This window comes from Trachurus trachurus (assembly GCF_905171665.1).
Source record: "Trachurus trachurus genome assembly, chromosome: 1".
Classification (NCBI taxonomy): domain Eukaryota; kingdom Metazoa; phylum Chordata; class Actinopteri; order Carangiformes; family Carangidae; genus Trachurus; species Trachurus trachurus.
Genome location: NC_139891.1, coordinates 22676903 through 22737850, shown reverse-complemented (window position 1 = coordinate 22737850; position 60948 = coordinate 22676903). Strand labels below are relative to the sequence as shown.

Here is a 60948-nt window from a genome sequence, read left to right as displayed (position 1 = left end):
AGCTCTATACCGAACCAGCAGCCATAAACTCTTAAAAAGAAATTATTGGTTCTTCAAAAACAGGGTAATAGTTAAGTTGCCATTTGTGGGCTTAATGTTAAATATAAAGGTTACAGACCAGTGCTCTGCAGCTCAGTGTTATATAACTTTTTCTGTAGGAGTGGATCAAAACTACAGCTTGTTACAGAATACACTGCAGACTACAAGATACTTGTTTACTCATGTTAACTCTTAAAGAATAGATAAGAATAGGTATATTTTTTCAGGTCTGTCTTAAAACGATACTCAGATGCTTCTTGTGCATTCAGCTATCGTTTGCTGTAACCAACTAATACCCATGCTGACATCAAGATACAGCATCAGGTCATGCTTCACATCAAATAAGTTAATTTCTATCTTTCTTGTAGTTTTTAACTTTTCATCCCTATACAAAAATATTCAAATGCAGAGGCCTGGAAACATTTGCCTGCTCACAGCTCAAAGACATGTGCTGAGCAGACACTGCATCAGGAAGCCAAAAATGTGGTTGGGAATCACTAATTTTTCCACTCCATTATAGCCATGAAGTGATCTGTTCCTGTTTGTTCTTCAATATTTATGATGGTAGACAAGATCCACAGTCTTCATTCTGTGCAAAAAAAAAAATGTATTTAACCAAAGCTAAAGAGTTTTGGGGATTGAGTTATTTAATCTCTCCAGTAGTCGTTTTTAAATTATTCTTGCTGAGTTACTAAAACAGAGAATCTCATCCATGACAGACTTTGGAGCGTACTTCATTTAGCTAATTCAGGCTGCTAAGGCCTTATACAGTAGAGTATTAGCTGTTGGTGAATAACAGAACAGACTGTGGATTTTGTCCCACCATCTCTCACAATGGATTCACTGCAATAGGATCTCCACATGGCAAGTATGGAGAGAAGAAATGAACAGCATGCAACTGCTATTTCCACATACATACTGGCATGGGACGAACTTGTTAAAATATCCATACTTATCTTCAAGACTGGACACAAAGCCTTTCCTGTGGACTTGTTATACAGTCACCATCACTGTAGAGAACAAGTTGAGAGCTGAACAGCAGAAGGGACGGATGAAAAAAAAATGAAAAAAAGTGGCCATTTGGCCATTATTTCATCCCTTTACGTTAATTTTGGAGCATGAGAAAAGCAAGGCAGGAAGAGAGAAAAGCACAAAATGTTAACATTTTATTTACAAAGTTGTTTTTTTGTCATACAGAAAGTAAAAATGTAGCTACAACCTTGATTTGTGCAACAGGCGGCCACACTAAAAATCATGGCTCACTGGTTGCACAGCTGCTATAGCAATAATTTTATTGGGAAAAATAAGGAACAGAAAAAAAAAAAAAAAGACAAAAAATGAGAAATAATAAACCCAACAACAAAAAATAATTCATCCAACAAAATATTAAAAGCACAGACCCAAAACTAGATACCAGTCCCAAAGTTCTCACACGGGAATACATAAAGAGGGGTCGACAGTGAAATTGTGGAATGCTGAGTGGTGGGCTGCCTGAGAACCTCGGGGGGCCGTGGGGTAGGTGAGGTGGAGGGTGTTGGGTGGCTCTCAGTTCCATTGGGGAGGGGAAGAAAAAAAGGTTTGGGGAGGGAGGGGGCAGCTCCACTCGGCCCACCCATCCGGTACAGTCTTGCCCCGTTAAAAGAGCTCAGAGCTGGGGGGGGAGACGTGGATTACAAAGGCGGTGCGAGTTGTAAGAGGGCGGACGTTCGGGTTTGTGGGGGTAAGAAGGGTAACTCGGTAGGCTCTTGTTTTCAGTTTTGCTCTTAATCGTCGTCATCGTCGTCGTCGTCCTCATCGTCGTCCTCAGGGTCTCGCTTTCTCTTCTCGCCTTTGCCAGTCTCTGCTTCTTGGGACAAAAAAGAGAGGAGTGTTTAGTAAAAGACGAGACCGCCACACTGGCACTGCAGTTGAGCTTTTTTTTTTTTTATATTGATTAATCTGACAATTATTTTCATGATGAAATCACTTTGGTCTGTTGATCTCATTCACACAACTCAAGTGCAGCATGTTTTAGAAAATATGATGACTTAAAGTATTATTTATGAGGTACTCATGGCGTTTTCTTTTTGTGTGAATGGTTTCACTGTGACTACACATTATAATGTTACAGGATAAGGAGCTTAAAATAAAGTGTAAGCTACTCGATCAGCCACAACATTGCCGAACCAAAACACCTCTGATTGGTCCAAGTATGGACTGAACAAGAGCGCCGAATGTGTCCCGTGGAAACGTGCAATGAGATTTAAGCAGAAAACCATGTTAATCCTGACCATGAGAATATCCATAGACATCCTGACAGTTGTGACGAGGGGCTTCCTTCGATTGGACTAGTTTTTCCAGCTCATGCCGCAGACCCTCTCTGACTAAGATATAAGACATACAAAGGGGAATTGGGGGGCCATGGCAACACCTTCAACTAGTTGTATGAACAATTTTTGCCAAGTGGCCGAGTGCATCGTCCTGATGAAATCCAGCACCGCCTTCAGGGAAGACTGTTGTCACTTAGTCTGTTTAGGTAGGTACTTCATGTCAAAGTAAGATCCACATAAATGCTGATGTCCCAGCAAAACCTGCATTGTGATGTCATCTTATCCCCACGGTAACACCCACCCTTTACTCTCAGTCAGTACCCAGCAGTTTTGGTAGGAACTGACCGTTGCATACTGGGAACGACCAAAAGATTTGTTGTTTCATGGATACTCTGGCCGTCTGTATCTAAACATCGCAATTTGGCCTTCACTTTAAGTTACTCACTACTATTTCACTGATTTCTTGCTACATGTTGACTTCAAGAACTGGCTGTGAGCTGCTGCCTCATACTGTATAATACCATCACCTGAACGTGTGTCAATGATCTAAACACATTTGTTTTGTTTAAAACTGCAACTCGTGTCCAAATAAAACTCAAAAACTAAAGGACGCTCAACCTTTATCTTCTCATTAATACCAGATCCATTTTGTTTCCAAAACTGGACAACTGCAGCTTAAATAAATCCAACCAACGACCTTTGCCCACACAAACACAAACACACACGCCACACTTGATTACCAGAGTGGGCAAAACAATAATGCTTATTTTTACTGTTTGGAATTATTTAGCATTTTCACTTTTAATCATCAAGATTACAAAGAAATTGGTAAATTGGAGGAATGTTAGTTTCATACAAAAGGTTTTAGGCACTAAATACACCTTTAGTTTCTAATCGAACGGGTGATTTATAATGCTATTAATTTTGCTGGCTTCTTTGTGGTGGCAATTTTCTCAGTGTAAAGTCTAGTTAATTCTGTCCTCCAGACCAAAAAAGAAACAACTTCCTGCTCTTGAAGAAACTTTGTAGCTTGTGGAGAGTTTGGAGTTGTAATCGGACTATGAGTTCACATGACAGAGTCAAGAAGCACTTAACTGTAGATGTAGGTGTTTGAGGTTCAAGCTAAAACTAGATGTATAGTTGCTCTTTTGGGAGATGGTTACGTACCGTCTTCATCTTCATCCTCATCTTCATCCTCTTCATCAACTTCTCCATCTTGACCAAAGTCTTCCTCCTTGGTAAATAAAAATTAAACAAATTAAAAACAGAAAAAGCACGAATCATTCAAAAATATTCATATATTATATATATATAATTTATTTTACCTCATCTTCTCCGCTGACCTCATCGTCATCCTCTTCTCCTTCTACCTCCTCTTCGTCTTCCTCGTCCTCCTCTTCCTCATCAAAGTCCTCCTCCTCTCCGTCCTCATCTTCCTCCTCCTCTCCCTCTGCAACACAAAAGCAAAAACGATCGGTCAATCAGAGACAACACAATAACGCTGAGATCAAAACATACACTGCATGTTAGACGTTGAAGCAAATCTTTATCTCTATTAAAACAAGTTGAAGACAAGCAGCCATGCTATAGATAAAATATCAAAGTACACAGAGTATGCTATTCTTATTTTCTATTTAGCAACATAACAGCCTTGCCTTAAAAAAAAAAAAAAAAAAAAAAAAAACCTAGGCTTCTAGCTCCTTTCAACAGAAAAGAAAATCAGTCGTTGGACACTATGAAAGCGATTCCTTACCTTCATCTTCATCATCATCTACGCCGTCTCCGTCCACCTCTCCGTCAGAGTCGGAGGCTTCCCTGTCCTCCATGTCATAACCATCCAGGTAGGTGAGCTGAGGCAGCAGCTTGAACACGCTCTCTCTGTAGTCATTCAGGTTTGTCACTTCACAGTTGAACAGGTCCAAACTCTTCAGGTTATCCAGCTTTTTCTGTTGATTAAATACAGTTCAGGTAAGTGACGATGACATGTCTTGAGTTGACAAGTGACCAATTACACTGAGCTAGTTATGCCTCTTAATATCTCTGGTGTAGTGGGTAGTGCTGTCTATCAGCAACAGTAAAGATCCAGAGGCAAAGTTGGATTTGCATATTTTTTGCATCAAAAAGATGAACTTTTAAAAAAATTATTTATCTGGATTAGACAAATATAAACATTTGATTATTTTGTCTAGCTGCAATTTCCTGCACCACTAAATAGAAGAACATCAGATGGAGATGAGTCTCACTTCATTCATGTGATGTGATGCAGTGTAAAAACAACTATTTTGACATTTACATCCAGATTTGTAGCCACATGGTAAATGTTTGTATGCTGTAGAGACACAAAATAGCTTGCATTAGCCTTTACAATACGACGAGTGGGTGTACCACAAGTAGCATGAGTTAAAATAACAAAACAGACAAGGTATCAAGGTATGAATTCATTTTTCATATGCCCTGTACTGTATGAGGAGCGATACCTACATCTGGCTTGCAACAAGACTGGAAACACATACCAATGGTTCCAACGTGCTGATGTCTTTCAATTTGTTGCCACTCAGGTTTAGATGTGTGAGGTTGGGTAGTTTCTCTGCTAAAACATCGAGGCCGCCGCTGATTCTGTTGTCACTCAACTCCAGCTAAAACACAGCAGAAGGAAAGATTATTTCCCGCCCCAGAATTCAGCTTTTCTCATAAAAGAATGAAGGTGAAACATATTTTATTTTTTACCTTTTTGAGTTTTCCTAGTTTAGGCAGGTTGGAAACTGAGATTAAGCCAACATTTATCAAACTGAGGAACTCCAGGTTGACAAACTCAGCTGTGAGGCCTTCGATTTTTCCTTCAACTGATCGACAATTGTCAAGGACAAGTTCTCGTACCTGGAACAGAGAAAAGTATAACATCAGATAAACAAAAATATCTAATCTACTGTGATTTATGCATTTCCTGAAACTACCGATACTTTTTCACTCTTAACTAAACTTTTTTCTAAAACATGTAAAAAAAAATAATATATATATATTTATAAAGATACTTATTATAGGCCCTTATCTTTCTCTCTCTAAAAAATAAAATAATGTATTTTTTGTCAGTAAAAACCGAGAAAACAAGCTTGGGAACAATACAATCAAAACGTTTTTAATAGGGGGTGTTGTTTTGCAAAATGACTTTGTGCAAAGTAATTAAAGGCATTTTGTAGTTTCTGTAAAAATATTAGAAAAACAAGTCTGAAGGCGGAGTTAGTTTGAGACAGTTAAAGCTAACACTGGTTGCGCAAGTCAGTGATGGACAAAAACGTTGCAAAAAAAAAAAAAGTTGTTGTAAAACGTCAAAGATCACGACTTCTCCTGTTAAAAACGCCGAAATGGACACTTGCGTCTCCAACTAAAACACTTCGCATCATTGCGTGCTTGATTTTATTTTACCCGGGCACGACAGTTAATGCATTGATTTCTTTGAGACGAGGAAGAGCAAAGCAAAGCAAGTCTCTCTCCCCATGGCCTGGTGCTGCTGATGCAGTCACTAATGACAAATGCAATGATTTTTGTGAGCTAGCTCGCTACAGGCTAGCCATTGCCCCCTTTTAAACGCTGCCGTGCGGTAGAGGAGCAGCTAGAGAGCAGCTCTGTCTGTCCGCCCGCCATTAGCCAACCCAACAGCAACGGAAAGGATTGCGAATACACCCTTAGTAAAGAGTCTCTTTTTTCTCTCCGTTAAACCAGCTTTCATTTGGGAAGTGGAATATTCCTTGTCGTCGAGCGAACGACCGATATTGCCAGTTTGTTTCAGGGTAACTGCATCGTTTTCAGGTCGAAGTGGCGAAGGAAATATATTGAGAACGGAAATTTAGTAGAGAGAAAAAAAAAACAAAAAAACAAAGATGGAGACCGTTCCTTTCTCCCAGAGCTTCAAAGACGACAGAATGACAACATGGCGATCCCCGAGATACAGTATGCAGTTCTCTGAACGCTTCAATGGCGAAAAGTGATGTTTTTTTCAAGGAAGAGTTCATTTCAGCTACTTTCACATTACATACATTATTTTCGATGTTAAATTTTGTTTTTATTTCGTGCATGGGTCGACAGGGGAAACGCCGACCGTCGAGTTTTTGGCTGCCCACGCATCAAGCGCGGTGCGCCGGATCCCCGTGTCATTCAAGCAGGCTGTCTGTCTCTTCGGTTCACGAACGAAGCCGTTGGGGCTAACAATTCGAAACGTTTAATTTCAAAACGGCGTCGAGTTCTGTTTAAACGGCCGTTCGAATGGCAGGGTAGTTGTGTTCGGTGTTTGCAGCCACAACCGGACATATTTTGTTGTCTTTGATCAGTGTAGCGAAGGGGGTAATATGGCGGGAACAAAATACTAAGTTAGGGGGCTGCTCGCTGTCTTTACGATTCTGACTCAACAGACTTCATTTAAACAAGTATGCAATATTTACACTAGTGTAAATACATGGATATGAAATGGTAACGTGGCTATTGCACAAGTATGTGCGTGTGTGTGCGCGCTCTATTTTAGGGGAATTATCTTGCTGCGCTGCACACCCCCTTTAAAACTTACGGATCGCAACAGCTTTTTAAAAACGTGGCTTTAAAGCAAATCAAGATTATTACAGGAATAGTTGGCTGCTTGCTTGCATTGGTTTTGTGTGGAAATTTCAACTGGCTATATGGTACATAGAGTAACAGTTCAGCTTAAGTGGTCAAGGTATGGATGACTCGTGAACCAAGTGACTGTTTTTTGTGTGTGTTGTCGCTGCTCAATCTGGCCATTGGATATTTTAACGTTAACGCACTGTACAGAAATTTCAAGACATGACTCGGTTTTAGCAGAAACGCCTTGAAGTTATAAAGTGGATTTTTGAAAATAATAATAATAAAAAGAAGAGAGAGACCCCCGTTTTAGCAGTTATGCTAGCAGCAAACATGGCTTCCAAGGTCTGTATAAAATATACCGCTCTACTGTGAATAGCCAAACGCGGCGGCGCAGGAAGCCAATTTCCTAATATATCAGCGTAAAAAGAAGTTTACTAAATGTGCTACCACGGTGGAGTCGAGCTGTATCGTGTGTACCACTGACCAAGGAGGCTGCGAAACGGTTAAAGCACTGCAATAATGCCAGCAAGCTGAGGACTCCGCCGTTTCAAAGTAACGATTGAATATAGCTTTTCTCGTCTCCTTTCCTTTCCCCCTCCTATACGCCCAATCCTGCACAGTGTGGAGGATTAATAAGCTTGTTATGGCGAGTGTTTTCCGCCCTATTATAAACGAGAAAGATAATCTAAAGCCCATGTGGTCACCATTACGTTAGCCACACAGGTCACTCGCAAAGCAAAAAAAAGTAGCAAGCTAAGCTAGCAAGCAAGAGGCTAGCCAGAAAACTAAGGGTTGGTTTTTAAAAAAAGCACGACTCACATCAGACGGTGTCCTGTTTCTTAGCTCCAAGTGGATCCTCTTTTTCATGTCCATCTTGCCCCTGTGAAAGTGAAACTTTTCTCTCTTGGGTTTTAGGTGGGATCTTTCAGTCCAAAGGCAAGAGATGCCCTAATGGAGGGAGAATATAGGACTGTATAATGAACTGAGCCAAACGCTAAGTTAGTCGGAGAGAGGAGACAACCATGGAGGGAAACGGGACTGAAACAAAATATATGCTCAACAGCGCCATCTGCGTCCAGAAACGCCCATCGCCTCTATTAAAGCCATTGCAGTCACAAAACATGACGCTGCCCCGACACAGTCCTATGGTGCAATTTAATTCTGCGAGGAAAGTACTGTACACTATTTAGTGAAGACAAGAGCCTTTTGTCTGTCTGCTCACTTATTTTCAATAAATGAGTGCAGAGCACGTGCGCATTTTACGTAAAAACACAAAAAACCCATTCGACGTCAAAAAGAAAAGTCGGTCAAACGGCGAACTTTTGTTTATCTGTCTGACTAATTAAGTTTGATTAGTCGAAAACCTCCCCAGTTTGATGTAGATATTTTACGCCATGTTGTTGTTATTGTCTCATATTCTGTTATGAAGAATGGCGAACGCCCATCGTCTCAAAGATTTCATCTTTTTACTCAAACCTGTTGCCTTCCAAAAACAAAATATCTTTTGTTTTATGATAGTCCAGGGAATGAAGACACTGTAATCATTGTGAGATTTACTTTTTCAATAAACTGCATAATGCAAAAACTGTTGTGCTCTGTTTATTCATAAATGCCAGATTCTTTACACTGTTTGGACACATAGCGAGGAAAGGAGGGGGTATATTTGGTTTGCAGTAAAGAGAGCATTGTGCATGCATATGGTAGGGTTGGATACCCCTCCACTCCCAACCCCCTTGACTTCCTGAGACACCAGAGCCCTCAGGTAGAGTCCACTGAGTAGCCTATGCATTGTTGATTTTTCTTAGTGAACTATGAATCAGCATTTATATTCTGGATGTTTGACAAGTTAGGGTCTTGTTTTGAGATTCGTAGCATAGTAACAAATATTGCACAAATGAATATATCATTTAGATATATTTCTGTACACCCACCATATTCACTGTCAATGGACTACAGTATAAGCCAAATGCCATCATTGGCCCTGTGCATGTCACACACACACTGTATACAGTATATTACTCTCTTTTATTTTTAAATCAATGTTTGGTAGTTTAGAGGGAGCACCAGAAGATGGCACTGTAATATCTCCTTTGACATCCCTCAAAGTTGAATTTCATTGTGCAACAGCAGGGGTGTGTGAGAGTGGCAGCATATTTATTATTATTACACGTTTACTTGTAATCACCCACTTGCAAAGATGGGAATACTTGGAAGAAGTCCATGTTTCTGTTTGTTGAACTTATCAGCTGATGAGTTAACCTTGTGCAGCCTATATGATCTGAACTGAAAATTAATACAGGCAATTATCTGAGATGTTCAAAATAGTTTAAATGTCTGTATGTGCAAATCACACTTTAATTCTCAGACAGGGAGATTGTCTTGCAGAATGAGCTTGAGAATATAAGTGGAGGAGCATATTTTCCACTGCAAGACTTCAAACATGAATTACATTTATCAGGCAATTACTTACCCTTTTCTCACTATAATTTCAGAAAATGTGTGTCGATTACTAGAAGCTCCTTCAATACACAAGCAAGTGAATTTAACAAAGGACCCTCCATGTTTCTCCCACAGTGTTGGAGGCAATTGGCGGTTGGGTGTTATTTACTCTGCTGGACAGCTTCTTTCACTGTGTGGCTCAAACACACACATCAGCGCTCAATGTGCTGTGAGAAGATTGAGAACACACCCCAACCGAGCATCTCTCCATCTGAGAGATAACATGGGTATGCCCTTACTATAGTCTATGACAGGATTTCTTGCTTGGTCTCTGGCCATTTAATGGCTTTTCAACTTCGTGGTTTACCCCAAGTATTACAAAAGATATCGCTTCACAAGGGGAAAAAAACACTTACTGTTAATCATTTCTGCATTAGGCCTACTGCAGAAAGCAACACAAAGTGAATATAACCTTGTTTCACATTCAGATCTTCATTTAACTCTTTAACTCTTTTGTACCCTTCAGCAATATTATGCATGTTAGACATTGTTGACAAACCAGTCAATGTAAAATATATAATTTCTAAGCAACAGCAACATTTGACAGATGACCCTCAAAAAAAGAAAAGTGCCTCTGCAGTCTTCTGTGAGTGAAAACATTTTACATATACTTAGCAGCAGAAGTAAAAAAAAAAAAAAAAAAAAACGGTATATATTTTCTCCATAACTACATATACTACAGTATATTGGCCTAGTGCATTTTATCCCTATCATGCACTGCCCACACAACTTGGTCCAGTCTTTTTCTTTTTTTTTCTTTCTCTGTCAGTCCTGTGCCAACTCCTCCAGCTTTACAAATATGATAAGACCGAAGCTGCAAGAACTCTCCCAGCACTATGGTAATGGTTAACCAGATAATTCATTTAGGGGTGGGAATAGAAAACAGTCAGAAGTTATTCGGTCTTCTCTTCTGGGCTCGCGCGCCTTCAATGAGCTGAATTCATTCATACAAGGACTCAGAATGGAGGAGGCTTTGCAACAAGAGAAACAGGAGTCGGAATATAAAAATCCCAATGAGGACCAAGGTAATTTTCAAAAATATATTCTCTTCTTTGAATTGAGGTATTCCAAAAACCAAAATTTCCACAGTGGAAAGTTTAGTGATGCAGTTATTCATTTACATACAGTCTGGTCAACTCAGACACAGAAATATTTTTGTCAACATCTAATCTGCCCCACTACAAACAAGGGTTTTGTTCATCTGGATAATCATATTTTAAAACCAAGTGAGAAAAATGTTTCAATCAAAGACCTGCCAGAGTTTTGCTAAAGAAAAATAACTTATCTATAATCCATATAGGCTGTCACCAGTAGCCTTACATTGACAAGTCAGTGTTACAGATACTGCTTTGTGTGTCTTTGACTTGTTTTCATGATCTGTTTGCATGGATTTCTGTTTTAAAGGTGGGATCCGTCGCAGGCTGCGGGACAGGGATCTTCTCAGGAAGAGAAAGGCTGAAGCAGAGGAGAAGGAGACTAACCAGTGGGTTTTGGGGTAAATTTATTGAAAAGCACAGTCAATGTTTGCAAAGTGACCCACATGCCTACCGCCATGCTCATTTGGAGTAACTGTGTTTGGCTTAGCTTAGACACTCTACAAATTGAAGAACCTACACCGGCCGAATGACACTCTGAATACATTTTCTCACACAGTTTTAGTGAAGACTTCTTACCAGAGCTTGAGTTATTAGACTGTCTATGTTACAGAGCACTGTGAATTATCAGCACCTGAGCTGCTTATCACTTTATATTGAATATGGAGCAAGAGGAAACCAAAGGTTGCTCTGGTATTTCTATTGACGCCTCAGAGCCAGGTCAAGGACTTTGTACTATTAGCTTTGCAAAAGTATTACAAAGAGCTGTATCAGTGTCCACTGTTGTTGAGCTTGATTACAATACTCTGTTCTGTCAGGGTGGAGAGCCAGAGGAAAAGATCAAGGGCCAGCGAGAAGAGTGGCACCAAGAAGAGAGGGAGGCCCAGGAAGACTGATCCCACGCTGGAGATATCCCTCTTTCAGGAGGAGACGGCAGTTGCTCAGGAAGCTCCTGCAGTAGTGGTGGTGTCTGAACCCGCAGGGCTCATCTCAGGTCAAACACTGAGCTCTCTGACCCCGTTGCTCGCCGTGGGAGGCGACACGCTGGAGTCGCAACCAGCAGCTGCCCCTGCTGCCCCTGCTGGCCTTATTTCTGTGCCCTTGTTTGGACCTCCCCAAAGCTTTTTTCCTGGTCCAGATCTGACTTCTCCAGATCCAGTCAACAAGACTCCAGCTCTTGTTTTATCCCCAGCTTCTGGTATTGTTATAGATTCGGCTCCAATCCTCATCCAGGATTCAGCTTCAGCTCCAGATCCTGATGCTGTTCAAGTCCCAGCTCTGTCCCAAGCACCTGTTCCAGCTGCAGCTCCTGCTCCCCCCCAGGTGGAGACCCTCTACACAGAGTCACAAGGCAGGGAGGCCCTGGACCAGGTCCTGATTGAGGACTTGGGCCCAGATGAGGAGGAAGACATCAATCCATACCAAGACCAAGGAGCTGATGAAGGTGTAAATGGTACGGAAGTGGTTTAAGAGTTTCTGACAATTAAGGTTTTGATAAAATGAATGTTTTCTCTTTTTATTAACTATGTGCTGTTTGTCTGTCTTTTTTTTTTTAGATTTGAGTGAGACACCGTTGGTCAACGTACCCGAACAAAACAAAATGTTCTCGATTCCAACTTTGTCCTCTCCGCCTCTGCCACAAGAGTATTTCCCAGGAAATTAATTCAAATGTTTTAAAATACACTTTTCAGATACCGCCCCAGTTCAGGACATACAAAGCCAGACTTCGTCCTACTCTGTCACAGTTTGTATCTGAGTGTTATTTTGGTTAGTGTGCAGCCTGATGAGTGTTGAGTGTGTGCATTTCTTATTTGAAAAATTGTATAAATTCAAACCAAACCTGTATGCTTATTTATTTTTGGTTTGCGCTTCACTGCTAAGTTCATGAATTTCATTTTGTACTTTGCATTTAGTCATCAGCGAATTAAGCTTGTCTTTATTTAAAGGTAAATGACACAAATCACTGATAATGATGTATTTGTAATTGTGCATTTATTTGATCGAATTTTGTAAAAGTTGTTTTTCACCTAATAAAATACACTGCTTACATCATCAGACTCTGCTTGTTATTATGTCATCCAGAGCCACTCATCTCAGTGGGTAAATGGTAAATGTGAAAAATATGATCAAATGATTTTATACTTTCATTCCCCGTTTGAGACTAGCTGTCTTAATGACAGTCTCAAACATGAATCAATCCAATTTTGATTTTGGGCCTGTCATTGATTCCTGTATTCTTTTTCTGAGGACATCCTGTTGTAACATCCAGACTTTGTATTTGTTTTTACTCTAATGGGGAAATTTGCAGGAACAATAAAGATTAATTCTACCTGATGGATTTAAGTGTAACCACGACCAAATTTTAACTGGTGAATGTGAACAGACCAATAGCAAACCTTTATCACTGTCTAATGAAATTAAAAAGTAGGCTATATCTCTTTTACTGCATATAGTGTGCACAGTGTCACTCTGACAAACAGCATTTCACCTGTATGTCACTGGTGCTTTTATGTAATTTGTACTTTGTTTGCTAAGGCATGTGTGAGCCAAACATCTGGCCCCTTTGCAACTCCCTGTCTGCAAAACTGTTTTGCTGGTAGTCTGTAAGTTTATCCTTTATACAGCAATACATCCATTAGGCCTATAAGCAAAAATAATAGTATTAGTATCCTACTTCTATAAGCAAAGTGCACTCATTATGCAGCAGAGTGACCACTAGTAGTGTCATGTCATATTATATGTCATAGGATGTTTTATTGTTATCAATCATGCATGAGCACATACACAATTTTAATGTTGCACTATTGTATTCCATCTACAACAATACATGTATATTGGGTGATTTCGGTGTGTTTAAACTCTGTATCTGTGCAGTTTTTTTAATTTCCATGCAACGTTTTGCTCTAAAGGTATAAGTACCTCAGTATGTGCTATGATATATTCCACCAGCGGCTGTTTTTAATTGTGTATTTCTGTGTTTTGTATGTGCTGGTTTTGTATTCATCAATAAAGCTAGTCAAAAAAAAAAAAAAAAAAAGTAGATGAAATGACTCTTGGCTGCCCCCTGCTGACATAAGCTACACTACAGCGGTCCGTAAGCAGTGCATATTTATCAATGGCTTTTGCGACATGCACACGTGGATTTTGTGTAATAGCACGCGTATGTTGTTAAATACAAACCTCCTAAATGAACAGGATGCGATGAATTGCGTAAAAAAGTCTTTCATTGTGTTGTCAGCCATAGTCTGTCACGTGAAACGCTCCTGGTTGGCCAACTATAAAACACCCAAACGTGTAGCCTACGTTAATATAATACATCCATGGTAGCCTACTACTTCCGCAATGAGGAACTCCCGCATGCGTCGCTAACGTGCTGTGTGTTTTTATCTCTTTAGCAGTTAGCAGGTCCCAAAAAGCTGCTCTTTTTTTGTCACATTTTCTGTCTTTAACATGAGTCCTCTGTGTGACTGCTGCGGCGAGAACACCAATAAACTGAAGCAGCAGGTTTCTGTGATGAGGAAAGAAATCAAGAACCTGAGGTAGTATTGCACTGAGCCTGTGTCACCATAACATCTGTACGTGTCCTTGTCCTTTTAACACATTATTGACTTTTTCTTATCCTCTTGTGTTCTTCCAACAGGCAGATGTTGGACAGCGCAGTCAGAGCTAATCGCAAACACATGATATCCATTCAGTCTGCTGTCTCCAAGATTGGAGTGAGTGAAGCTGTCAAAGACCAACAACAAACACCAGCAGCATCACCTCAGGCTGCTTTAGAGCAAGGTAATAATCACAGCTGTATGCAAATGTTTAGGCAAATTACACGTTTTGCTATATAAACACCAACCATGCAGCATACAAAACAAGTCTTTCTTCAAATGTTTATTACTTACATACTACTACATGTACTGGAGGGGAAACAGTGGCAGTTACTCAGTGACCCTATCACAGCCAACCTGTCAATCTTGCAGATAAAAAAAATATTGATCTTTGATGATGTCGAGGGAAGATAGGATATATAATCAGATATTCGAGATGCAAATTTCCTACTGTCAGTCAGGACAGTGAACAGGCTTGTTGTGATCCAGAGCGGACCACAACATCCACGTTAAAACCACTTCAAGAAACAAACTGAAGTACCTCAGAGCTTCAAGTTATGTTCAGAGAGAATTGGGTGAAAGTTGGCTGTAAAAAATGTTTGCAAGCTTTAATCTCTGCAAAGCCACATGGCACTGTTACTGTTTGTGTTTATAAAGTTCATACAAAGAAAAGTAAATTTGAAGAAAGGCCTGTTATATTGTGTTTTTTGCTGTGAAGGTATCTGTATGTGTTTTAACAAATTTTTGCCAAGGAATACCCCTTAGCATACAACTGTAATGAGTAGATTTTATTTTATTTTTATTTTATTTATACATTTTCTTGTGAGGACTTAATAAGAATAGACCCTCCTTATCCATTTGCTCTATTTTTGCATGGCGTTGCCGTGTAGGTAAAAATGTTCCTGTGTCAAAGGTGCTCCGTATGGTAAAGATAAGTCAAAACTTCAACTATTGGTTATTACTATTATTAATTTATCATGTATTTGATTTCTTTATTAGTCACTTAGACACTGAAATATATATTTAGGAAAAAAAAATCCCCAGTTCTCAGTGTGCATGTTGACAACTTAATACAGGTATCTATCTTCCAACAAAGGATAAATTATGGTGCAACACAGGAATGAAAGTGCTTGGTGCGTTTATGTAACATGTTTCTGTGTTGTTACCATGTTGTGAATTAAACACATCATTGTTAACTGTGAACCATTACAGGAAACATCCAGACGGTCCCGATCGGTTACATCAGTTCCTGTTTCTCGGTGAAGAATGGGACACCCAGACAGCCCACCATTTGTGGACCCTCGAGAGCCGAACTGCGCATCCAGCAGAGCGTCTTCAATAACCCGGAGCACGCTCTGCTGGGCCTGGAGCAGTACTCCCATGTCTGGTATGTCGCATAGAGGTTGGCCTAGTTTATCTGTATAACTTACACTGTCCAGCTCATTGTGTGGTGTTGTCAACAAAAAGTATTATTGTCGTCTGTCTCACAAGGAACAATATTAGGATAATTGTCATATTAAGTCGCTGTGGGTTTAATAGGGTTAATGTGGCTGACATAAGTGTATGCAAAACTATTTATAAATTAGTAATGTACCTGCACTGTGGTTTGAATCAAAATCCATTAAAATGTCTTTCTGTCTTATCATGAGTTCTCCTTGGTCGAGAGAAGGGTTCTTGTTTCCTGTCTAATGTGGGCGTATGAAGCCTTTTGAGACCAATATTGTGTTAGGGCCATTAAAATTCAACTTGATTTTCGGCTTTTAAAAAGAATGTTTATTATGCCTGATAGCAGCAATGAGGGGGGCTGGATAAAACTCACATAATCAATCACTTGTGGACCTAAGATTTATTCAAAACCCAATTTCAACAGAACCATCTGTGTATATTTAGACATTTGGATCCAACATTTATTCCATGACATCTGTGTTTCTGCATTGTCCCTGTTCTACAGGATCATCTTCCTCTTTCATAAAAATGGGCACCTGAGTTACAAAGCCAAAGTGAAGCCTCCTCGTCTCAACGGTCAGAGAGTTGGTGTGTACTCCACACGCAGTCCGCATCGACCAAATGCCTTGGGTCTAACTCTGGCTAAACTTGATAAGATCGTAGGTGAGTAGTATCAACCAAATGTGTCTATATACAGTGGCATGAAAAAGTTTGGACACCCCTGGTTAAAATTTCTGTTAATGTGAACAGTTACAGTAAGCAAGTGGAAGATTAAATGGTTAAACATGAAACACTCTTTTTGCAATATTTTAAGCAATATCAGAGTATTATTTTTGTTTTCTACAACTTTAGAATGAAAGAGGAAAAGCAGCACCCTGCAAAATAACAGGAAACCCAGACTTGAGCTCAGTTAACTTTGACTAAGGCATCAGACAAGATGTTTACTATTTACACGCTGTGATTTCCAAAGGGGGTGCTACTACTGTAGTACTAACTGTGCAGGGTGCCCAAACCTTTGCTGCGGGTCCTTTTCCTTTTATGTCATTTTGAAAATGTGAAAGATGAAAATAAAAAAAATTGTATTGTTTAAAATGTAAAGGGAATGCATCACCTGTAACTTTATGCCTTTTCGAGATCATTTAATCTTTCACTTGCTACTTTTGCTCGCCACTATATAGCTAATTGTGTCTTTGTGAGGACCTGCATGCAGAAACAAACAACTGACTCTGCTTGGTAGGAACATTATTAACTTCCCTGCCTTTATTTTCTAGGTGACACAGTACACCTGTCCGACATTGACATGATTGCAGGCACCCCAGTCCTGGACATCAAACCCTACATCCCAGAGTACGACTCCCCCCAAACCAGGATTCACATGGACTCAGAGACGTATGAACAAAGCACAAACCAGCCAGATGTAACTGCTATGGAGGACCTGTATGAAGACTCAGAAACAGATGCACAGTCAGGCCTAATAGGTGGAAGAAGGACCGATTGTAATAACCAAGTGAGTCAAGCTGATACCCCTTTAGTAGATTCATCAAGAGTCAGTGCTCAGTTTTCCCTGCCCAGCAACCTGCACGGGGTGCTGGAGGAGGTCAAGGCCTACGTGACCCAAGGTGAATTTAGTCAAAGCGAGGACCAAGTTTCAGACTGTTCAATAAGCAAACCTCAGGAGTCGACAGTGGGCCGCCCCTGTTATGGAGAGGAGTCCTACAGCGCCATTGCTGGCTGGATCAGAGAGCCTCCTGTTGCCAGTCTGGAGGTCCGCTTCACTCCTAATGCTGAGAGGGAGCTGGCTGGATTCCTCCCTGCACACCTGTCAGGTAAGACTGTCTCACAACACTGTATGTGTGACTGATAAGTGATGCTTAACCCTCCTGTTGTCCTTCTGGCTCAAATAGACCCAATTCCTCCTTCCTTCCTTCCTTCCTTCCTTCCTTCCTTCCTTCCTTCCTTCCTTCCTTCCTTCCTTCCTTCCTTCCTTCCTTCCTTCCTTCCTTCCTTCCCTTCGTCCTTACTTCTTCTTCCTTCCTTCTTCGTCCTTCCTTGAACGAATCTGTTCCCTCCCTTCATCTTTCTTTCCTTCCCTTTTCCCTTCCTCCTTTCCCTTCTTCCTTCCTTGAACGAATCTGTTACCTCCCTCCATCTTTCTTTCCTTCCCTTTTCCCTTCCTTCTTTCCACAATCCTTCTCCCTTCCTTCCTTCCTTCCTTCCTTCCTTCCTTCCTTCCTTCCTTCCTTCCTTCCTTCCTTCCTTCCTTCCTTCCTTCCTTCCTTCCTTCCTTCCTTCCTTCCTTCCTTCCTTCCTTCCCTTCGTCCTTACTTCTTCCTTCCTTTTTGACCCAATCTGTTCCCTCCCTCCATCTACCTTTCCTTCCTTCTCTCCTCCCATCTTTCCCTTTGTCCTTCCTTCCTTCCTTCCTTCTTTCCCTTTGTCCTTCGTCCTTCCTTCCTTCCATCCTTTCTTCCTTGACCCAGGAGGACAACAGGAGGGTTAAGAGTGTTTTTTTGTATCGTTTTCTCCACAAGAGGGCGCCGTTACCGCTGATAAATATAAAAGCAGTCATTTATTACTGAAAACAAACAAACTTGTATACTACACACACAGGTCCTGCTGAAAGCGTCAGACCCAGGTTCAAGTTTCTGCGCGGTCCCGACGAGGCTGCTGCGGCCATCAGAGGAGTGCTGTCAGCAGACCCACGGTCGGTCTACAGGAGGACACGCTGCAGGGACAAGCTCTTCTTCTTCACCCTGGACACGGCCGACATCACCTGCTGGTTCGGACAGGGTTTCGCTGAGGTGCTCCAGGTCCGACCTGTCGAGTGCCAGCCTGTCGCCCTGTAAGAAACCCTTGTGAACCTGTTGGAGCTGGATAAGTGTCACTTTATATGCATAATATACAAAGAAGAATAAAAAGAGCTTGTGAAATGTCGCTGACCTTGATATTTCCAGATTATTTCTCTGCTCACAAATATCTATTTTTGATTGTTAGATTAATCAGTTAGCCTTTCCTAAAATCAGACAGATGATGGTAACAGTTTTATATAATTGTTTAAACCAGGTTTAAAAGCTCTTCATGTGTCATTTATTTTTTCCGTTTCTTCAGATAAAAATAAACTGCCTACTAATGATCGAACAGTTTTCTTTTGTTTCTCGTCATTTATTACTTCTATAAGTATGCACACCAAGCGAGATAACAAGTCACTCTCCAGCTCTGGCCTCACAGCAGTGGGTGTTTGAGTCACAGAGGTGGCGGCGAGAGGACAAAGGGAAATACTCATATTTAAGCGGTTGTTAGGTGCATGGATTTACAGTCTTGAATGGACACTCAAAGCAATGAAACCACATGGCTTCAATTTGGTTTTTATCTACAGCTGAGGTAGCCTTCCTGTCCCATTGTTTGAGGAAATTGAGAGTTAGTGATTGCTCCAAAACATACAGCCAGAGTCATTAAAAAAGAATTTTGACAAGATGAATAAGGAGTCAACATCATGGAGTCTGAGATTGTACAAAGATAAAGAGAGCACAGGGACAACCTAAATCAACAGAATAACTATTGCAAGTTCTCCAAGATGTTTGTCAGGGCTCCAGACTAACTTTTTTTTTTTTTTTTTTTACCAAGAGCACAGTGGCCCCTAACTTAAAATTTTAGAAGTGCAAGCAGAACATTTAGGGGTGCACACTGTAAATGGACTTGCAAAGCAAAGATTGACATTTTCTATTCATTCATGATCCTCACACACCTTGTCCTGCCACCTGTGCTTTCATTTTCCCTTCCATGTTTCACCAATGTTTTTTTTTTTTTTTTTTTTAAGGCAAATTTACTTGTTGCACATGCACAAGTAGATGAAAAATGTACTTGCACTGTCTAAGATTTTAGGGGCAAAATGCTCCCATTTAGGGGCAGTCTGGAGCCCTGCATGTATATAAACCATATGTATAAACAAAATATAAAAAATATATATTTTAAAACTATAAGTACAAAAGGAACGAATTACAGGAGTTATTGTTAAATACATAACCATCATGAAGAAGGAATAAGACAATGATGATTTTACAGTGAGTTGTGGTCGTAACCCTAACATACCGTAGGGGGCGCCGGTCATCCTACGCACTACGTCAACTACGTGCGTCACGCAAACCACCGAAGGAGAGAAATGGACCAATCGCAGAGCTGACATTTGTGTTTTGAACGAAACGCGGTTGATGGCCGTTCAGCCCAGATTTGTTATTCTTCTCCGTCACTTGTTTCTAAACTTTGGTTAAAATTGGCAGCCACAACTGGGAAGGTAATTTGCTTTTACATGGTTTAAAGGTGTGATTCATGGAAAATTATATTTTACTAGGTTTGAAATTATCGTCAATGAAGTGTGTGGAAACTTAACCGGAGTTGACGTTAGCTAACGAGTTCGGTAAGTTAACGTTGTCTTCCAGGCAGGTTTGCCATCCTAACTCATGCTGTAAGTTAGTAGACATTTAGGCATTGTGTGATAATTTAATGTTACTGTAAACATCCTTGTTAGATCTAGTTACTTATGAACACTGCTGAATGTGATGAAAAATCTTCCTTTTCGGCTTCTTGTTTCTCGGCAAGTGCCTCCACTTTATACACAACGTAATATCAGTAACGCCTTAGTGGTCTTCGTCAGTAATCTTAGCTAGGTAGTTAATATTGACATCATTTAGTCTACAAACTTTCTTAACGTTTAACACGTATTTTAATAGTAAATCATATTTTTGCAGTTGTCCAGTTACAGAGTCATGTCCTCCAGGAAGTCAAGCTCCACAGGGGAAGGCTTGGTGAGACACTTTTTCATTCTGTCATGTATAACCTTCAAATTATTTGTGAATTATTCATTTATAACATTCATTTATTTTAACTTTTGTTGATGTAGCCTCCCGGTAAATATGGAGAGCGGACCCCTCTGCGGAGTTTGGAGAATGAAATGCTGCACCTGTCAGTTCCCTCATCCAGGCTCAAGTCAAGTGATGGTGTCGTGAAAATGACAAAGGTGGGTTTATAATAATTCACAGAAATGCTCACACTGTTTTAAATGCCTTTGTGACATATTCTTATCTTCTTGCCTTTCTAATGAACAGGGTGGTGTGCCTGTCTGTGACCCAGAGCCACACTCACAGTGTTCGCCAACCACCAGAGTGATACACACCAGTGCCCCCATGAATGATACGACATCTGCTGAAAACACTTGTGGACTTGGAGATATAACATTCAAATCCTTTGTCTGTCCTGGTGGTGAGGTTGAGCTGTCAGGCTCTGTCGTATGTGCAGAAGAGAGCATTATTTTGCCTCGTGATCAGGCGGCTACATGTAACCCTGAAACTGAAGATACGGTGATATCTGACGGTATGATGGTGCAGTCATGTGATGATGACCACGTGGAGCATCCCTACTACAGTCCCGAGATGATGAATGCCTCCTCAGTTGACACTGATGCTGCATGCCAGCGTGAAATTTCCAACGCTACACCGGCCTCTAGGAGCCTGGATGATAAACCTGCCACAGAAAATTCAGGAGAGTTTGGGAATGACAGCTGTGGAGAACAAGATGTCACCTGGAAATCTGTTGTCTGTGATGGAGGTGAGGTGGAAGTTGCAGATGTCACCAGACAACATGACGAGACCATCCCTCTCCCCCGGGCACAGCTTGGTGAAACTGTAGAGGACAACAGTGTAAATACAACTAATCTCTCTGTCTGCGATCAGATGTGTGAAGCAGCACATGCTGATCATCCATACTATAGCGGTGCAAATGGCACTCCTGTCAACGCCACCTTCTCTGAGATCCCTGGTGGTTTTGAAAAGCCTGCTAATGGACTGAGTGATGTTACCTTCAAATCATTCATCTGCACTGGAGGTGAGATAGAGATTTCAGACGGCACCAAACTTATAAATGAGACCATTCCTCTTGCCACTGACTACGCTGTAACCAGCAGTCTGTCTCACAGCTATAGCATAAATCGGAGCATTTCAGCTCATAACGATGATGCTCAAAACGGTAACGATCATTTAGATCACCCATACTGTAACGGTGAAAATTATTCATCAATCCCAAGTCCCAACGTTCCCGCTGCTCAGGAACCATTGCCCTGCAGCACAGATGCCGTGGATGAGGTAAAACAGATGAGCCTGGTGGCGGCTGACAGCCAGACATGCACACAAGAGGGTGTTGCATTTAGATCTTTAATTGGAGCCGGAGGAGGAGCTGAAGAATCGAGTGACACTCAGTTGTCAGAGAAGACTTTCCCTCTGCTTGATGACCAGGCTGTGATCTGCCAGTCCCAGGATGACGACAACGTACCTGCATTTGTTTCACAAGATGAAATCCGAGATGACCACGAACAACCCAGCTGTCATGTGGAAAGTGAAGTTGTTTTAGATGCTCACTCACCAGCTTCCAACACGTCGTTAAAGGCTTCGGACAATAAATCCATTAACTGTCAAGTACAAGAAACGTCAAAGCACTCGTTAATCCCTGAGGACAGTATGTTGTCTTCAGTGCTTCACAAAACAGAGTCCTCTGACCTCAGCAGACCTGTGGCTTCAACACAGACACCAGCACCTGTGGAAGTGCAGCAGCATCTGGAACACGTCTCTGAAATGCATTTAAGCAGTGGACTGCCTGAGTCCAGCGAGACAAAAGACAGTGCCCTTGGCTCGACAGGGAACGGGCCTGCTCTTTGTAACTCTGTGGATAACCCACAAGCGGAGCAACTCCCTGATGTTCTGAAAATGCTGTCTCAGTGTCCCTCGGTAGCATCGATGCTGCAGTTTGGACTCTTCAGTCCCGTTGTTAGGAGAGCTTCTCTAGCGGTATCGAAGGCTCGCAACGATCCTCCTCTTGACCATTTTTTAGCTGATGACTCTGCTCTCGAGGGTGAAAAGAGCTTCGTGGCTCCTGCCGACACTGACCCCGCTGGGCTGTGGGCTGAGCACTTAGAGAGCCCCATGCCCCGTCCTCTGTTCAACTCTACAGCGCTGGGTTTCAGGCCCCAGTCAGGACCAGTCGGTGAACCGGGCGATGGCGTAGGTCAGAAACCCTGCACCGGCCCCCAGTCTGAGGGAGAAAAGCCAGTTCTGGATTTCCCATTCATTCCTGATGGTCCCCTTCAGCAGCAGCTCCGTCAGATGGCAGAGTTCCTCATATTGGCATCTGGAAAGATGGGTCCTGCTGCCGCTGTCTGTGCTCCAGCTCCGGCCCCTGCTGCCGTCACAGTCCCAACCCCTGCAGAAACCCACAGCGTTTGTGTGGGAACCAGTGCTGTGATGCTGGTAGACCGCAGCCTCAATACATCTGGCCAGTTTGAGAGAAAGAGGGATTTCTCTGTGGCTGACTCCTGCACTCTTACCGACCCCCTCCTGTGGAAGTAAGTGTTGGCTATGAATCTTTTACTTCTTTGAGTTATAGCCAGTTCGTCTTTTCGTGTGTTTCTTTGTCTGCCCCTTCACTCCTTCTATTTGTTTGATTTCAGCGTGCCTCCAGGCAGCCTAGAGGGCCTCCCCAGACAAGAGCTGGAGCAGAGGTTACAGTCAAGCATGATCATGGTCGAGGCCCTGGTGCAGCAGCTGTCTGCAGCCAGAACTCAGCGAACTCCTCCTGCAGGCCCTGCACCTTCAGAGCTCAGAGAGAAATTAGTGCAGACAGAGCACACTGAACTCAGTCAGGTAAGGACACATTCAGGCAAGAGGTTGACCATGGGCGATGTGGAGGATTTAGAGTTGTATTCTTTCATTATAATGATACCTCTGGTTTCTGTAATTTTCAATTATACGTTTTAACAAGCTTTTGCTCCGTATTTTATAAAGACCACAATGCACCGAGACCTTTACATGGAGGCTCTGAGGAGGATTAGTGAGCTGGAGCTGGACAGAAATTCTCTACAAAACCTCATACTGAGTATGCAGGATATGAGGGTCACCACGGTGAGACACAAACAATATTAAAACACAATCCTTTGAGTTGTAAACGTGGGTGAATTTTACATGTGGTTTCATGTCTTAAAGGACCTGTACAAATTGTTTTCTATGACTTTATTCGTATGTAAAAAAAAAAAAAAAAAAAAAAAAAAAGTGTGTTCATGCACCTGATTTTGTTCTTTAAATATCAGTGAGATGTGTGTATTTTTCCCAACAGACTTCTTTGAGTAGAGACACGGATGCTGCTCTCTGCAACATGAAAGAAATGGAAGATATTGTCAGAGAGGACCATAAAAGCCTTGTCTCTCATGTATGTAAAATGTCTTTTGTGTTATTCTCACATGAAACCAACTGTAGAAGCATCCCTAGCAAATAAATTATAGTATTGGTTAATTAACTGTGTAAACTTTATTAATGGTTCATGTTTATGTGCTCAAATTTCACTGATAATTTATTCCCCCCTGTGCTGTTTAGTATGGTCAGATGAAGTCTCTGTTTGAGAGGACAAAGGAGACGCAAACACGAATGATGCAGAAGGTCAAAGACGCTCTGCACCAAAGAGACGACATGAGGACACAGATGGAGGAGGCCTTCACAGCCAAGGAGGCGGTAAACACACAGACTAATCTCTTAATTTTCATTTAAAAATGTTTTTACGTAGTTCAGTTTTCAAGTGTCTGTTCTGCAGATTCCAACACTAATACGATAATTTTGTTGTTACCTTTGGTATTGATGAAGCAGGCACTGCACAAACACTGGGGCTGCACTTTTTCATGCTTTTGTTGTGTGGAAAGATCAGATCAAATTAATATCTTAATCCTCTCACGTGCAGCAGGAGTGGTATTTTTTTCTGCACTTGCTGACTTTAATACAAACTCTTATGTTATTAAAACTTCTTTGCGTAAAGTGTGTGTCTAATTATCTGTTTCCAGGCCTTCAGTGCGATGGAGCAGCTGAGGACACACTGTGCCTCAGAAATGTCAGCACTAGAGAAGAGTGCGGGGTCTCAGCAAGAGCTTCTGGCTGCTCTCAACCAGGCCTACCCAGAACAGGCAAGAACAAATATCAGTGTTGCAATTTATTTAGCATACAGTAACATCTCTCAGAGTGTGTTTCAATATCTTTTTTTTTTCTTTTCCTTTGCTAACGCAGGTTGCATTGAACCAGGCTTACACTGACACACTGGATTCTGCTTCTGAGCTTTTGTCCCAGACTATGGAGGAACAGTCCAGTTTGATGACAGAAGTAAGTGCAGTGCATTTCACTTCCATCTGATTTTGATTCTTGTCAGTTCAGTTCGCAATGCTGATGTTGTGCAAGTGCCTCTCAGAATTTATCAAGGCAACTCAAATTGGCTTCACATTGACAAGCGAGCATCGCTGCGTAAACTGTTTAAATTGCACATAATCAGATGAATTAACATAAATCCTGGTTATGAAACTGGACAGAGTATTTATTTTAATACACGTGCTATCCCACTGCGTTAGGCATAGACCATTAGTGACAGATGCTTCAGTTAGATAAAGATATCAACTTTAATTATCACTTTGAGCACAAACAAGGCAGAAACAGAAAGTCTCCGCTCACTGATTTCATCTACACTGTTAATGTTGACAGGACCTCAGCCTGATGCCTGATAGTGTTAGTTCACCAGCAGGAACAGAGAATTAAGTAGAATCTGTAAAAACTATCAACAACATCAACTTAAACCACTTTGTTTAAATTATAGTTTTATTTCTGAGACATTCTGCCACAACATGATAACAACACAACAGCACCTTCATATTGTTTTGCTCGCTTGTGTGGGGTTAAATACACATAGACTTCACAACTTGATTTTCAATAACGTGATGCTCATTGTGCTGATTGTATTTTGTGGTCATCTTTCCACAGCTCTGCACAGTCAGAGGCCTTCTGCAGAAAACTGCCCCGATGCTGCTGAAGCTGAATGAAAAGGCAGCAGCTGCTTTGAGAGAGAGAGATGAGCATATTTCTGCAAAAAACCAAGCTGTTGAAGAGCGCGAGCAGGTCGGACATTTTTGCCCTGCACTGCTTGACTTGTTTTTTGATAATGATGATGGCTGCAATGACGGCTTTTCTTCTTTTTAAACTCAACTGAACCTGTGCTCAACAGATTGAAGAAGAGTTAAACGAAGCCAATGTAAATCTCCAAACAGCCAGAGAACAGATTGGAGATTTAAATCTGCAGGTGACAATTCTGACCTCAGGTAAAAAAAAAACTAAAGTAAATCTGTTCACTCATGTTTGTGCAAAAAGTCAAAGGAGTTTTCTTATTCATCTGCCGATAGAATTAATAATAACTCTGTGTTTGGATGAAATTTCAGAGATGGGGGTGCTGCGCCAGAAGCTAACGGAACGAGAGGATGAGAGAGGTCAGCTGGAGAGACAAGTAACAGAGTTGTCTGCTACAGTCTCCTCCACGTTGGCCTCCTACACCTACTTGGAGCAGGCCCTCACCTCTGAGACGACTAAGTATGATCCCTGCAACAACAACCTGTATTGTAAAAAAATAAAAAAAAAGGAAAATGCTACAGATGCCAGTAAAACATTCACAACAGTCACTAATATACAGCATGCTGGAGCTTAGTTGAATTGTTTTGTTTTTTTTGTTTCCAGATTGCAGCAGTCATGGAAGGACATCCAGCAAGCCACAGACAGAGCAAATGAGTAAGTTGCAACGGTGAAACAATGACTAATTTCAGATTTCAGGGTTCCTACGCATGTATGGAAAAGTATGGAATTTGATTTTATACATTTCCAGGTCTGGAAAAGTATGGAAAATGGAAACTATTGTATGGAAATATATTTATCTTAATACTTATCTGGGTCTTAAGTTAATTATTTTGTATGCGCTATTGTACCTACAATCTCTACAGTTGTTCAAATCCAGTAATGAAAAAAGGAAGTTTAGACTTAATGAATTATGACAGCGAGTTGGGACCAATAGGCAACCTTTCTACCACACATCAACAAATGCTACAGGAAATAGTGCAAGCTAAATCCACTGTCTGTGTTGTGTCTAGGTTGGAGACCTCGCTCGGACAGTCAGAGCGGCGTGTGTGTCAGTTGAGCCGGGCTCTGTCTGAAAATGGGGAACAGCTCAATCGGCTTCAGACCCTCTCACAGACTCAGGAAATCCAGATCCAGCAGCTCCAGGATGTTTGCACACAACTCGGTGGCGTGCGAGAAGAGAATGAGGTAACAGCTCCTACAATGAATATCTTCCACATATGAAATTTTCTCTTACTCTTTCTTAATACTGCATTTCATGTACGTGATGTCTGAGAGAAGTGCCAGTATTGTGGCCAAAGTCAAATGTTTATAGTGAAATCCTTTGATCCTGCCTTAGTTATGTAACTTACTTGCTTGACTATAATTCATAAAAGCGCTCTGTACAGACAATCCTAAATCCAAGAGCATCTATTCCAGTTGAATAGTAGCTTTGTTGCAAGCAATTAGAAATTGTTTTAATCCCCAGTGCTGTCTTGATTGGCAATTATTTTATTTTACAGTCGAATGTTATAATCATAATAACAGTATGCAACTTCTGTTTCATGGTGGGTTTCTGGTTTAATTACTTATTCGTGTGTGTGTGTGTGTGTGTGTGTGTGTGTGTGTGTGTGTGTCAGTTCTTACAGATGGAGAACGAGTTGGCGAGAGAGCAGGTGGCTGAAAGTGAGCGTTCGCTGAGGGCCAACCTGCAGGGCCTGCGGGAGAGGAACATCCAGTGTGAGGATCTCAAAGGAGAACGTGGCCAAATTCAGTGAGTTGGAGAAAACATTTGTTTACTCAGTTTAGAGCTAAACCTGTAATTTCTTAAATTAATGTAACTGTTACTTTAGACATGTGCTAGTAAGAAATATTGATCAGATTTGGTGGGTAGGATCTGCCAGGTTGACACCACTGCTGTCCAGCATTTTGTTTCATCCACTGTTTTTTTTGGTTTAAATCATCACCAATAGTATGTTATAGTATACACTGCTACACCTCCCATTGGATAATTACTGCATGGATGATTATGTTTCAGCTGTCAACAACTTATTTAACCCTAACTGCAGTCTCATTTCTTAAACAACCATGTTGGAAGACACATCCTGTGGTCGTGGAGAAGATGTTAATCTGTTTCAGAGGGGTCAAATTATTGGCTTCAAGCAAATAAAACATCTAAGGAGATTACTGAGATTACTGAAATTGGGTTAAAAACTGTCGAACGCATTATTAAAAACTGGAAGGATAGTGGGGAACCATCATCTTCAAGGAAGAAATGTGGCCCAATGTGACCACAGAGTCAGGACCTTTACCCCACTGAGAATCTTTGAAAATTAATGCAATGGATGGAAATAAATGCTGTGAGTGTGACATTGCAAAAGCTTATTGAAACAATGCCACAGTGAAATGTGCCGTAAAGCTAAAAAGCGATCTAACAAAAATATTGTGTGTGTGACTTTTTTTTTGGACGGGCAGTGTATTTAACATATTGTGTTGGATGCCCCTGTTATAGCTGCACCACATGCTTTTAGGAGAAAACCTGTATCTTTGCAGTTTCTTGTATTAGATTTAAGACTAAAATTTCCCTGTGAGTGGACATGTCTCCTGACTATCTGTGTGCAATAATTTCTGTTTTATTTTAACTTTAGTAAGTTAAGTAAGGCAAGTGTTACTGAAGTTTTATCTAACAATATTTAACATTTTGTCTGTATACTCGGTGACAACTCATCTGTGTATGTGTGATGCAGGCTGGAGAACAAAAGTTTGCAGGAGCAGCTGGAAAGCACAAGGTCCAGAGCCAGTACAACGCAGCTGGAGCTGAGAGAGAAGCTGGCCCAGGCCGTCACTGATATCACGCTGCTGCATCACACACTGCGAGGGCTGACCAACGAGCTCCATGCCGCCCTCAGTGACCAGGTAACATATACAGGAGCTGCAGAACAGCCAGATGCTGCCACTTTTGTTCCACTGTCATATGCACCAATGTGCAGGTGGGGTCAAAAAAAATCACAATATTCAGTGAAATAAACAGAAACTGGCAGAAATAATTCTATATTATCATGAAACAGGTGCTCTGCTTTTGAATCTTCCAGAGGCTTGTCCATGTATTTTCTCTATCAAACTACTTAAACAAACTACTAAAAAATCATGTTTTCCTCTGTCTTGCACTCTAGAAAGCGGATAAGGATATAGACTCTCAGTCAGCCCACAACATGGAGCGTCGGCATCCCTCCAGCTCATTTGTGGACAGCATCATGGTTGCATTAACTGCTGAGAAGGACGACGACATACAAACTGAGACGCCCCCCGGATCAGGTATCGTAGCTCGTCCGCATATGTTTTGTGAGACTTTTTTTTACTCAAGACTGCCTTCAGTATTTCGCAATTAAAAGTATTAGTGCCAGATTTTATTTGCTGATGATAACAACCAGTTACTTAGCTTCTCTTGAACGGAGACTGACACTGGTGGTTAGACCCACACTAGTGGTCAGCCTGGACGGGTCAAGGAGCGCCATCCAGCCATGCTTCATGATCTCCCTCTAACTCGGAGCCAGACACGTGCACTGCTTTAGTGAACATCTGTTTCTATTGAGGATGAGAGACAATATTTAAAATAGACTTCAATATGATGCAAACAAGTTTAAGCCAATGCACTGATAACAGCTGCTCCCGTTGAGTGGCTTAAAATGGTTTGGCTGTGTTTTTGTGCACAACTGTGTCAAATATGTGTCGGCTTCATGCAAGGGAGATACACTAGATATCCTGTGTGGGAAGGTTAAAAGCCCATTTCCTGTAAATAACTCAACATGTTCCCCTCTTAAACAGGAGCAGGTGGTTATGTTTTCATCAGTGCACTATTATTTTAGTTGTTTTTACAATATCCTGTGTTACAATCACCACATTCCTCCAAGGATAATACCGTCATTTTCTTCTTGTCTGGTAATATCCCCTGCTGAAATTGTTTGAAATTTACGTGTCAGAGCAATTTAACACACCTAACATCTGGGTTAAATGGGCTATAACTGAGTGAAAATGAACATTGCTCGCCTGCATGGTGGAAAAATGTAATTACAGTGCATCAAACCCAGTTCAAAGAGGGTTTAAATGTCATCCAGTGATGGCGTGACAATTGGAAAATCTAAGTTGTAGTTCACTGTCTCTTCAGTCTCTTCAGACACGCCTGAGCCACAGTGTGACACTTTGTTCAGTGAGACGAGTGCCTTCACCCGCATCACAGCCTTCACCCCTAAAAAGAGTTTGAACTCAGTAGAGGTTGAAACCGAGGAGGATGGTGGGAGCAGTGTGGCTGAGGTGCTGGTCGACCTGGGCAGCACCGTCGCAGAACTCGCCTGCACCCTGAAGCTGGTGCAAGAGCGCAAAGACGCTCATCTGGAGGAGCTGCACAACACCATGTAAGTGTTGTAAAATATGTAATATTTTAACATGGAAATCAGATTATGTTAGATATCTTAGTATTTATGCAATTCATTTAAAGGTGTACAGAAAAGAAAATTGAATTTGAGCCCACTCTGGATCATAAAATTAATGTGATAACTCATCTTTCAGACGTTGTAGGCCAAACTTTGTGCAAAATTCTATTTTTGAGTAAATCCGGGATGAAAGTGTGTATTTTTTTTTTCGCATTGGATAATGCAGGCGCACGGATTATACGTCAGCCTGTACACGATTCACCAGCCACTGATATTGGATCCGTCATCCGTCAATCAAACGTCTGAGACACGCACACACACACGGAGCTCGGGCTCGCCCCAAGCTTTGAATATCCCGCCCGCTCGATAACGACCAATCAAATTCGTTTTCCTTACTCGGGTAAACTCGTGTTGCAGCTCGTGACAACTCGGCGCGACAAACAGGACAAACGGCCATTTCTGTACACCTTTAACGAATCACCTTCACAATCTTTTTCAGGGTATCCGCGGGGTCTTGAAAAGTATTAAAAGGTGATAAATCAATTTTGGGAAAATTAAGACCCTTAAAAAGTATTAAAAAGTCTTTTCACGACTTTATGAAGTCTTAAATTTTGAAGGTATTTTTTCTGAATTAGCTGTCCAAGAGTTTGAGTCCTAAAAAACATTGTGAAAGTGTGTGAATTTATTCATTTTATTAAAAAACAAAGATGAACCGGTACATAAAAAAGAAAAGAAGATTGTTGTGTTGTTTTTTTGAGAGTGGAGCAATGTTTTTTGTTTTTTTTATTATAAACTTTGCCTTTTATTTATTATCCCAGCCTATTTTGAATACTGTTGTATCATAGTGGTCTCTAGTCTTTATCACAAACTAGAACTGTTAAGTTAAAAGTGTCACTGATGTAAATGGTTGCAGCTTGAAGTGGCGGTGAGGTACTGAAAAATATTGAGAAGGTCTTGAAAAAGTCTTAAATAGGTATTAAAATTAACTTAAATATTCCTGAATATACCCTGTTTTTATTAGTTGATGATATTTGAGATAAATTAATATGCAGTCCAGTCACTGGCTGCAATCATGTCTTTAAAAATGGTAAGGAAAAAACACCACACACTTGAGACTGGAAACTTCAAATATTTGACTTTCTTTTTGGCTTGATGACTGAATGTTTAGTTAATTAACAGAAAACTAACATCCATTTCTTTTAATTTGACTTATCTCTTTGACATGAGAACAGTTAGGGAAAGACTGCAACTAACCATTGTTTTTTGTCATCAATTATTCTACTAATTAATTTTTTGAGATTAATTGTTGTCTTATCAAACACCTGACAAATGTGAAATGTTTTCTGAAGTTCAGATAGCATTTAATGGACTGTTTAATCCAACTAACTGATTTGTATTGACTTTGATGTTGTTGTCTTCACCAGCTGACTAAGATCTCAACAGTTAGAAAAACCAAATGTGAAAGAGAGCTTTGGATTTTGGAGCAATCAGTGATTGGATTAGCCAAGTTTTATTTTATATTTGACAATTAACTTTCATGTTTATAAAAGAACATAGATTCTACAAACACAATGTAAAACCCAACATGTCCTGCTCTGTTCCAGTTACGGCCTGCAGGAGGAGCAGCAGGCTGCAAAGAGCAAACAGGAGGCTGAAGTGTTTGAGCTGAAGCATCAACTGAGCCGCCTCAGCAGCCTGGCTGAGAGGGGCAATCAGGCGTTGCAGCAGAAATCTCAGGTAAGAAATGCACCACTTTTTGGCAAGTTAATGTGCTTCACAAAGCTTAATATATCTAAAGAGCAGCAAGACTGACTGATGGAAAGGACTGTTATTAGTGAAGCTGAGAAAAGCACTGAAAAATAAAAATCTCTTTTCTTTTTACACAGGACGACAAAACTGTGGCAAATTTGTCGGCTGAAATCCAGGACGCACAGGAAATTCTAAATAAACACAAAGCTGAGAGTAATGTAAGGGACAGCATCTGTGCATATATTTCAGAGCTGCCTAGAAATACTCCATTTGGTCACAAAGTGTAGAAATGGCAGAAGCAGTTGACTAAATGTGTGTCAATTTTCACAGGAATTGCGGAAGGAGGTGGTTGAGCTTCGCCGCTCTCTCCAGCAGTCGAAGATAGAGGGCCGCTGCTTGCGTGAGGAGTTGAAAAAAGCCGGTGGCCTGTCAGCTAGCCCGGCGCATTTCATGGAAGAAAAGATCCAATTACTGAAAGAGGTACGAATGGTTTTGTCACTTCAAGAGGCAACTACAACATGGGTGCATTAAATCATTATTCAGCTTCTGACCTTTCTGCCTGTCCCCGAGTGAACGCTGCAGGGTTAACGCTCTTTTCTACCAACACACTTCTCTGTGGTTCTTAGGTGGAGAGACTGAAGTTGAGTCTTCAGGAGGTGGAGCAAGCCAGAGTGAAACTCCTTGAAAGAGCAAAGAGACATGTAAGTGCTGACTATTTATAGTATAATTTATATTCTTGACAACATCAATAGCAGCACCTGTCTATAACGTCTTCGGAGAACACTGGGTTGCTTGAATAACTATAACGTGTGTTCATGATGCCGTTATGTCTCTCACAGCAAATGATCCATCAGAGCAACCAGCTGAAAAGTGAGAATGAGCTGCAGATGTTAAACAAAATGATCAATAAAGTCAGAGAGGTGAGAGAGACTATTTAATATTTTTTCTATGTTATACCCTGTCAAATGTGTAAAATGTATGGTATGGATGTTTGAGCTAATGAATGTTTTTGTTTTCCCCACACAGACCCTGATGTCTCTGCCAGAGGTTGTTAAAAAATGCGAACAACTCCAACTGCTTGTTGAATACATTGGCTGATGTGTTTATTATCACCCTCATTCACTTTCTATTGTATTTATGTCTGTGTTATATTTTAGCTTGTCCTGGCTTCAAGTGTTTATATGTTTAGTATGATTAAAATATTTCTTTTAAATCCTAAAAATTGCCTTTGTTCCTTTTGGCATTTGAAAGCCAAACAAGGTGTATTAGATTAATATTGATATTAAAAACAACGCATTTAGATTTGAACACATGCCATTTATCATGGTGCAACAGATGTAGTTATTAAACTTGCAAGTGAAACGCATCTTTGCAAAGCACACTACAGTCACACTTTGATCATCAGGCAATAAGTCTATTTTCCAGTGTTTAAATTCCATATCTTGATCTAGTACTTGTTTGTATTTATAAAAGAAATATTGGTTGAAGTGTTAATGATACTTGAACTAAGCAGCCTTCAAATTTTTATCCTGTCATGACAAAATAATATTTTGGTAGAAAATGCACTGTGTCCACCTGTTTTCCTCAAATGACAACAAATTATAATCATATTTTATTTTTATATTTTCCTTGTGGTAGCAAAGGCCATGAGAATCGTACATTGCAAATTAATGTAGATACCTTTTGGATGGATGCAGAACTATTTTTCTTCTCAAGTTTTAGCTTAGTTTTACTATATGTGGTAATCTGTTGCTGTGTGCTGTTAACACAGATCATGTATGGCACTGCAGGCTACACCTGTGCTTCTTACTCCATATTTCTCATCTTATTTTATAATAATTATGCCCAGTATGTGAAAAGTGTGCACATTACTGTATTCTTTCAATTAGAGCCTGCCAGTAGACCAGAAATGAAACTATCAAATTGCCCATGTCACTGTTATCTTGAATGTAGGTCTTGTGATAATTAAATTATCCTCCATCTTTTGACACTCATTAGTGTTATTCTCATTTAATCCACATAGATATTAAGATTCAGCGGTGCTCAAGAAGAACTAGGGCCCTTTCAGAGGAGGATATTGTGTCAAAAAAGAACATCAAGTCACATCTGTCAACAAAGCTTCTTTTCTGAATCAAGTGCCTTCAAGATAGTGAAGTATTTCGACACGAGTCTCTTCTTGTCTGATTTTCAGACTTCTTGTGGAGGAGGTTCTTACGCATCAGTCACTTTTATAGGTTGAAATATTGAGTTACAAGTCAATTCATTTTCTTGATTAGTGGATCCATGTGATGGATAGACTGTGTGTGGTTAAGAGCTGTGTAGATGTCTGGACATGATAACTGAGGCCGGTCATGGTGACTGCTAATACTGTGGCTCCAGACACCACTTCAAACCAGCTGAGCTGAAACAGTGTTGGAAGCAGAGCAAACACAAAAGACTTTTTTTCATGGTGACATTATGTCTGGATCTGTTGGTTCTTGCTTTATTGTATTATCTGAACAATTGCGTATATTTGATGTAAGTCTGATATGTGACAGGGGACAAAAAAAGTTCTTATAAAGTTACTTAAATACAATAATCAAAAAACATTTATTCCTGAAGAATAAAAGGTCTCTATAATTGTTTATTTTTCAAAAAGACGACCTAATATGCATTTTCATTTGGCAACAAAATACATGCAAATGTACTAAAGCTGACGTTCTTCATACAAGCCACTTAATGCAAAGCCTATGACCATAAAACACAATAATTTATTGTAACATTTCAAAGACACATTTCAACTTACCAATAATGTAAAATAGGAAACTTGCACATTCAAGTCATAACAAAAAGCTTGCAACCACATGAAATTAGCACAATTTTATATTCTCACATGCTGTGAAGAGGCCTGGACATTTAAACCCACATTTTAAGTAGGATCTAAGGGTAAATTACCATTAGTACTGAAAATGTGTTGTGGAGTTCATGTTATAAATCACAGTTGTGTCAAGAGAGGTGATTCTAGTCTCTAAACTGTTTGGGTTTCATCCTTAATGTCACAAAGAGAAACAATCATGTATGTGTGCAGAAATGTCTGGCTCACTTGGTGCCGCCTCAAGTCTCTGATTTTCTGTTTGAAGGTAGTGAGATGCTCAGATCTACGCTTCTTGGTAGCTCAGATGGCAGACACAAACCTGTCCATATTCCCCGGGTATGTGGGGTGTCTCAGATAGCCCCCAGTGTTGCCAATAGGACCTGCAGCACTGTTGTACTGGGAGAAAGAACCCAACTGCACTGGGGAGATCCTGCCGTAATGGTCCACAGACTCCGCAGGTCCGTGACCTGAGGCATGGATGCGTCCTGTCCCTGCATACCCCTGGGTGTGGGCCTGTCCATATGAACCCTGGTGTGCATGGTGGTGTGGGTGGCCATTTGGCCCGGAGTAGGTGAACCCGGGATGCGTGGACGAGCGGGATGGCACAGCTCCTCCGCATGGTTGACTTGGGAAGGCTGGCGCTCCCATTCTGCAGGGACTGGATCCTTCAGGGCTGAAGTTCCTGCTGGGCTGCTGCATCACCTCTGGCCCCTGTGCCCCTAGCATGCTGGCTGGAGTTGGGTGTCCCATGAGGTTATTGATGCTGAACATGCGGGTCTGACCTGGTCCAAACCCGGGAGGTGATGAGGAAGGATAGTAGGCGGATGGCAGCTGCTGCCCGTAGGTTGGACTGACTGTCATGTTGGGGTAGACTGAGTTGGTATACGTAGCAGATCTGGCAATCTGGACAGGAGAAAAAACTGGCGTCTCATGCACGTATGCGGCATAGGTGCTCAAGTCACAGCGCTTGAACCTCTTCCTCCTCCTCAGGAAGCTGCCGCTCTCGAACATGTCCTCTGCATTTGGGTCCAAAGCCCAGTAGTTGCCTTTTCCTGGCCGCCCCGGTTCTCGAGGGATCTTGATAAAACAATCATTGAGCGTCAAGTTATGGCGGATGGAGTTCTGCCATTTCTTTGAATTGTCTCTGTAGAAGGGGAAACGCTCTGTGATGAATTTGTAGATGCCTCCCAATGTCAGCTTGCGGTCAGGGGAGTTTGCTATAGCCATAGAAATGAGAGCAATGTAGCTGTAAGGAGGTTTCCCCCGCTGCAAAGGTCTCTTCCTCCGCCGACCTCTGGGCTGCTCCTCTGTTTGTGGTGCAGGGTTGGAGTCGGACAAAGTGTCTGCTGGAGAGTCTTTCTCCACTTTGACCACTGGCATTGTCATGGACAGTTCAGAAATGTCCCAGAAAACAGATGAAAAACTGAACTTACTGCAAATGTTCTGCAGTCCGGGTACTTCCACAGTCTGCCTGAGGAAACAAATTTGCTCCTGGACGGTGAAAAAACACAGTCCTCTCAGGGAAATCACATGTGTTCTTCACAGCTCACTGTCTTTGAGTCCAGATCCAACAGTTCAACAAAAGCAGTGGAAGTAAAAAGGCTTTAGCAAGAAATCCTGTTGCATTGAACAAACTGCTTATTCAGCTTATTCCCACAGTTTGTTGGCAGGTTAAGTCAAGGAGGTAAGAGTGCCATGCGTGGTGTTTAAGGTGTGTGTCAGAATGACTCACTCTGTGTTACCTGAAGAGCATTACCTTCAGAGAGCACCTGAGGGGCCACACCCCCCCAAGCATCACATGCTCAGTCTCAACATACCTCAGTGTTGTAAGGTCCTATTGTTCATGTGTGTCTGCATACTTTGTGGTGGAAATTTCTATTTAGAATTTTTTTTGACATATTTGGTATTTTCAATTTAGTTGTAACAAATATGTGAAAATCAGACATTTAAACACCACTGGAAATCTGCTGTCCAGTCTACTTTTCCAGTGAATAGTTTTTAGACAAATACACAATTTATCAATGTTCACGTTGGGTTACTTCTTATGTATGTGCTTACAACTATCAGATGTATTTATTGTTTGTAGTTTCATAGACCAGAACTGTTAAAACAAACATACTTTCCTCTTCATATTCAAATTATTCTTTAGAGCCAACCTCAGTTTATTTTAAAAAGTCCAAAATGGTCCATGTTGTTTTGACGTTTAACACTAAAAGACCTCTTTAGTGGTAACTTAACCTACGAGTTGTTTTCCTACCTTGCTTCCTTGTTTGTTTTGTGCCAGTGGTTGGACAAGCCAGCTGTGTTAAGAGATGTAAATATTTTCCAGACAAAGGCCCTCCTGTGATTTCAGCATGCAAAATATAGGTCATCATTACAAAACTTGGACGTAACCCGAGAGACAGGAATAACCAACTCTTCGCATGAAAATTGCTCTTACAAATTGGACGCAATTATGACTGTCTTAAAAGAATTGCCGGTAACTCTTGCAGGACATGTTTTGGACATGTCAGTCTCATTCAAGTTTTTCTTTCTGTTTACCTGTCTATCTTTGCTGTGCAGAAACTGCTGCACACAGGTCTGATTTCTAAATCACTTGGTCCATTCTCAGATGGTGTAATCTGTGAAACCTTTGCAGTGGATTTTAAACGCTATTAAATTTCACCGGCACCAGTGACTGAGACAATGCTGACGCTTCTGTGCAGCTCTGGTTGGTATGAAGTCTGGGGACTCCACAGGGCTGGGGTTCACCACCTTAATCTCCTAAACAAACAGAGAGGAGAACACAGCAGCACACTCCCACCGCTCAACACCAGGCTGGGTTAACACTGCGGGCATGTGTCAGAGCACGAGCAGAGTGAGAGAGCGTGGGTTTGCACAGACAAACAGCGCGATGAAAGGTTTAGACCTGTGGGGAGGGCTGCGCTGGGGATGTGGCACTCCTGGGTAAGACCTGGAGTTGCCCTGTTGTATGATCGGGTGGGGTATGTGATGAGATGAGGAGTTTTTTTTGTTTTTTTTTAGCTTCACAAAGTCCACATAAGGAAAGTGTACTTTGCTAATAATAGAGGAAGCTAGATTACAAATGAAGAGAGTGGAAAATTGTGATGTAGGATTTAACTTTTACACAATCTGTGAAATGATCCAGGTGTATTCTAGGTTTAATCTCTAAAACCACAGATATATTTATTCATTTATTATTAAATAAGCTTTATTTATTCAGGGAAGGTCAATTGAGAACAAGCTCTCTTTTTCAATGATGCCCTGATTACAAAAACAACACAATTATACAATATACAAATACAATCAAAATGATGATCCAGTTTCAGACAGCTTTGTAGGTTATTCCACTTTTGAGGGGCATAGAACTGAAAGGCAGTCTTCCCTAATTCTGTCCTGATACTAGGAGTGTGTAAAACCAAGGTGTAAATAAAAAACATGCAATGTTGTTTACACTTAAGGATGGCCATCCAACCTTGTTATAAAGAACACAGTGAAGGGTTTGGAACACATCTCCAGTAATAAAACGAAGAACAGAATGATAAAGTGCATCAAGGGGTTTCAATGTAGAGAGAGCGGCGTGCATGTAAATTACATCACTGTAATCGAATGCAGATAAAAAAAGTGGCCTGAAGAAGTTTTTTTTTCTACATTCTATTGTCAGACAAGCTCTATTACGATAAAAGAAGGAGGCATTCATCTGAAAATTGCTGGAGTATGGCGCAATAGTAACTGTTTAACTGAAAGTTTTCACGTTTAGTTTAATTTGGTTCACGTTTATGTTAAGATGTTTTTGTATGATGGTGTACTGTATGTGCCTTCAGTTAAACCCAGCATGCATTTCTCCTCATGGCGCACACAGGGACAAACACTAAGACTGCAGTTAGATCTGTGGGTAGAGGGCATGCAAAGCTACCCCACACCCCCGTCAGTGAGAGGAGACGGGGAGAGGCAAATTCATGAGACACTGGATCACAGCAGTCTTATTACTCCTTGTGAGCATTTAGAGTTAAATGTAAATACGCATAGATTTTTGCTCATGCAATTAGCTGATTCATTGATTTGTACAAAGGCAGAGAGCAAATTGCATACCAGTTTTAGTAACCTCTGATACAGTAATTTAATGAAACTGCAAACGATTAATTCATTTCAAAACTGGTATGGTAACAGTTTAGATATGGACTGTTGGCCAAACAAAACAAGTACTTTACTGTCACCTTTTATGGCATTATATAGACAGAACATTTTTTCCAGACAGTACTAGATTATTAAGAGATTATATGCAGCCCTTATGTAAATGCTGTTAAAAATCCACACCAAGACATTTGCAGATGTTTATGTGTTGGGGCTGGGGCCTGATTTTTATTTTTCAAGTGCAATGTCTTGGGTAGTCTATTTCAGATAAATTCCGCATTTATTTAGCAGCAAGAGAAAAGTGCACTGACAGAAAAACAATAACACTAATGATTCAGAGAGGTCAGTGTAACTACATTGCACACACAACAGAGTCCCATGAAGTAAAATAAAAAAAACTGCAATAAATGAATGATAGAAAGTTTTTGGCCATTCAGCACATCAAGAGGTTGTTTCTGGATTATTTATTTGATCCTCTCTTTGACCCATGGCTTTTAAATTGTAAATTCGGGCTGTGTTTACAGTGTGAACACAATGAATATCGCATTAAGTAGATGCTGTCTCTGCATGACTGTAACAATGTGTTTGACTGCGTCGTTACTTCATTTCAATCTCTGACAGATGTGACAGACATGTAATGCAGTTTGAAGTGGACCTCACCCTTTGCCTAAGACGGCCTCGTATGCTTTATGATTATGAACAATTAGTGGTGAGTTATTTCTCAGGTACCTGTTGTTACTGGAGCTCAGGCACATAGTTGCCATAGTTTGCTTATGCATCATGATTTGGCACTACAGCATTTACTGTCTAATATTTGTTCATGAGCCTTTTACCTCTGTTTGTGCTGGTGGATTAAAAATATGGCTTAAGCTGCTGAAAGGAGTCTCTACTGTCAACAGTTTAATAATGTGATGATGACTTTCGGAGACTTAAATGATTCTCAGCTCGATCCAAAAGGATCGCATTGAGAAACATCAAAAGTTCACGTCGAGAAAGAAAACAAACTTTCACTCCTTTCAAAACTGATATAGCACTGAGTGACAAAGCTAATTAATGTTTCATTGCTTGTTCTGGTTTTAGCTTTAAAGCAGCTGTAATTGTTATATTTTACTAATAATGCATGAAATAGTTCTTGCAGTGAACCCACAACAGAATAGTCACCAAACTCTCCAGTTCATTTCAGTTTTTTAACATTTTCCAGCGCATTGTTTTGGTTTTCAGCGGAGCAGGCAGCGCTATTATGGCAATTTTAAACATGTAAACCCACCATACACAACCTGCTCAGCACCGAACCGCAGAGAGACAAAGTTAATGAATAGCTCGTGAGCATGAAGCAGCATTTAGCAGCTACAGAGCCTGATATTTACCACAGGCAGGGATTAGTGGATGTACATTATTTTCACCAGGTGTCCTTATGTTACATCATTGAAACAATCTGCATAGTGCGTTCATATAGCTAGCTTTTCTCTTTTGATAATTTAGTTCAATTACAGTTAAAATACAGATTTCTGCACTTAATGCTCTCATGCACTCGTCCACTTCAGCGTTTCAAGTCCTGAGGTCTTACAGGTGGGATTATAGGGAAGCTTTGGCTGCAAACGGAGCCCCACACCTTCCTGTTGAAGGGTACTTGCGTTTAGCATCAGCGAGTGTATGTTAGGGCCTCCTCAGCCAAGGGCCCTGGAGCCATGCATAGATGCTGCTGTGAGAGGCCTCCACCTTTCCGTCACAGCGCAGCGTGGAGACGCAAATGACGGCCGAGACAGCTGCACAGGAGAGCAGGGCTGCAGCCAAGGCAAATGAAGGGCCCTTCACTTTGTGTCTCACGTATACTGTGCCAGAGAGAAACGGCTCTTTCCAAACAAAGACAAACAAATTAGACATTTGAATTTGAACACTCGACTTTAACCATTTGGTGGCTGCAGGTTTACAGGTGGCAGGTGTCTTTTAATACTGATTGAAGATAAGAGGCTTTTCAACAGTAACTGCGATTGACGAAGAATGGCAAAGATATGGTTAGTGTCATTTGTGTATTAAAAGAAATAACAACTGCAAAAAGGAAATTTTCAACCTTTTTATTTTGATAATATTGTTATTACAATCTATTTATATAGCACTTTTCATGGAACACAAAGGTTTACAGGAATTAAAATAGGCACATTTTAACATTTTCTTTTATTCATTTACTTATAAACATATTTAGCATTAGCCATTAACACAAACACTTGGGGATTCTTCATACCAATCAATAATAATTTGAGCGTCACAGCCTATAGGTGATGATGGTGGTGCATCACCACACAAAAAACATCTCAAAAACATGACTGACTATTTATTTTGTCATAACTGTCAGATCTGTTGGAGGGTTTTTTTTTTGTTTGTTTTTTTACTGTTTTCTGCTGTAGTGCTGCTCTTTGTGGGAGTTGTTGGTTTTCTCTTTATAACAAAGTAAGGTCTTGACCTTACCCTGTATACTGCCTGGAGATAATGTGTAAAATGAACTGGCGCTTGACAAATTAGATAAAATTGAATGGAATTCCTAAATGTGTTTAATACTTCTTAAAATGTAACATAAAAAAAAAATACATCAATCAAGTGTATGCGTGCATGTGCGTGTGTGCGCGTGCTCATGCGTGTGCCCTGACCCAGTCAGGCCACTGTCGAGATAGTGAGGGCTTCTTGTTTGCATTAGCAGCTGCAGGGGCTTGGTGAGGATGCAAACTCCTGACGGTTGACTTGCTCCAAACCCGGGGCAGTTTACATAACTGAAGCACTGCACTGCCCAGGAAACCTGCCGTTAAATCACACTGTGTGTGAGTGTGTTATTGTGTGTCTCTCATATCCACACTGACTTTTGGAATAAAAGGCATGGGGATTTGTGTAATATTATATATTTTATATTTCCAGACAGCCAACAACACACACACTACTTTTAGTTTTATTATTTATACAGTAGTATTTTTTTTTTTTTTTATTTAATTTAATCTGTTTTTGATGATGATGTTTAAACAGTTCACTGTCAGATGGCTCATTAGACAGGTGTGGTGCTAAATTCACTATCGAGGTATCATGCGTTGGGATGACACGTTGAATCATTTTATAACTTCAAAGATTTATGAAGTGAAGTGAAATGAGGAATACAAGTGTATACAGTGTTGAATAAACAATCCTGACACGAGACACAACACGGAGTGGAAGAGCAAACAGGGACACATGCATTTCCTGTATAATATCAAACAGTCATGGGGAAATCTCCCTTTTAATTATTTTTCAGGTGATCGAGACCCAACCACACCCAACGCCAACACAGGATAATTCGGTAACACTTTATAATAAGTACACACTATTAAGTAAGTATTAGTTAAGCATTAAATACTGAATTCATCATTTATAACACATGAATACTCATCAATATGTAGTTTATAAACACAGTTAAAAATGTTTTACTTATCATTGATAAGCACTAACTGTATTTATAAAATACATACTAATGAGTATTCATGCGTTTATAAGAAGAATTCAGTGTTTATTAATGCTTAACTAATGCTTATTAGTGTGTACTTATTATTATAAAGTGTTACCGATAATTCCAGGTATCACAGTTTGTCTGAGATGGTGTGATAAAAAAGTAAGAAGGGTTTTAGCAGCTTCTTTTTTATTCTTCTCACAACTTATCAAGTGCAGCACTATGAAGGCCTCCCAGGAATGACGGTGAAAGTGTGTGCCAATATCCTCATTTGAGCAACTGTATTTTTTTTTTTACCCCACCTTATATGAAGCAGTTATAAGTCCTTGTTCCTTCTGCTGTGGTGAGACGACAAATTGTATGGAAGTGTAGTCTAATTATAAACCTTTAGGCTTCAAAGTTCATGCCTCCCAGGCTTCTCTTCTAAATCATTGGCACATTAGCACATTAATTCACAGCGACGATCGAGTGAATGAATTGTATGATTGCAATGCGACCACATGGGTGTAAACAACCCACAGAGGTTTGAATGAAGTAATGAATAATTTAATAAAGCCAGAACAGCTCCACGAGGCAGCCAATGACACTCCTGTCAATCTCTCAAACTACATTGAAACTCAACAACTGCAAAACGATGTGTTGACCAAGGTAAAACTATTAAACCACCACTTTATTCATAAAGTTAGAAAATGGCCTATGATTTTATCTGCAGATAGTAAAGCTAACGCTGCATCTGTCACTATTCATAGGCAGTTGTGGATCAGGTTTTCTTCTTCGCATGACTCACGCGGAGCCTGACTCACCCTTTACCTGATAAAGACTGCATCTGTATCAGAGCTTACAATTATTGTCATGCCTGGTTGCAAATGTCAGTGCCTCCATGTCAGTTGGGCTCTGTTAGGATCTATGTTTCAACACCCCGTAGATGTCTCAGCCTGCACAAGGGCCCAGGCAGCCGCACATGAGCATTTTTACCCGTGCCTGCACCTGAAAAGAACCCGAGTTGCACAACAGGATCGCATGTTAGGATGGTTATCCAGTGGCAGTCGAGCACCATCCTCTTTATTTTGTTCTACTTCATTAACACGGATTCATTTCTCTCTCTGTGTGTCTGCTGTCTGGCAGGGAGGAGGGTGGAGAGGTGGGGGGGTAGAGTCAGAGGAGATGTGTTGTTACCACACAGAGCTCCTGTGGCTTTGGCAAAGTGTTTCCCATGAAGTGAAGCTTTTGCTGTCTTTTTTTTCTCTCTCCCTCTCTTAAGTTGTGTGGTACAGCTCATTCTGTGTGTGGGTGTGTGGTGGCAGGCAATTTAGTCTACAAAGTGATGTCATTTAAAAAAAAATTCAACTTTTTTTTTTTTTTTTAAAGAAATACACTAAATCCACTTTTCATGCAAGATGTAGATCCGTACATTGATACCTCTTTCTAGTCTGTTATGTAAATATGAGACTACTGCCAGTAGCCCGGTTAGTTAAGCTTACAACAAAGGCTTGAAACAAGGAAAGCAGGAAACAGCTAGTCAAGCTAGGCTAAAAGGTAACACAGTGTGACTGATTACACCTCTAAAGCTCATAAATCAACATGTTTTGTCTTGTTTGCTTAATTCCAAGGAATAGTAAAGGATAATCTGACACATAACCCACAGTGGTGAAGCCAAATGTTTGATAAAATAATGACACAAATGTCTTAGTGAGCTTAAGAGGTTCTGGTTGGTGGATTTTGTTGCTTTTGTCGGAGATAGTCATGCTGTTTTCCCCTGTTCACAGTTTTTGTGGTCCTGGCTGCAGCTTCATGTTTTATCAATCTCCTCGTCTCTCTTAGAAACAAAGTGTATTTAACAGTATTTCCCAAAATGTTGAACTATTCCTTTAATGCAAACACTTAAAAAAATAAGAAAACCCAACACGAAACATTTCACACTCAAAGAACTGGACATGTACAGTAGCTATTAGCCTATAGCTCCCTTACTTAATAGGATCATTTTCCCAGTACGTGTAGTGTTTTACTTGAACTAGAGTCTCTGATCTCTTTCTTGTCTGTGTTAGCTACTGTAGGCACCTTGCCATAACCGTAGCCCTATTATAACAGCCATAATGGGCAATTCATTTTTTGAACTTGATTATAATTGCTGCTCAGTCGTAGGTATTGCAATTGTTCAGTGGTGCACAAAAAGGCTTTTGTGTGCCATTGCTGACAAGCTTTCACCGCCACCTAAATCCTCTGATTCCTAAGCAGGAAGATACAGGTATTCATCCAGCTTCCACCGATATCCCTGAGCACCGTGTTGTGTTTTCTCAGCTGTCAAACCTCTGACATGTCTTTTTAAGCTTGGCAGATGAAGCACTTGTGGAAAGGGCCTTGGCTCTAAAAATGCATATAAGTCACCATATGATGTTAAACATGTTGATGTTTTTTATGAGGAGATGATTGATTTTCATAAGAATTAATCTTAATCAGTGAATAACATGGTGAAAAAAATAAAAACAGTATAGGTATAGTGCACAAGATCCCAACCTTGTGACCCTTCAACTGAAGGGGTGTGGCGACACCATGTTATGTGATGTAATGTTTTTTCTTCCTTTTACTTCCTATTTTCTGCCAGAAATAGTTTGACATTTTGGTGAAAAGTGTTTGCTCTCTTGCAGTGAGAGGATCAATAACCACTCTGATGTCTTTTTGACAACTAGAAACAGGGGGAAGCAGCTCCAACAGGAGCATTGGAGATTTGAGAAAGACACGTATCCAGGCCAAAATGGCATCGAGTGTTGGATTTACACTTTCTGTACAGTTTTTGTACGGATTAGTGGAGTTTGTTAACTTTGGACAGAGTCAGATGTCCCCCCTTATTCCTGGTCTTTGTGCTAAGCTAAACTAAACTAAGCTAAGCTTAATATTTACTGTATAGACATGAGAGAGGTAACAATCCAGAGCTCGTCAAGAGTCAAACAGATGTTTAATTATTTTTTAATAGGCCGGGAACCAAGAGCTGAGTGAACTCACCCACTTTGTTTGACTTCAGATTGGCACGGAGTAACACTTCTTCATTAGTTAGAGTGTTTGACTGCTAATATAAACACATTTTCTTTTTACTTTCATGTCACGTTACCTCTTCAATATTTCTGCCAGACTAAAAGAAGCTCTTTACACTTGAACCGGAGACGGGACACATGCAACAGCAATGGCAGCACCAGCCACATCTCCACGCATGACTTGAATGGTAGACCTGAGTGTGACCACTCAAACAGGATGTGGTGCAGAGCAGTCCACTTGTGTGTCTGTGTGTGTGTATCAAAAGATAGAGGTTGCTATGTGCTGTCAGTCTCACGCACACCTGTATCAGGGCTGTGCAGAGTGAGTCTGCCCTTCTGACTCAGCCTTGCATGGGAAGAAGCCAAGTGAGACACATAGAGAGAGAGAGAAATCTGGACTGGTATGCTGTTTCTTTCCAGTGCCACCTGTGTGTCTGTTACTGTGGGATTTGTACCTCCTCAATCACTGACACATGTGGATTATCTGTACTTAAGGCAAAAAGCCAATACAAGCCACATCTTGTGTGCAAGCAATCAGGCACTCAAACACAACATATCTTTGCCTTTGTGGACAGAATCATCTAAAGATCTGCTACTAGTATAATTGCTGCTATTAGACCAGAAAAAAGATTGTTATTTCGGTGTTGCCCCCCTCCTCCTGTTGTAAATTTAATACTTTTTTTTTTTTTTAACACACACAGACACCCCAGAGCAGTATTGTGTTTAAAAAAAAAAACTGTTTTAGTTTGATGCTGTTTGTGGTATAATTTATTCTGCTGGCGCTCGGTGGTTTGGATGAAAAGTGGTCTCTGTGGTTTTGTTCTGAGCTGCCCTGGGCTTGTGTTTAGCAATGAGAGACAAAGCTCAGTTGTAAAGACAGGTTAAAGGTGGGTCAGCTGTTGAGGAAACATTATGGGTGAGTGAGTCAGAGAGAGAGAGAGAGAGAGGGGGAATAGGAAATACTGTTGAACAATATGATAATCTCCTTCATCAGAAACTTACTCACCTGGATGTCTCTCTGTGCAGGTGCCCCAAAGCAGATACTTTCCTGTTCTTTGTTTAGCTCTCGGGTCTCTTGTTCATTAATTTATGAGCCCACTGCTATGTGCTTATAACTGTTTATTGTTTATTTTGTATCTAGAATAACGTGGAGGCAGGCGGTTAAAAAGGTGATGCTTATAGTGCGTCTACATCGGACAACAAGAGATCAAAAGTCTGATCGGAAATCCAAATATCAACAAAACTAAATGCATTTCAAGCTGATAAGAGACAGTGAAGAACAGATGTAATCCATGATAAGCGATTTCACCAGCTGCTCTGTATTTAAAGGTTGAGTCCAGTTTAATAACATGTTTTTTGTAGATTTAACTTATTAAATTGCTGCTAAAAAAAAAGAGTCAGAAAGGAACATGGGACACAGGTTTTGAATCAAATTCACGTGAAAGAGAAAAACTGAGTTTACTGTATTTACCTTCGCAGATTAAGTAGTTTATATTACTGATTAGAAGAATGCTTATATGGCAAATTTTGTTGCTTGGTCTCCAGCTCTCAACAATTGCACTGCTTGTATAATATGACCAGAAATTAAATGATAGTAAATGTGAAAATAAGAGGACGGTATGACTAAGTAGAGTTACTTATCAAAGGCAACAACTGGAGCCACAGAACTGGATCTGTAATGATGGATTAGGGATAAAGGGAGCGACAGAAAGAGAACATGTGCATGGAAGATGGCACAAAAGGAGGTTTACATGTTGCATTACTTAGGGAGAAAAGATACGCATTAAGCCTGGATTAGAATAAAGGCTAATGTTAAGCAAGTCCAAAATCTGAGCAGGCTATTCTGAAACAGCTTTGTTCAGTTTTTCTGCCTGACAAGTTATTCTGGATTCTCTCAGAAACTAGACTTTTCATGTGTGGGCGTCTTGATGAAGACATGAAGATGTAAACCAAGAGTCCGACACTAGATAGACGTCCCGTCGGTCCATCACCTGGATGCAGGTCGAGGCCTGAAAGCTGCAGGTAATTCAGCATTAAATTTAGTGAAATGCACAAATTATAACAAAAAAACCCCGGCGAAGACTTTAGATAGCGTGCGTGTGCGTCATTGAGTTTGCACGCCTGTGTGCCCTCATGCATGAATATGTGTGTATGATACAGAGTGTGCTAGCAGCTTCTTAAACCCAAGCACCTACAGTCTGTCATGCGTAGAGAGGTTTCAGCTACACAATGGCAGAGTGATGGGTGTGACTGTCTCTGGGATTAAAGCAGGAGAATAGACAGGTTCCACTGCCCGGCTCGCTGAGACTCCTCCTTCACACCGAGCGGGGAAATCCTGACACTCTTTAATGTGACAAGATCTGCAGCAGTGGGAGTTACAGTCAATGTTTGTTTTGTTTTTTTATGCCTGAGTTGATAACAAATGTAAAAGGTACTTTTGAAGGTGCCAGGTATCTACTAGCAGATGTGAGCCGATTTAACACCTTAAAAAAACCAACAAAACACAACTATATATATACAGTATATATAAATGTTTATTCTGATCCCCCCCACCCCTCCACCCCCCTCCCTTTAAAACATTTGTTTGTGTATCAACTTTTTGTTTGGGACTACATTTGAATGGACTGATGGATTTGCACACCAAATGTTGTCCCATTTTACTGTTTTGCATGCTGTGCGGCTGGCCCTTAACCTGGCACCATTTGTCATGAAAACCTTTCTCTCTGCCTCACTGTTGGCTCACACTTAAAGAACCTTTTTACAAGCGAAACCACTGTGGACAATTTATTATCAGGAATAAGTTACACTGAAGTTAATGGGCGCAGTGCTGCCAAATAACTCTGGCTCGAAACCTGCTTTTTCATAAAGAGCCCGGCGGAGTGGAGGGTTGAACTTATTGTTTTGTATGAAGCAGATTATAAATCATAAATTCTCCATTATGGACGTTTTTTCTATGAACAACAGTCTCATTCTGTCGAAAAGTGTTATAAATCTTTTCAAGATGGGCTTTGTTAACCCCATATTTCCTGTGTTTTTGTGTTAAAAATATATACAAATGGCCCTAAATTAAGTGCTTTGATACATATTCTAACACCCTTGTTTGTCTGTTTCTAAGAGATCATAAAGGCAAAACCATTTGTTCATTCATCAATCATTTTATCAACAGAAAAATGATCTATTTAAACAGCCTCTTTAACAGTTTTGGCTTTAGAAACTGATAAACATTTCTAATTCAAAGATATTTTTTCCAAAGCCATAATACTGTGTCTCTCTCCATAATCCACTTCAGACACTAAACTGCATTTAGTTTATTTCTTCTTGCCGTTACTGCCTCAAACCACCCACGTGCACTAAGATCACAAGCTGCTTATACTTTCTATACTGTCCATCATCACTGTGATTGACAGTATGTGCAGACTGTAGCCTCCCTCACAGGAACTGCTGCTAATTAGTGATAAATATATCATGTCAATCATTTGCATAATAGATACATGAAGTGGCCAATCTGAATTGTTTTACACCTGATTAGTGTTGATACTGAGTTGGATTTTCTCCTCATGTTGTGGAAATAATGGTTCTTTTTCCACTGATGCTTATTAATAAGTTTAATTAAACTGACTGAAATTAAATGAAACTGTCGACATGTTGTTTTAAGCTGTCTCTCTATCCTTATGGAGTTTTATCTTCCCTTTAACCCACCCACCCTTTTTTTTAATTCAACACCCACCCTGTGAGGACCCACCCATAGCAAGATGGAGCCTGATGGAGGGAGGTGAGGCCTGACGCACAGTTTGAAACAATTATTGATTACCACCTGGGATATAAAAGGAAGTTTTTTTGCTTATATTTTCACACACACACATGTTTTCCTACTACTTTTAAATGTCAGTGTGTAAGCCTGAGTGACAGAGACCCTCACATGGGACACAGCTGGCGTCGGAAGTGAACCCAGAGCTGGAAACAAACTCAGACCTGACAGACAAGCAGCGGCGTCAGACCTGCAGAGACCCTCACGGTATGATTAACAAATATGCAAGAACACACACACACACACACAGACACACACATAAAATACCTGTTGCACTTACATGTTTGGCTGCGTCTCCACCTCCTCTCTTCTCTCTCTTTCCCCTCTGCCGCCGTATAGCTGCCTGACCTGTCTTACTGCCTCATTTGTCATCTCCAATCACTTGCTCTTTGAGCGGCTCTGACAGACAGGGGTATTAGCTGCCTCTGTCTGGTGTTGAGAGCTGGGCTTTCCTGCTGAATAGAGAAACTATGTATGAACGCCACACGAAAACATGTAATGACACACACTGCTGCGCTCCCACCAACAGCTGCTCCTCAGAGTGCATGAGTGTGATTATGTATGTGTGTGTGTGTGTGTGTGACTATATCATTTTACAGTTGTAATAAGCTGGGGCTAATGTTTGCTATTTTATACATTACTATATATGTATGCATATGTAGTACTCAGTTACTTTGAAAACATGAGGCAAGAAGAGTGAATGAGTAAGAGTGTGTGTTGTTCATTGTGTGAGTGGAAAAACTTTTTACTTAATTTTTTAACTAAGAAATCCTCACAACACATACAATCAATTAGTATTTATTCATTTGTCTTCACTTAGTATTTCAAATTAGCTCCAGATTTACATTAAAGAGGAACTATGCAAGAGTTTTACATTAATTAAACAGCTTTGGAGTGATTGTGATGGTTAAATGACTTGTTACAGGGGGAATGGAGGCTCTCTGCCTTCCATCTAGCGTCTCTTAGCCGAAAACCAACCTTGCAAGATCAGAGCCTCCGACCCGGTGTCCCAGCTCTCGTATCGGCGGGACCACAACACAAATACGGCCTATCGTAATCTGTAATCGTAAAACGTATATAATATAAGGCTCTCCATGGATTGCCTTCTTGTTGGCTCATGCACATGGCCGGGAGGAGGGTTAGCAAAACAGCGGAAAAAGCGACCGGACTTGCATTGTTTGTTCCCCTATAAAATGACCATTTATGCCTCAATATAGTGACTGAATTATTTTCCTAACTATGTCTTGAGGCCTTTCAGCTGCGTTAACACTTTTACATTTGATACTCAAATACATATTTTGTTGCAGACAGCTCTATTGTATTTTTTTTACAGAGCGATTCTTACTGAATACTTCTCTGACATCTGTAATGGAAGAGATTTGGCAGAGAAATGAAAGCACCTGTGGGACCCACCGCATTAGTTTCAGTGGTCTTAAAGATGAGCCAAAGATTTATCACCTCTGCCATGGAGGTTTTTTTTTTCTTCATATTTTTATAGAGCACTTTATTTTATCTCTGCTTATGAATTTACAATGACCTCCAGTCTGAGATGGAAAATTAACATGCAGGTTAAAAAAAAGTGGATAGAAGTAGATACAACCACCTTAAGTAGCAGATTTTTCACCCTTATGTGGTTTGACACTGGTCTGCACTATCTGAGTGCCATAGGTGCATTTATTTTACTGTACATTTTACATCATAACATGACAGAACTTAGATTTACTGTATTAAAAACTCTCAAAAACACTGACGGGTTGCTTTTCTAAAAAAAGGTTTATCTATGACAGTATATCAATAAACCATCAATAAAGTTGATGGCTGAGGGGTTATATCTATTCCATTTTCTAATATTTTTGGCCAACCACTTTATATTAATTGGAATAGATAAGCACTAAATGAAATAACATCATGATAAACTGCATCCTCTTGAATAACCATAAAGTCTGCTGCATCAGACAACATTTGTCTTAGTTAATTGTGTGTAATAAATTGCCACCATGAGTATATTTGTATGTTTAAAAACTTCAGAGAGTGGATTTCTAATTTTATTTACTTTATGTGTGTTTGAGAAGGGTGTTTTCAAATTCCTTTGAGGAATAATTATAGTCGCATGTCCCTCATAAAAAATTGAAAGGAAGTAGTCGAACCAGTTTTAATGTAGTATCCGTCTTGGCTGGTACCAGAGTTTGATGCTCATTGTTTCCTTGTCTTCAGTGATTCGGTGACTTTGTGGAACATATCTGTAGCTGGTGTGGGTGTCTTGTGGTCTGCTGCGGTTTGGGGTTGGCCAGAAAACAGAGGCAGTGCACCATTCATGCATTAACAGCTGTGGCTGATTCAAGTGTCAGATATGATGGAGTGGCTGACTTGGCTGCCAGTTTAAGCTTGCCGTAGCTGGATAGTTGAGCAGCTGACTGAGTGTGCAGCATTGCTTCTCTTTACACGCAAACTCAGTGAGTTGTCGAGTCCAACTCCTGCAGACCAGTTCAGCGGGACTTTCTCAGCATGGATCAAAATGGCTGCTCGGGGTTCAAAAACACAAATCAGAGAGACGATCGCCTTTATCTCATAATACACACAGTGTAAACAGTGCATCAACAACACTTGAGCTGATAAGCAGCAGCAGCAGCTATCAGTTGCTGTCAAGGATCATCTGCCGTTTTAACCTCAGCACGGTCAGTAGCCGTGGAAGCGTGTCTGTGTCTGTGTCTGTAACACAGGCCGGCGTGGGCAGGCCCCCGGGTCTGTGAAGGACTTTTAGAAAAAGCGACTGCTGTCTCTGTGGCGCTGCGTCCAAGCAGGCCACCCACCAGGAGAGAGGGTCTGAGGAATGCTTTTTACTGGATTGCTTGTCTTGTGCCCCCCTCCCCTCCTTTTCCACCTTTCTTCAGACCTACAGTGTGTGTGTGTGTGTGTGTGTGTGTGTGGGCATGTGTTAGAAATGCCATTACATATATTAGCTGAAGAGAGGAAGGAGTGTGTATTTGAGTGTGTGTGTGTGTGTGTGTGTAAGAGAGATGGTGTGCATGTGAGGACTGCTGAGTGTTCGCATGTTTTGTTTGCCTGGACATGGATTTTCCACGAGCACTGTGACCACCAGTGTTGTGGGTTTTGAGTCAGTGGGATCTTCCTTTTTTCTTTTTTCTTTTTTGTACAGCTTGCTGACAGACTTTTCTCGCACTGAGTGTGATTTGTGTTTTGAGTTATGTTGATTTAAAAAAAAAAAAAACTGAATATCATCCTGCAACAAAATTCTTTGAGTTACACACTGTGTAGTGTAGGCATCGGATGTTTTTCAGTGTTATTGATAAAAAAAACAAGTATCTGCATGATCTGTCCAGGTCCAATAAAAAGTAATAATAGGTAACTCAGTTAATAAGTAGTTTCAAGTAAACAATAATTGCGACTCGGCAAGCTTAAAATGATAATAAATAAAGTCACATAAAAATATATTTTTATAATCAAGAGGCAGACAAACAACACAAAATGAAAAATTGATATCTAGGATTTAATTTAGAATAAAAAAGGCTGAAATTTACTCTTCACTCCTGATTAAAAAAACCAAAGAAAACAAAGAAGTAATAATGTTCATTACATTTTCACAGAATCCAAAGTGATATAATCATGTGTTTAGTTTTGTGTAACAGCCCCATTCCCCAAAATATTCCGTTTACTCAGTTTTGATGATGTATAACAGAGAAAGATGCAAAAGTTTTGCTTTTGACTCGAAATGTAGAAGCAGTGTGAAAGATGAAAGCATGCAAAGATGTTTTTTGGGGGACTTTGCAGTAGCTACATATACTTTTTTTTCTTAAAGTTATTTACTCCTTTATTCCTGTGTTCAAAATAATGTAAATACCGTATATACAAATACTATAAGCAAAATGCACTTTTAAGAATAAAAGTATGGATTTGTTATATGTATATGGATCATTAAAATTCTTATAATTGCAGGATGAATGGGTCAGAAGTGTTTCACTGTTGCAGCTCAGTGAGGTGGAGATTATTTTGACTTTAAAAACAAAATACTTTTGGGTTGTTTAATTCAAAAACTTGCATTAAAATTTATGACTATGTAGTTTTTATGAAAAGATGTCAAGTAATGTAAAAGTTATTACTACTATAAGCTATTATTATTATTATTTACTTACGTGATGATGTGTAAAAAGTTGAATATAATATGTTTCAGTCTCTGGTTGAGCAGAGTGTTTTTTATTTTATTTTTCATTCATTCATTTTTTTTAACCTTGAAATTTAAAATATATATATATAAAAAAAACAAAAAAAGACACAAGAAAGGATAGAAACACACTGATTATTAAGTAAGCTCCATGATGAGCAGTGTACAGGTCCCACCACTAGAGGATGCATCACTTCCAGCGCCAGGTTTACAGACAGAGCGGCTGAGAGACAGAGAGAGAGCTGGCACAGTCTCATAAACAACATTTAATAGGCGACGCCCTATATCCACAACATCCACCTGTACACATAGGACAATACCGGTCACCGTAACTTGTGGTAGGCAGAAGTGTCACACACACTGTAACCGGTCAAACAAAGTGCAGGCTGTGTCTATATTTGCTGTGATCAGCGGAGCAACCGGCCACGGGGTGTGTGACTGTGTGGGTCGTATCATGCTCTGCTGCTATTCAATAAACCTGAGTTACTCTGTTGTAGGATGAGACTGGATCTATCTCAACCCAGCGTGTGTGTGTGTGTGTGTGTGTGTGTGTGTGTGTGTGTGTGTGTGTGTGTGCTGTAATGCAGAGGGAGAGAGGGGGTTAAATTGTGCTTGAAAACAGGGTGTAGCCAGATTGACTGGTGGTGAGAGATAATGGGTGGAGGCCAAAAGGTGTCATTGCTCGTCTGATGTTGACTGTTATACAGATGCAACTGGTTCATCAAAGTGTCACGAAGAGGGAGATCTTTCAGATCTGTAAGTGAGTGTCAAACCTGAGCCTCAATGAGAAACTCTCTCTGGTTTTGACTGTATCACAATATTTTATTATTTCACTGAATTTTGACATAAAATGGTTATTGTCATCAAACTATTTCAAATTTAGCTTCATACGCAACACTCTTTCTCAACAGATTATACAATTATTGCTAACAAGCATTAGCCAATACTAAAGCTACTTTTTCATAACTCTTAACACATTCTGCATCTCAGCGGAACAGTTCATCTCATCCCAAAACTGTTTCTCACCAACAAAACACTTCAAACGTGTCTCAAAATAATCTAATTTATCCACAAGTCTCACTCTGGAAACAAACACCATCACTCTTACAGTAGCACACTGAAATTCAAAATAGTGACAACAGAGAGCATTCAAATATATTTTATCTTATAGGTTTGAATGTTTTTTTTCTCCAGATAAATCAATATTTTATCAGAATTTTTTTTAGCACTTCATTGGGTGCTCTAAACTATTGTCTTGTATATTTTAACATGAGTGAATTAGCAACATATTTAGCTTCAATTACATGCATTGCGCTAGTGATTTACAGTTATATTGAAAAATTAATTTTACGGTAAAGAAAAATCACAAAATTTCAAAATGAACGCACACACACAATTTTTTTCTTTTTCAATAATTTCTCATATTTCATTTTATCATCAATATTTTGGTATGATTTGCTATAGATTTCAAAGTGGCTGCAGCAGATATGCACAGTGTTCACAGTTTGCTTTTCGTGGACTTTTGCAGACTGTTTTGAAAATGTATCTTCACTTTTGACCAATGCTTGTTACGTAACAATTGAAAAAAAAAAAAACTATAAATATGAAGTATTTTTGCTAAGAATTCCTATTGATTTAAAAAAAAAAAATGTCATCTATGTAATCATTTCTATAGATGTAGATGATAATAGTGAGGATTTTTTTATGTTTAGTATGAGACACTAAATTATGAAACATTACAAAACAGCATACACTATTTTAATCAGTAACCACTTAATGTATTGACAGCTATTCAAAAGGTATTTGTATTTATTTTGTACTTTTCTTTATTTCAGGTGATTAGCAGTTATATGGCAGTGCACACACAATGATGAGAGGTCCGTGTGCTTATCAATGAGCTTCTTACAAATTAAAAAGAAAACGCAGAAATTAGGTGATTGTGGCGTTAACTGAACCAAAGCAATTTTAAAATATTGTAAAAACATGTCGACATTTTGTCAGTAAACAAATTCAGTGATTCACTGTTTATTGCAAGGAAACCTGTTAAAGCCATTGAATTAAAATGAGGAGGAATGTTTGCAAACACATGATCTATAACTTATGCATAAACATTGTGCTTTTATGAGGCGACTTTATTTTGAAGCAAACATGCAAATTTAGTATTTAGTCAGTTTGGCTCTATGCACTGAGACTTTAGGACATTTAAATGTGTTTAGCAGTCATGTTGCAGCTCTGCTCACCTGAGTAATGTTGTAGGAATGTGTAACACTGATTTAGTAACAAGCACCAACACTGCTAATGTGAGTCAATTACAATCTGAGGACCGAGCTTGGTTTTTGTTCTTTGTATCTAAGTTACCTGAAAGATAGGAATTTAGTGAGCTCGCTTTATGGACTGTGAATATTTTATTTAACATTTATTGAGTTATTGTATAACTGTAAATATAAAGTGATTTTTTTTAAAGTCTTCAGCGCCTGTGCCACCCAATTTGAGTTTACATTATAAAGTAGGTTCTGTTTTATTATGTTTGTCAATGACGCCATTTGAGCCTTGAAACTTGCAACACAACTGTGTAAAAATACGTATTTACAAGAGAAAGTCCTGCATACTATGTGAATGATGTAACACCGGAACAGCAAAGAAGTATCATCAGCTAAATGTACTTAACATATCAAGAGAAAAAATTATCATTATGCAGAAATCCTATCTCTAGTATTATAAGCAGCATTTTCATATTGCATACTAAACACATTACTATCACATTAAATGCATCATGTTTCGGATGTAAAATCTCTTATCTACACTGTAGCTGTAGCCGTCAGTTTAAATGTAGTGGAGCATGATGAAGTACGTAATGTCTCTGAAGTGATTAAAATGTAAACACTCAAGTACAATTTGATTGCACTTGTTCTTCTATCTCAGTATTGAGCTTGAGCAAATTAACTTTTTTAATTTCACACAGCTGGTTTATCGTAATACTACACCTGTGATTCTTTATTTGTACATACCATACAAAGTTTGCATGGTATAGTGCAGCTTACACATGTATACACTTCATATCTAGTGGAGCCTTTAAGATGCTTGAACCTGTAGTCGTGACTCTGATAATGTTGCACTAACGGGATTATTAAGACATTTCACTCCTCTTGAAGGTACAAAAGAGAATTTCCTACCTGACCTACTTTTTCTTGTTTGGATTCTTGCAAGAGGACATGAAAGACCCCACCAGGAAAATAAATAATGCATCTATCTTCTTCTATTTGCTGAGCCAAGTCCCCGCTGTGCCTCCTGCATTTAATGAAAAACAACAACTAGAGAAATGTAGTGAGATGAAATAGCTGCTTCGCAAAGATATCAAACGATTTTATCTTCGGCATAGGTCTACATTAATTTTGAAAAATTGCACTTTTAACTTGAGTTTGAGCTTGAGAATGAAAAGTAATCACTGCAAAAATCGGTTTTTGGTATTTATTTGAATAAATTACATTGACTTATCACATTTTTTTTTCTTTACATCAAGCATACAGTCTTAGAATCCAGTGCAAGAATAAAAGAAAACAAAAACAATACAATCCAAAGACAATCATGTGCAGCACAGAGAATCCCTTCTTTCACATTGCTTTTGGATAATATACTGTATATATACATCTATACTGTATGTGTATACTTTTGTCACAGTTACAAAAATAAGATACGTTACTGTAGATGAGCGACTATACACACAAGGTGAAAACAAAACACAGAAAAGCTGTACAGTCCTCATTGAGGGCAAAGATACACACGATTGTTAAAAAACAGTGAATGAGAAAAAGAAGGAAGGAAGTAGATCACCTTTAAAAAAAATTTAAATGAATACTTGACCTCTTCAAACTGTACCGTTATTCTTCCCCAGCCAACAAAGTACACTGTCTGCTAAAGTTGTGCTTCCCTTAAAAAAAAAAAAAATCAAATAAAGCAACACTTTAATGTGGGTTGTCAGTCGATTTTGCATCGTTATTGTCATTCTATTGAATATAATGAATTGGTCCTTTGATTAAAGAGACGTCCATGTTTGTTTTAATGTTGAACACTGTCAGAGACAGTATATCTTATATACCTCAACATCAGAGGTCCTGCAACCCCGTCCCCATGCAGTACACGTACAGTACACAGACCCACACACACACCCCTCCCCCAAAATACACGCACAACATTATGACAAGATGGGTGAAAAAAAAAGAAAAGAAAATAGTGTTACCGCTGCACAGATCATCTCGCAGGAGGGTTAATACATTGTCAAGATTGCAGAGAATAAAACCTCAGGGATAAGGTGTGCAGTACGGCACCTTGCTGCTCAGCTGACTGAAACATGTAGTGGTAACTGAGGCCGGTTTGATTTCTGGATTATCAGTACATCAGATAGAGAAGGGAAAACAAATCCCACACAATACTGCATACAAGCAAATAGCTGGTTAGGGGAAATTAAACATCATGTGGAGTATCTAACCAATTTTTCTGAGGTCTGAGATGACACGGAAAAGGAAAACCAGCAGCTTTTTTGTCTGTATTATCACAAAGAAAATGGGTTTTTAGTGTAGTATATTGCATCATTTGAATTTATGAAACATTTCCACTAAGACAAAAAGAAATGATTTCTCATTCCACTCTGCTCGTTCCTTTGTCCTCGTCAGAAAGTATTTCAAAGAGTATTGTTGTTGGCTACGTCTAGTTGTTTCATCATCAATGGCTTATAGACAGCTACGACTACAGAAGACTAATGGGACTAGTATGGATGCAGCGAAAAGAGCTACACCTTCAGCTCCAGAGAAAACAGTTGCCCCAGTGAGCAGTTAAATCCTATAAGTTATTATATCACAATACATCAACCATTTTTTTCACACAAGTTGCTGATTAAAATACACAGCGGAGGATTGCAATTTTTATGCACCATAGTTTTCTTACATCACTTCAGACAGTTTAAACTTCACAACTTGTGGTTTTGCAAATCAGGTCGTCACTTCACTAATCACTGGCTCAGATAAGTAATGTCACATACTTAAGGATACAATTTCACCCTCCCCAATCTCCCTTGATTAAAAATACCAAAGAACTAGACATTTGAAGCTTCACCCTGTTTCACTTGAACAGATTTACTGACACCTTGTTATTGGAGTTGTTTCAGGTTTCTGTAGGTAACTGTAACTTTGGTATCTAAATCACATATGACCAATCACACACACACACATATGTTGATATGTAAAGAAATCAAAATATTATGTGTACCGTTATCGTTATGTAAGTTACGAACTAGATGGATCTGTCTAGAAACTTTGTATAGTTAAAATGTGAGGACGTCCTTTAGACAGACTTTTTAAGAGCATGACACGGACGTGGTTTCTCCAGAAACAGCCCAAGCATGCCAAGAGGAGACTACAGTTAAAAAACGAGGAATATTAACAAAACAAAATCAGCTCAACATATCTTTTTTTTTTTTTTTCATAAGATAAATGTTAAACACTTGAAACCATGCTTGACCTAGAGTCTCTAACAAACATGAAGCACGTGGACCTTTTTTTTTTTTCCTAGTATGTGAGAAAAAGATTTCTATCTACTGTAGAGTTTGCCACATAATACAGTGAATGAGAGAAAATGTGAATTTGCAAAGCTGTACTAATAAACTCATGACGGACTGACAGCCAACCTAAACCGAGACAAAAGCCAGGACAGAAATGGATAAGATGACTATGGAAGCCTGAAGGTACCTCCTGGGATAAGGGGAAGCAACGACATCAATGCAATTTCCTCACTTAAAAAGTTTTTACGATCAATTGGTGCATACTTGCTTTAATTCGTCGTCAATCTTGCTCATATCTTCATTCGTTATTATGTTGTTGCTGTTTTGACTCCTTTGAAGCGGAGCGCAGGTGGTTAGTAGGAATGTTTAGGGGAAAAGGTTACTGGGAATACCGCGGGCGGAGGAGCTGGAGGCCGGGATTTATTTTGCCACTGTTGCAGACACAGCTGGTATTAGTCGCGACGTCCTAGTGGGGCAGCGGCACCAGGATTTCCACGTAGTTGATGGGGAAGAAGCCAGAGTTGCCGTGCAGCATCCCCTCGTACCAGTTGTCATCGATTTTATTGGTCAGGGTGATGATGTCGCCTTCCTTGAAGCCTAGCTCCCCTTCGTTCTCAGGGTCAAAGTCGTACAGAGAACGACAGCAGGGCTGGTCCATGGGGGCTGCAGAGAAGGACGACGGTTGGAGAGTCAAGAGGAGAAGTGGGGTGTGAGGCCTGGTTTATACTTCTGCATGAGATTAATGCCAGGTCTACAGTGCAGCATTTAAAGGGATAGCTCAACATTTTGGCTAATTGGCCCATTGCCATAATCCCTAATAGTCAACGTCAACAAACTCATCAAATACACAATCCAACAACTCCAAAACGCTCTGGTGGACAAGTTGAGACCTGCACATTCACCACGCTATGAGATAATAACGAAACGTTATGAGACGGAGTTGTTTTAGAGGTAAATTCATGCAAAACCACTGATGCGTGTTCCCATCAGGGGCAGTTTTTCTGCAAGTAGTTGCTGCATTTACCTACAAAACAACTCTGTCTCATAACGTTCCGTTATTATCTCATAGCGTAGTGAATGTGCAGGTCACATCTTGTCCATGAGAGTGTTTTGGAGTTGTTGGATTGTGTATTTGATGAGTTTGATGAGGGAAACCAAGAAATCCCCATTAGCCTCCGTAGCGTAGCTCTGAGCAGCTCGCGGCTCTGCAGTTCTAAAAATAGCTTGCACTGACAATTAAAGGTAACAAACCTACTGCTATGACTATAGCGATTATGGCAATGGGCCTTGTGCACTGGTGAGTCAGCGTCCCTCACACACCTCACATTGATAATAAGTGGTTTCTACAGTATGTCTTTATGTGTATGTATTTGAAGCTAAAGCACCTGAAGAAGAGTGGATCATGTTGGAGAAGTGTCATTGAACTGACTGAGACTGAATGACGTGGGTGAGTTTTCTATGCTTGTGCAAACACAAAGACGAACACGCGCTACCAAGCTGACCAATCACGGTTGTCGCAGTCTGCATCACCATGACATTGCTGTTAAGTTTCTACAGCATCGGTTCAATGCAGAAGTATACATTGGCCTGGAGAAGAAAGGCTAGGCGTGGAGATAAAGTGTTGCATATAAATTAGAGGCACAACGATCACAAGAACGATCACAAGAACGATCACAAGAAAAGCTTGTCAGAGGCTCACCTGGAGACCTGGCTGAAAGGGGGGAAAGAAGAGGAAGAAGCAAAGAGGAGGAGACAAAGCAAAAGAGATAAATATGAACCATCAGTGACTGTAAAATTGTAACACAGCAGACAAGAGCTTAAAGGAATAGTTCAATATTTTTGGGAAGTGCTTCTTATCCCTGGGACTCTCTTCACAGTTAACCTGGCTCGGTCCATGTACCTACCAGCAGCTGTACAGCTCACTAATTTACACATTATATCTTGTTTATTTATTGGGTCCAAAAGCCAAAGTGTATAAACAACAGTTCACTGTGTGATGGGGACTTCTTCTGCCTCTAGGCAGTTGTCGGGCAGACAGTTACTGCTGCGGTTCAGGAAATGGTTCAGAGCATAACCCAATAGAAATAATTCAAAAGTGAGCTGTAGAGGTGCTAGTGGAGATACAGGCGTTTCTCCTGCAGAGCTAAGTGCTAAGCTTATTATCATATGAGTGTTATCACTTGAATAGATAAACACTTTCACTTCCCAAACTGTCAGA

At 40.2% G+C, this 60948-nt stretch overlaps 5 protein-coding genes across 8 annotated transcripts in view; 2 read left to right on the top strand and 3 right to left on the bottom strand.

The window, feature by feature from the left end:
* Nucleotides 1–714: 714 nt before the first annotated feature.
* anp32b (acidic (leucine-rich) nuclear phosphoprotein 32 family, member B) lies at nt 715–8318 on the bottom strand. Of its 2 annotated transcripts, none has more exons than XM_083984339.1 (7): nt 7761–8318; nt 5076–5225; nt 4862–4984; nt 4102–4294; nt 3674–3798; nt 3516–3582; nt 715–1885 (listed from the first exon to the last, which is right to left on the bottom strand). In XM_083984339.1, exons 1-7 carry the CDS (start codon nt 7812–7814, stop codon nt 1803–1805), a joined length of 795 nt encoding a protein of 264 aa, XP_083840465.1. In that variant the 5' UTR covers nt 7815–8318; the 3' UTR covers nt 715–1802. The 2 variants fall into 2 exon arrangements, with proteins under 2 accessions (XP_083840465.1, XP_083840464.1); XM_083984338.1 differs by having other exon boundaries at nt 720–1882; nt 7761–7829.
* A 1976-nt stretch (nt 8319–10294) lies between these two features.
* On the top strand, nt 10295–12586 carry hemgn (hemogen). 2 transcript variants are annotated; one of them, XM_083984360.1, is made up of 4 exons: nt 10295–10465; nt 10845–10935; nt 11353–11987; nt 12091–12586. In XM_083984360.1, the coding sequence occupies exons 1-4, from the start codon at nt 10402–10404 to the stop codon at nt 12195–12197; spliced, it is 897 nt and encodes a 298-aa protein (XP_083840486.1). In that variant the 5' UTR covers nt 10295–10401; the 3' UTR covers nt 12198–12586. The 2 variants fall into 2 exon arrangements, with proteins under 2 accessions (XP_083840486.1, XP_083840487.1); XM_083984361.1 differs by having other exon boundaries at nt 10299–10465; nt 10845–10923.
* A 1312-nt stretch (nt 12587–13898) lies between these two features.
* Nucleotides 13899–18712, top strand: trmo (tRNA methyltransferase O). 2 transcript variants are annotated; one of them, XM_083984309.1, is made up of 6 exons: nt 13899–14073; nt 14175–14317; nt 15346–15520; nt 16085–16242; nt 16851–17405; nt 18190–18712. In XM_083984309.1, the coding sequence occupies exons 1-6, from the start codon at nt 13985–13987 to the stop codon at nt 18423–18425; spliced, it is 1356 nt and encodes a 451-aa protein (XP_083840435.1). In that variant the 5' UTR covers nt 13899–13984; the 3' UTR covers nt 18426–18712. The 2 variants fall into 2 exon arrangements, with proteins under 2 accessions (XP_083840435.1, XP_083840436.1); XM_083984310.1 differs by having other exon boundaries at nt 13944–14073; nt 14179–14317.
* A 16147-nt stretch (nt 18713–34859) lies between these two features.
* foxe1 (forkhead box E1) lies at nt 34860–35945 on the bottom strand (the record flags this gene model as incomplete). The annotated part of the gene is made up of 1 exon (XM_083984327.1): nt 34860–35945. The coding sequence occupies one exon, from the start codon at nt 35943–35945 to the stop codon at nt 34860–34862; it is 1086 nt and encodes a 361-aa protein (XP_083840453.1).
* A 23251-nt stretch (nt 35946–59196) lies between these two features.
* The window catches only part of sh3gl2a (SH3 domain containing GRB2 like 2a, endophilin A1), a gene marked incomplete at both ends in the record, with an annotated part of 37426 nt that continues 35674 nt past the window's right edge, over nt 59197–60948 (bottom strand). Inside the window, one exon of the mRNA XM_083984381.1 lies at nt 59197–59393. Within this exon, the coding sequence (XP_083840507.1) occupies nt 59197–59393 (197 nt within the window). The remainder of the gene's footprint in view (nt 59394–60948) is intronic.

Excerpts from the sequence above, each read along its gene's own strand:
- anp32b (XM_083984339.1), bottom strand. The coding sequence starts at position 7,814 with ATGGACATGAAAAAGAGGATCCACTTGGAGCTAAGAAACAGGACACCG. Across the intron at positions 5,226-7,760 it reads GAAACAGGACACCGTCTGAT|GTACGAGAACTTGTCCTTGA; the intron begins GTGAGTCGTGCT and ends TCTCTGTTCCAG. Across the intron at positions 3,799-4,101 it reads AGATGATGATGAAGATGAAG|AGGGAGAGGAGGAGGAAGAT; the intron begins GTAAGGAATCGC and ends TTTGTGTTGCAG.
- hemgn (XM_083984360.1), top strand. The coding sequence starts at position 10,402 with ATGGAGGAGGCTTTGCAACAAGAGAAACAGGAGTCGGAATATAAAAAT. Across the intron at positions 10,466-10,844 it reads AAATCCCAATGAGGACCAAG|GTGGGATCCGTCGCAGGCTG; the intron begins GTAATTTTCAAA and ends TCTGTTTTAAAG. Across the intron at positions 11,988-12,090 it reads AGCTGATGAAGGTGTAAATG|ATTTGAGTGAGACACCGTTG; the intron begins GTACGGAAGTGG and ends TTTTTTTTTTAG.
- trmo (XM_083984309.1), top strand. The coding sequence starts at position 13,985 with ATGAGTCCTCTGTGTGACTGCTGCGGCGAGAACACCAATAAACTGAAG. Across the intron at positions 14,074-14,174 it reads AAAGAAATCAAGAACCTGAG|GCAGATGTTGGACAGCGCAG; the intron begins GTAGTATTGCAC and ends TTCTTCCAACAG. Across the intron at positions 16,243-16,850 it reads TAAACTTGATAAGATCGTAG|GTGACACAGTACACCTGTCC; the intron begins GTGAGTAGTATC and ends TTTATTTTCTAG.